The following is a 72089-nucleotide window of genomic DNA, read 5'->3' on the forward strand; positions in this document are numbered from 1 at the left end:
ATCCCATCTACATCACTCACATCCCTCTACATAATTCGTTATATACCCAATAATCGCCTTTATAGTCCACCCAGTTACGGGTGACGTTTGACGAAACCAAAGTACATAACTCCTTATGTAGGGATCCATGGTGACTTCAGGTCTAAGGACTAATAGTCATACTAATAGCCACATGAGAAAGTATATGACACTCATATAACGATCCATGATACTTTCTCATGGCGGGTCATTCAGTATACATTCTCTAATGCATACCCATGTGTCAGCTTGATATCTCTATATCCATGACTTATGAGATCAAGTCATCGAGCTGACCTACATGCTAGTCTTATTGTATTAACATTGTCCCTGAATGTTAATACTCGACTAGGAATGATTTAGAGTAGTGTTCCCTATATCATCTCACTATCGATTCAACCAATCGATTGATATAGGTAAGAACCTTCTACTCAAGGACGTTACTATACTTATTTTATCTAGCACTAATACAAATAAGCATAATAACCAAAAACCAAATTGCCTTAATATATATATATATAAGAATATGATATACATGAGTCCATACAATCATCAAATGATTGGCTCTAGGGCTCTAACTAATAGCTGAGCCACGCGGCCTCGCCACACGACAACGGCGCTGACGACGAGCATCCGCGTGAGATCCGCCGGCAACACAGCAGCCATCGCCGGCCGATTTTCACCTCTCCTTCTTGCTTTACCGGTTGCCACTGCCGACCGCCATATGCCCGACGTTGCACCTCTGCACAGCCGCCACTTGAGGTCGTGACACCGTGTACCGATCGCCATGGTTCCTCTGCCCAAGGTCGGCTGAATCCCGACTCCCTTCCTCTGCCCGACACTGACCCGATCTCTGACCGCCGTCTCTTTTGTGTCCGAACCCTAGCACTGACATCGCCGATCAGATCGTTACCAGAGACTCGCCGGAAAGGAATTGAGCATCCGAGGCTCCACCTCACTCTCTTCCATATACGCCGCTGTGCCCTGGGTTTTCTTTTCTCATGACGCCACCACAGCGACGCCGTCCCTGTGCCCTGGCCGCCGGCGACGCACGGAGCAGCGCCGCACCTCTCTGTGCCTTAGGTCCGATCTACCCATCTCCGGCTATTCAGGTCAGCGACTCCACTCGGGTTTTGTTTACAGCAACTTCATGGGCAGTGAGGCTATGAATGAATGTTCGGATGTGGTATTGATGTGGGTTTGGTTTGTCTAATCAGTTTCAGTGATACTGTTCGCCATCCATTCAGGGCATCAGTTGTTATCACCGGTTGTACACCATCTCCGATTGTAGGAAACTAGCGATCGCCTTGAAGGTTAGTGAGTATTGGCTTAATTTGTGTTGTTAAATAGATATGGAATTGAGGTAAATGTATTTGTTGTATTCCATTTGGATAAGTTAATTGATGATCCAATTGAGGTTTATAAATTGAGTTTGTATTTAAGTTAGATTTCAGGGATTCGATTTAGCTAATTAATTTGTATATAATTAGCTAAGCATGTGTGTCGTATTGATACAGGACTTTGACTCGAGAATGTGTCTCGAAGAGGGATCTATTTTGGATACGACTTTTCTTTTGTCGGAGGCGGGTACTTTTGACTTATTGTCTTTGATATGCTTAGTAATTAAATTAACAAGATGCATTAATTGTGTTTCTTACTTGTTTCGGTTAATCACTGCCCAATACATGCTACCTGTTGATTGATTGTTTGTTTACATCTTGTATGGATATGTACCTGATTCCACATGCTCATGGGTAGTGATATAACCATATTTTACCATGTCAGGACCTAGGTTTGATACCTTATATGATCAGATACCTTGATATGATTCATTCGCTTTGGTGCACATTATGATATGTCCAGAGATTGGTTTAGTATATTACCATGTTTAGTGACATACACCATTCGCATGATTGCATGCTGAGTGATTGATTGCTCCTTTATTGTCGAGCACTTTGCCAGTTTCATCACTGTTCGGTGCTCCGTTGTGACGCTCATGGGTAGCGGGACACAGCGTGGTAGCACGTCAGTTTAGCTCTTCCGGTGCTCCGTTGGTCCGCTCATGGGTAGTGTGACGCAGCGTGTAGCACGTTAGAGATCCCTCCCCGTCACAGTGTACTGGGAGATGAGAGCATGGCGCTCCCCCATTTATGATTTGGGGTAGGAGTACGTATGTACTCCGACAGCATCCCGTCCACTCGGTCACTCATCAGGAGTAGTGATGCCGAGTGCACGGTCGTCACAACCCTACCCACTCGGTCCCACTGTTGTTGTGAGTCGCTGACTGGCGTCAGGGGTGACCATGACATTGGCATCATATGCATGATGCATTTATTGTTTGTGTTTGTGTTTGTTGCACTTATATGCTGCACATTGCTTGGATACCTTTATTGACATGCATACAGGTCTTCTATACCTTTCGGACTGTTTGTCCTTTTACCGGGTCCTGGTTAGTGCAGATTCTCTCCTGTTCTCTTCGATTTGCATCTATCTTTATTATTGTCAGGAGACTGTACGCATGATTAGTGCTAAGTGTTATTTCTTTACTTTGCATATCAACTATACCTGCTGAGTGTTGGACTCACCCCGCCTCCATTGTTGTTATTTTCAGGTTGATGCTGTCAGGAGGGAGTTCCAGTTGCTAGTCCCCTGCAGACCTCCAGTTATTTGCTATCGTTTGTATTATTTTTGATTCTCACTTGACTATATTTGGATTTGGATGTTGAATACTTAGATATTATATAAGTTGTCTCGTTGATGGATTTGTTTTCGATTTTATACTACTACATGCCTGCCTGGACGGCAGAAGAGGTAAGAAAAATCGGATTTGGGCTTTACGAGTGTAGTTGAGTAGGGTTAATTTCGAGTCAGAGTATTACTATGTTGTTTATTTTATTAACTGCGTGGTTGTGACAGCCAGAGGCTGAATACTTATATAAACTGCGTGGTGATTGGTTTTATTTACTGTTATTATTCCAGCCGCCTGTCGCTGAGGTATATGGGTTATATAGAAGTTTCAGATTGTCCGCCGTACAGGGGAGATGCTGCCGAAATTTCTTCGGACAGGGACTCCTCTGGGGTGTGACAATAATACTCATCCTTACATAACCCAAGTTCATTAGTCTAATACCCAGAATTCATTTTTGACTTCAGGTTTCATAAAGGTATGAATAATACCCTCTTTGTTTTTTAGTAAATAGATTATTGAGCTTGTACAAACTGAAGCATAGGCATCCTTGTTTCTTAGAGAATGACCTGCATGTTTAACCAACAATGATTTCACAAGCATGTACCTTAGAATAGAGGATATGGATCTTTCATTTTTAATCCAGTAAGGAGACAGTAAGACGTTTATCATATATTCATATATCGCAAGGAAGAAACATAGTTCTTTCCAAACTCCAAAGAGGATTATCGTCACTAGACTCAATACCCAAACAAGGAAGAAATTTCCCTGCCAATTTCATGCGGTGAAGATGATACCTAGAATTCTCTACTCAATGACAAGGGTAGTGCCCAAGGAAGATAATACTTGGATAGAGTACCTTAGGGTGAGTTCCGCAACGCTATCGCGCCGACGAAGGTGGTGGGAGATGGCGAAGCAGTCGAGGCGGGGATGGCCCCAAAAGGGAGCGGACAACGGATCGCCGAGGAGTTGACCGACACACCTTCCAGGACAACGACAAGTAGAATTTCAAGGGTGAGAGACTCAGAATAGGGCTTCGGCGAGGGTGCAACATAGGGCATCGGTGAGGGTGCAACGACGCTTCGGGGAGAGTGGAAAAGATAATATGGTGATTTTAGGGGGAAAAAGATTATGATTATATATATATATATATTGTAATGATATGCTATGTACTGTTCCATGTGGAACAGTCCGCAACATATCAATCTAGACACCTAGAATAATTTCATGCCCCCTAATTTATTTTTAATTTTTTATTAATTTTGATTGGGGTGCCTGGATTTAATCTAGGCACCCTGACTCTTTTTTTATTATTTTTTTAAATAATTTTTTAAATATCCTAAATATATATATTATATTCCGTGAGTATCTAAAATTGTTTATCTTTAACACTATAACTCAAGAGGAAAGCCTGAACCCTAGAGAAAAATTTTATTAGCTTAAACCCATTATAATCCAACCTCTAAATTTTAAAATCTTAAACCCTAAATACATATAATATACCCCATGAGCATAAAAATTTTTTAATCTGGAACACTATAAACCAAGAGGGAGCATGAACCCTGGAGGAAAAATCTTATTGACTCAAATTTGTTATAATACAACTTCTAAATCCTAAAATTTTAAACCCTTAATACATATAATATACTCCAAAATAAAACAAGAAAAATAAAATAAAATATACTACATGAGTCCAGGCGTCTGAATGATTCACATGCCTGGACCATGTCACCGACGGGCGCTTAGATCAATTCTAGGTGCCCCGAGTTCGGTCCGGACAAGTCCGTAGTGTGTGTGTATATATATATATATATATATATAAAGAATGGGCCCCAAAAAATTTTGGACCCTAGTAGGAGCCCTGGTATCCCTAGCCCACGGCCAACTCTGAGTTGATAAATGTATATATGTTTGTTTTAATAGATCTTGGAATTAATACCCAACGGATACGAAATACTTCATTGGGTGTCTGACCTCCTTATACAAAAGGTCGTTGTACTAGGAAAAAATGCCTCTAAATTTCTAAAATTTATACAATTTTGAGTCAATTTAGTATAAACTCACTATTGGAGTTAGACATATCATATTCATACAACAACAATATCGATGTATTCTTGGGATTTTACTAAATCTGATCATGCCCAAAAAATCATAATTTGATACTATACGGTCGTACTGAGTTTAGGCCAAAATCACTATAGGCCTTAGACATATCAGAATCAACCTAAACTAAAACTAATGCACTTCTAAGAGCCTCCTGTTTGTGCTGGGTGCATAACATGTAACCTAATATTTTAATATATGACTAAGGTTAAAATTAGATTAATTATAATCTAACTAGTTGTGTCAAGTTTGCAGGTGCAAGATATTCAACAGGTGTTAAATGTGAGTGCAATCGAACTAGGTTTAATCGGGTATGATCATGCTTTTAATGTGTGTCAAAGAGTTTAAGTTATGTTTCATATGGTTTTGATATGTGTTTTGGTTATGCATGACTTGGTGATACACATGAGCAAAATCTCATCTTATGGCTCGAGTCCTTGAGATCGGTGAAGGAGGGTGCATCTGAGGGACTACCGGACGAGGAGCAAAGGAGTGGGCCAAGGGAAGTGGACTTCAAGGTAACGTGAAGGATGACACAGAGAGGAGCTGCAGGCTCAAGTGCATCTGAGGGACGAAGGCCGAGGAAGAGGGCCTTAAGGGCGACTTTGGAGAGGATGAGTGTGAGTGAATGTAAGGCATTAGTCGCATAGTTCAAATTCACAAGAGCATAGAATGGTTCTGTGCCTGATAGTTATAAAGACCAGTCGATTGGTAATGACACCAGTCGACTAGTAATGGCATCAGTAGACTGATAGAAAGTCATTGGTGACCGTTGATAGAATCCTGGACTTTACAGAGTGTCCTTGGCTGTGTCTAATGGCTACATTAGTCGACTAGTGCATTGACCAGTCGATTGATGTAGGAAATGAGTTGATTCGGGATCAACTCTTTCCACTCTATTTAAAGAAGCTTTGAGGGATGGAGGTGTAACAGTCTAAATGCATGAAATAAAAAAATATAAATGGTAAACACTTACAGTAATCTCCCACGGATCTGCAATCACTACAACAAAAACTGCAAATGACAACGGATATTATTCGTTGTCGTAGGGTCAAAAAACCGTTGTAACTGAGGGTGTTGTAGAATGTATTGCCCTATGACAACGGTTTTGAATCTATTGTCTTTGTAGACTTTGACAATGGTTTTTATCCGTTGTTGTTTATATGCCCAAAAATTGGCTACGAAGGATATGACAACGTTTTAAAACCGTTGTGGTAGATAATTTCAACAACAGAAATAAACCGTTGTTGTAGACATTTTTTACAACAGATATAAATTGTTGTGGTAGATAATATTTGACACGTTTTAGTTTTTTTACAACAGTTTTAATATATTTTACAACGGATAAAACCGTTATCTTTTATCACTTTTTACAAAAAAAATTCATTGTGGTTTACCTAGTTTTTACAACATTTGTAACTGTTGTCTTTAATATTCATTAATACCAAACAACCAATCTTATTTTACTAAGCAAACCACCAATACAAAACTAAATATTTACTACATTAAATCCAAAATAAACATCCATATATAATTTGTAACAACCCAATTTTCCCTATTTCGAGTTCTAAAAGCCCTTAAAAATATTTAGAAATGTCATAGAAATATTCTAGAGATTTTTAGAGATTTTTAGAGTATTTTTATGTAATTTTTGGGGTTCATTTGGTATTTTTACCAAGGAGAATAAGTTTTAAAAATAAACTAAAATAAAGAAAAAAAAAATTAAGTTTGTAGAAGCTGGGGTTCGAACCCAGCTCCTCGACCCAAGCAGAATCCGGCCCAGCCAGCTGAGCTACACGGACTTTGTCAATCCAATATGGAGAAAATTGATATTAAAGCATAGTTGTGATTAAAGCCGAGTATAAGAAAGGGAGTTAGGTTTTGATTTTCCAAAAACCAAAACAATTCCTCCCGAAAACCCCTCTTCACTCTTCTCCCTCGCGACGGTGAAACCTCGGCGGAAAACCTAGAGACAGCTAGGTCTTGAGATCTCGGCGCCGGCGAAGCTTCCCTCCGGCTAGTCTTCATCCACGGTGGTTGTCTCGAAGAAGAGAAGCTCGGGAACACAAAGGGTTGCCGAGAGGATCCGCCCGAACCCTAAAAAGTTTCCCCTTTCCTTCTTCTCGGTAGTAAGTGCAAGAAGCTCTAGGTGAGTCGCTACTCACCTGCAGTAGGATAGTTTCAGAGTTTATTCCTTGTTCCTCTTCTCGTTTCCGAAGCGTTGCATTGTTTTCCTTTTTGTTTCGTTGCCGTAGCACTGGACATGAGGATTAGTTGTGGTAGCGAATCGTTTTCCTTGTGTTTCAGAAGGGATACAAGCCTTAGATTCCTGCTGCTAGGCTATGAATAAGAAAAGTTCAGTTTAATTAGCATGTAGTTCTGTTTTGGTGGATTTCTGCCGTGAGGGGTTAAAGGAGATAGAAGGGGTTTAGTTTGGAATAGCTTAATGGCATTGTACAGAGATTTTAATCTAGTTTCCCTTTCATGTGTACAAGCTCTTAGTTGTCTCTTCCAAAAGTTGATTCGTGAACCATATGGTGAATGACAGTATAGCTTCTTTTCATGTTTGCATGTTTCGGCTCTAAACTTTCCTAATAGTTATGATTACGGATTTATGCTATAGGTGTTGGACTTTAATCTAGTTCTCTACCATGTGTGCTAGCTTCTGGACTGAATTCAAAGTTCTGTAGTAGCAAGCTTAAGAAGGTCTGATTGCTCCTTAGTGTCCTGTTGTAGCATATTTGATTAACATGTGTTTTAGTTTCATTAAGGAAATTTTGTTTGCCTTCTTGCTGATCAGTTGATAGCAATCCCTCCTATTAACAGTACGTTGGTATCCCTTTGGTATCTGCAGCAGGCATGAACAGCCGTTTGGGGCTGAGAATGATTCCTTTTGAAGCTTACTGTTAAGTTCTGTTGTGCATACTCATGGGCAAGAACAGCCACCAATTCATAGCAGTTTAGATCCTCTTTGTGTTGAGTTAGTAAGCATGATATTCGGTTAATTCCATGCAGCAACGATTCCTTTATTTTCTAGATTTTATTGCATGCCTAGTAGTTGAATTTGTTTTACTTTCACAGCATGCTTAAGTTGTTCTAGTTTCCTAATTGCTATTGGAATAACATGAACAGTTCTATTTTAAGCATGCAGATTTAGTTTTCAGCTTTTAGTTATTTACAGTTTTACATTTAGTTTAAGCTTGTATACAGATTTTCAGTACGTAGGGTGTGTTCTAGTGCACACCAAGTGCTTGATAGAATGCTTAGCTCAATTTAATGCTACAGTAGGCATTTTAATAGCTCAGTAAATGCAGTAGAAGCATTTAAAATAACTTATTTAGTCTTGCTTCAGCTTATATGGGACTACGGTCCAATGGGTGGGCTCCCACAGTCGCCTCTAGGTTCAGATAACCTAGTTCTAGGTTCAGATAACCTAGTAAAAGCAAGATAAGAAAATTAGCTATGAAATCAGTATTTTATTTTCAGCAATGGCACTGTACTGGATTAGATATCCATTGGGTTGGGCTCCCACAGTCGTCCCTAGGTTTAGATAACCTAGTAAATCCTACTAGACTCGGAACTTGCAATCCCGGGTTTAGTTAGGGATGCGCGCACAGCAAGTACAGTTGCCGGGCCCATCAGCAGCATGATTATTATTTTAATCTATTATGTAAATAGTTTTCAAAACTTCACAAATTAGTTATGTGAATACAAGTTAGACTCAGTTTAGCATTAATTAGTTTAGCTTAGGTATCAATTCAGTTTCTTATTGATACACATGATAGTTCTATGATTAGATTTACATGTTAGCTTTTCAGTTAGTTTCTTCGCTACTTATGAGCATGATGAGTTGTACATGTTTAGTATTTTAGTTAGTATGATTCCTTTGCTATTTATGAACATGATTAGCTATACATGTTAGCTTTTCAGTTAGTTGTTTCTTTGCTATTTATGAGCATGAGTAGCTTTACATGTTAGTATTCAGTTTTAGCATGTTTTTATTTATATACATGCATATCGAGTTTTGTGAGTAGATAGCGCTCACTAAGCTTTTAGCTTATAGATACTATTTTCCTCCTACTGCAGATAAAGGAAAAAGCTAAAGTATAAGGAAGAAGGCGACAAGGAGATGCTGTGACAGTATGTGTGGTGCCAGGACTATGGAGAGATCCAGAGTTCGCTAGTGAATTTTCAGGACCTACCTGTTTAGAGTTTTAGTTTATGTTATTATGAAGTTGAGATTGTAATTGAGTTTATTTCCGCATTGTAGTTTGATACCTCCTATTGTTGGAGTGATATGGTTGTTTGCCATTGCTAGAGTTGTTTCATATTTTTATTGTGCTATTATACTGCGTGGTTGTGAAATTATATGTTCCAGCCGCCTGTGGCTGAGTATACATATTATGTATCCCAGTTTGGGGTCACCGGTACAGGGGAGACTCTGCCGAAATTTTTTGGTAGAGTTTCTATGTGATTTTTAATCATACCGGTTAAGTAGAGTTAGTAGTCAAGTAGCGTCCACCTTTAGAGAATAGTAGTAGTGTAGAAAGGTGGGTCGTTACAGTTGGTATCAGAGCCGTTCCCATTCTCCAGCATCACACACATCAGCATCAGCCTTGCCGTCTTCCAAGTAAGAATACCTCTACTCTATTTATGTTTCTTGCTTTCATGTTTAGGAATAATTATAGCATGCTTATGTGTGATAGCCTCTAACATATTTATAGTAGCTAGTTAAACGTGATTAGATTAGTTATGTACATCCTCTATGTCTTTAGAAATGGCACGAGGACGCCCAGCTAAGCAGGCATCAGCTACTGAGCCCCAGCAAAGCTCAGTGCCTCCCCCAGACCTTACAAAGATTAGTGGCTCGATACAGAAGCAACTAGCTGAACAAGAACAGGAGATAGCCACCTTAAAGGCTAATCAGAATACTCCCACAACACCCCGAGCCCAACCTAGCGACCCCAAGATTTATAGAGGTTCCACCACCCACCACGACCAGAGCTCAAGTGAAGCAAAGAGAGAGGCTTACCGATCCACAGCGAATCAAGCCCGAGAACTTCTCGTGCACCAACAACCATGGGATGCTCAAACTTGGTTCAAAACACCGAGAGCACGTTGGAGCTTCGGACGCTGCACAGAGAAGGTGAAGTGTGCCTCCTTCTGCCTGACAGGAGACGCACGTATGTGGTGGGAGAGAGTCAGAGCGAAGCGCCCAGTGAACCAGATGACATGGGCTGACTTCGAGAAAGAATTCTTCGAGGAGTTCTTTCACATGCGGGTCACAAACCGCCACTACGACGAGTTCACGGAGTTTCGTCAGGGCAACCTATCAGTTGAGGAAGCCGTGAAGAAATTCAACAGACTGGCTCGTCTATGTCCCGAATTAGTCAGCACAGAAAAGGAACGAGTTCGGCTGATGCTCAAAATGTTGAGGCCGGAAATAGCGATGAATGTGGCTGGTGGCATCCATAGGCCACAAACCACAGAAGAACTAGTGAGTAGTGCTCTGATCACCGAGCACTACCAGAACAGCATCAAGCAGCAGAAGCAAGTCTCCTCAGAGTCCAAAGGCCAAGGAAACTCTCACACTCAAAAACAGCAAGGCCACAGCTCTAACTGGAAAGGGAACTCCAACAGCAAGCACAAATCAGGGAGTGACCCAAAAGGAGGACCATCTAGCAAGCGACCCAGTTATCCAAAGTGTGCTACTTGTGGGAAATTCCACCCAGGGGTTTGTCGCAAGGGCACACGAGGATGCTTTGAATGTGGACAAGAAGGGCACATGGCCAAGCAGTGCCCGAACAAGACCGGTCTTCCTCCGCCACAGCAGATTCAGTATGCAGGCCAGCCAGCTCAGTTATATCAGATGCAGTCCGCTCTAGAAGGTCCACCGATCAGCCAGGGCAGATTAGAAGCCCCTCCAGCGATGGCGAATGCGAGGATCTATTCACTCACCAGAGAGGACGTAGCCAATGCCTCGGCAGTTGTCACAGGTCATATTAGTATTTTTCAGTATAGTGCTACTGTTCTATTTGATACTGGGGCAACCCATTCTTATATAGCCAGGGCATTCGTCGAAAAGTTAGCAATACCCCCAGAGGCACTCAATAGTCAGTTTCTGACAACATTACCTTCGGGAGAAGTTATGACATCCACGCACTGGTTCAGAACAGTGCCAGTCATGATAGCAGACAGAGAACTTTTTGTGATCTGATAGTGCTAGACATGACTGACTACGATGTCATATTTGGAATGAACTTTCTGATCAGATACGGTGCCTCCATAGAGTGCCGTAAACAGAAAGCCGTATTCCAACCTGAAGCAGAAGCACAGTTTGAGTACATCGGAGAACCCAAGAGAAAAAGAGCAAGTTAAGTCCTCGCTATGTAGGACCTTACCTGATCAACAGAAAGGATTGGGAAAGTAGCTTACAAGCTGGGTTTACCACAAGACATGTCAGCAATACACAATGTATTTCATGTCTAAGTTCGAGGACGAACTTTTTATAAGGGAGGGAGAATTGTAACAACCCAATTTTCCCTATTTCGAGTTCTAAAAGCCCTTAAAAATATTTAGAAATGTCATAGAAATATTCTAGAGATTTTTAGAGATTTTTAGAGTATTTTTATGCAATTTTTGGGATTCATTTGGTATTTTTACCAAGGAGAATAAGTTTTAAAAATAAACTAAAATAAAGAAAAAAAAAATTAAGTTTGTAGAAGCTGGGGTTCGAACCCAGCTCCTCGACCCAAGCAGAATCCGGCCCAGCCAGCTGAGCTACACGGACTTTGTCAATCCAATATGGAGAAAATTGATATTAAAGCATAGTTGTGATTAAAGCCGAGTATAAGAAAGGGAGTTAGGTTTTGATTTTCCAAAAACCAAAACAATTCCTCCCGAAAACCCCTCTTCACTCTTCTCCCTCGCGACGGTGCAACCTCGGCGGAAAACCTAGAGACAGCTAGGTCTTGAGATCCCGGCGCCGGCGAAGCTTCCCTCCGGCTAGTCTTCATCCACGGTGGTTGTCTCGAAGAAGAGAAGCTCGGGAACACAAAGGGTTGCCGAGAGGATCCGCCCGAACCCTAAAAAGTTTCCCCTTTCCTTCTTCTCGGTAGTAAGTGCAAGAAGCTCTAGGTGAGTCGCTACTCACCTGCAGTAGGATAGTTTCAGAGTTTATTCCTTGTTCCTCTTCTCGTTTCCGAAGCGTTGCATTGTTTTCCTTTTTGTTTCGTTGCCGTAGCACTGGACATGAGGATTAGTTGTGGTAGCGAATCGTTTTCCTTGTGTTTCAGAAGGGATACAAGCCTTAGATTCCTGCTGCTAGGCTATGAATAAGAAAAGTTCAGTTTAATTAGCATGTAGTTCTGTTTTGGTGGATTTCTGCCGTGAGGGGTTAAAGGAGATAGAAGGGGTTTAGTTTGGAATAGCTTAATGGCATTGTACAGAGATTTTAATCTAGTTTCCCTTTCATGTGTACAAGCTCTTAGTTGTCTCTTCCAAAAGTTGATTCGTGAACCATATGGTGAATGACAGTATAGCTTCTTTTCATGTTTGCATGTTTCGGCTCTAAACTTTCCTAATAGTTATGATTACGGATTTATGCTATAGGTGTTGGACTTTAATCTAGTTCTCTACCATGTGTGCTAGCTTCTGGACTGAATTCAAAGTTCTGTAGTAGCAAGCTTAAGAAGGTCTGATTGCTCCTTAGTGTCCTGTTGTAGCATATTTGATTAACATGTGTTTTAGTTTCATTAAGGAAATTTTGTTTGCCTTCTTGCTGATCAGTTGATAGCAATTCCTCCTATTAACAGTACGTTGGTATCCCTTTGGTATCTGCAGCAGGCATGAACAGCCGTTTGGGGCTGAGAATGATTCCTTTTGAAGCTTACTGTTAAGTTCTGTTGTGCATACTCATGGGCAAGAACAGCCACCAATTCATAGCAGTTTAGATCCTCTTTGTGTTGAGTTAGTAAGCATGATATTCGGTTAATTCCATGCAGCAACGATTCCTTTATTTTCTAGATTTTATTGCATGCCTAGTAGTTGAATTTGTTTTACTTTCACAGCATGCTTAAGTTGTTCTAGTTTCCTAATTGCTATTGGAATAACATGAACAGTTCTATTTTAAGCATGCAGATTTAGTTTTCAGCTTTTAGTTATTTACAGTTTTACATTTAGTTTAAGCTTGTATACAGATTTTCAGTACGTAGGGTGTGTTCTAGTGCACACCAAGTGCTTGATAGAATGCTTAGCTCAGTAGGATGCTACAGTAGGCATCTAAATAGCTCAGTAAATGCAGTAGAAGCATTTAAAATAACTTATTTAGTCTTGCTTCAGCTTATATGGGACTACGGTCCAATGGGTGGGCTCCCACAGTCGCCTCTAGGTTCAGATAACCTAGTTCTAGGTTCAGATAACCTAGTAAAAGCAAGATAAGAAAATTAGCTATGAAATCAGTATTTTATTTTCAGCAATGGCACTGTACTGGATTAGATATCCATTGGGTTGGGCTCCCACAGTCGTCCCTAGGTTTAGATAACCTAGTAAACCCTACTAGACTCGGAACTTGCAATCCCGGGTTTAGATGTGCGCACAGCAAGTACAGTTGCCGGGCCCATCAGCAGCATGATTATTATTTTAATCTATTATGTAAATAGTTTTCAAAACTTCACAAATTAGTTATGTGAATACAAGTTAGACTCAGTTTAGCATTAATTAGTTTAGCTTAGGTATCAATTCAGTTTCTTATTGATACACATGATAGTTCTATGATTAGATTTACATGTTAGCTTTTCAGTTAGTTTCTTCGCTACTTATGAGCATGATGAGTTGTACATGTTTAGTATTTCAATTAGTATGATTCCTTTGCTATTTATGAACATGATTAGCTATACATGTTAGCTTTTCAGTTAGTTGTTTCTTTGCTATTTATGAGCATGAGTAGCTTTACATGTTAGTATTCAGTTTTAGCATGTTTTTATTTATATACATGCATATCGAGTTTTGTGAGTAGATAGCGCTCACTAAGCTTTTAGCTTATAGATACTATTTTCCTCCTACTGCAGATAAAGGAAAAAGCTAAAGTATAAGGAAGAAGGCGACAAGGAGATGCTGTGACAGTGTGTGTGGTGCCAGGACTATGGAGAGATCCAAAGTTCGCTAGTGAATTTTCAGGACCTACCTGTTTAGAGTTTTAGTTTATGTTATTATGAAGTTGAGATTGTAATTGAGTTTATTTCCGCATTGTAGTTTGATACCTCCTATTGTTGGAGTGATATGGTTGTTTGCCACTGCTAGAGTAGTTTCATATTTTTATTGTGCTATTATACTGCGTGGTTGTGAAATTATATGTTCCAGCCGCCTGTGGCTGAGTATACATGTTATGTATCCCAGTTTGGGGTCACCGGTATAGGGGAGACTCTGCCGAAATTTTTCGGTAGAGTTTCTATGTGATTTTTAATCATACCGGTTAAGTAGAGTTAGTAGTCAAGTAGCGTCCACCTTTAGAGAATAGTAGTAGTGTAGAAAGGTGGGTCGCTACATAATTCATCTTGTAGCCACATATACAAAAATATACAAAATGAGTTGTTACTCATCAAAATACACATGTTTTCCATTACTCTCCATATACATTAAATCACATGTTTTCCAATTGCTGTTCTCCATATAACTTTTAATTTACAAATTAGCAAGGCAAGCTACATCCTAACAAAGTTCACTTCTTGCATCAAAAAAACTCAAGCCTCACGAATTGCCCGACCTGCAAGAGAAAATTTAACAAAACTTATCAAATTCCAGAATTCCAAAAGGAGAATGTAATTAACCAATCTGTAGTGGCATAGAAGGCAAAAACAAACCAAATGAAGGAAACAAAAAGAGGTGTTTATTAGAGAATAACAGTACATGGAATCTACTAGGAGCAGTGATACCTAGCTTAGCATAGTTTATTAAATAATTAGCACTGCATGCAACTAACATTATTTAAGTGAACTATCATCCAAGATCAATAGAATCCATGCAAAGCGCATTACATCCATTAACATCTTGAAACAAAATATTCATGCAATTTTCTGTGCCATTTTCCAGACTGCATTACCTTTGAGACCTGGCAGGCACAATATGCTTTTCCATTTTGCAAGTAACAAGTTTTCAGGAGCTGCAAATTGATCTGCAATAAATTGACCCATCACAAAAGCATAAGTGAAATAATTGAAGGAGGATGTTTGTGAGTGCATATATATAGGAGAGAAAGGGGGGTGGTTTCAGCTTGACCATGGATTTATAGTGACAACTCATAAATGGATGGATTTGTTCAACTCTTAACCATGGTTAAAGAGTGCTACTGTCAGATGGAGCCAAGTGGCTTGAGTTAGAGCTCATGGAGGTGGTGAGAGAACACTTGGCTCAAAGGGTGGGCATGCCTCCCAATACAACTTGGACTCCACCGCGCACACTTTGTGTCAGTTTAGATGCTCTGAAGAGGCGGAACCTTTCTCATGCCATTGTACTCATTTAACTCCATTTGAGGAAAAGACAAATTAAAGAAAAATCCTATTTTTATAATTGATATCATTTTGAAAGTTAAAAAAAATCGAGGTTGATCAGTGGATGCAAAAAAGTTAATCAGCTTGGAGATCCAAAGTGCAAGTCATTAAAGACATTCTCCAGGAAGGCAAATTTGAACTGTTTCAAAGCAGCATCGCAATAACTCAAGGAAAATAAATAAATAAATAAAGAGAACGTAAAAACATGTTTAGCAAGTCACAAGCTTAAAGACTGATTCTTTTGTTCCCAAGATTGTGCATACCAAAGTTGTTGTGAACCGGACCAACCAACCAATTCAACAACCTGAAAACCGCAACTTGAACTCACTGAACGAGTCGGGAGCATCTTACCTTTCCTATCTACCTTTTTTTCCTCTCATCCTAAACTTGTTTCTTTGTTTGATTGGATAAGTAGGTTGCCCAATTGTAGGACTAGGAGTGTACCATGTCTTTCAATATCCTCCTATCTAACCTCACTCATATTTTCCTTTTCTTTTCCTTGCAAGATATCATATGTGAAAAAAGCAAATGTGCAGTAATGCAAGAGTCAAATCTGAATGGCTCAACTTCTAACCAAAATGAAGGGCCCTCACAGCTGCATGAGAAACCATGAAGCATCTAAGAAACTTTTTTATATTTTCCTGCAGTCAGAACAATTCTAGGAGAGTTGTCACAAATCGACAGAAAATGCAATTGCCCATGACGTATTCAGTCAGATGAAAGATTCACCTAAATCTATGACTTCGGCAATCCATCAATGGGCAGGTGATGTGCCAGAATCTCGTCCGACCAACACTTACCTGATAGCCCAAAGAAGAGGGCAACATCACCATCTTTGCCTATATTGTTGCTAGAGTGCAGGGAGAGAATGTTTCTTTTAGGCATTAGATAGTGCATCACACCGAACAAACCCTTCTTCATCTCCCCGGCATACTGTGTGCCAAGGATGACCATTTCTTTCCTATCAAGATTAAGATCAATGCTGGTGGAGGTAGTCATGTAGTGTGTGTATCTATTACATGGAAACTGACCAGCATTGTAAATTGCGAAGTCCGGAGTACTGAAATCCTCCAGTTCTTCAGGCGTAGGACGGATGCACCTGCGATCCTTCCAATTATTTCATGCAAAAGAGAGTTTTTCTTCTTCTAGTTTACATGTTTTCCCTTGGCATTAAGGAGAGAAAGAGGAGCCAGTTAGCTCACTAACACTAATATATGCATATGTATGATCCAGCCTGCTACTAACACAACTATGATTCACTACTAGAGATCAACAGAACCAACGCAAAGATGACTTATCTGGATAACTGTCGAACTGTAGAATTGAAGGGCATCTTTAGCATTCTTATTAGTAGTATTTTTCACTTACATGTTGTGCATGAACAGGGAATGATAGGCCCTTGCAGAGATAATTTGAACTTTGATTCGATGCTCGGGATCCCAATTGAGGAATTGGTCATTCACAAATACCTTGTATCATTTAGATGACATATTAGGATCTATGAGGAATTACATCAAACACTTGATGTGCATGTGTACCTTATCCACAGAGTTGAGGTAATTGACAACCCTCTCCCTATTCACCAGGAAGGTGTGCTCATCCATCTCTATGTTCGGTGAGCCTTTGCGTGAATAGTGCACATACATTTTGAGAAGGAACCATCAATGGAAGGATCATGAATTAGTTGTGTGGACTTACTTTCCCCACCAAAGCTCATTGGCAGTGGTTTCATCCTTGACGACGCGCTTGTCCCTCGGGGAATGACCAGTCTTCGTGCTGGACAAGGTAGCCAAGGCTCCAGTCGATGTTATGAATGATCCATGTTCATGTTTTATGGCTTGCTCGTAGAGTTCTACAAGGAATTCATGATTCTTTCAATGAGAATGAAATGTGATGATTTGAGTGATGAAGAGGAGATGAGAGCAGATACTGGGCGGGGAGAGGTTGTAGAGGACATGGGTAAACTTGAGGGCGCTGTCGCTGACACTGATGGTCGGTGTCAAGTAGTGGTGGTGCTCGGCGACGACCTTGGTCGCCTCCGCCTTCCTGGCCGGATCGCCCCTCACCACCTTCGGCCTTGTCTCCCTCGTCAGCGATGCCAATGAATCACTGCGCACAACATGATTTCATTATAAGAAACGCGGGAGAAAGATTGGATTCCACCTTCTTGTTCTCAAGAAGATGGAGATTAAATATCGACCTGATGGATTGGAGCTAGAGCTTCTGGCGCTCCTCCTTTGAGATGGTGGCGAAGGCAGTGTTGCCCTGCTGTGCGCCGTCCTTAATGGGGGTGGTTGGCGCTGACCTCTTCTTCTGCAAGGAGTGCAGTTCATCGATTGGCTTCGCCTTCACCGCCTGCACGCTGTCATCGTAGCAGATCCCGTTCTCCGATTTCTCCCTCCCATGCTCTGGATCTTCGGCAACCCATTGGAGAACGCCGCCGCTCACCAGGAAACGAGAAGGAGCAAAACGTCGTATAAGGAGAGGGAAAGATAAATGGAGGCTTAGGTTTGGGAACGCGAAAACATGGCGCCGAAAAGAAAACAGCGAGGGAAAGGAACACAGCGAAGGGGGGAAATTACCAAATTTAATTACAACGGTTTTCAAAACTGTTGTCGTAGCCGCTAAAAACGCGGATAAAGACAATGGTTTATAAAACCGTTGTAAAAAGTGTTTGTTGGTGCGGGAAGCATCCGACAATCGAACCTGAGTTTTGATAATGGCAAAGGATTCAAAGTTAAGGGTTGTTGTAATCTAACATGGTTGAATGAGTATTTCAGGAAAGTCCTAGCTGCGGTTAGGCAAAGGGAAAAACCCTAGGGGGTGGTAACCCTAGGTCATAGGGGGTGGTAACCCTATGCGGAAAGTCTTGGCAGGTCGATGGCTTCAGGCAAAAGTCCTAGGGGGTGGTAACCCTAGGTGGAAAGTCCTGGTGTCGCGAACCAGGTGAAAGTCTGGACTAGCCGGGAAGCGGATGTCCAGCAGAAAGTCCGGAAGCATCGAGTGCTGAGCAAAAGTCCAGTCGATCTGGAGGATCGACTGGCAACAGGTAAATCTCCTGAGTGGAGTAGGTGAGGACGCGTTCCCCGTAGAGGGAACAGTAGGCGTCGGGTCGACCTAGGATTTCCGGTTGGAAATACGAAGTCAGACTCGGACAGTCCGAAGACTGTCAATTCTTCTTTATGATGTTTTGTCTTTTTCTAACACTGTCTTGCAGGGGATTTTGCTCGGACTAACCTTTGTTTGCAGGTGAGGAACCTGCTGGAAAAAGGCTGTCCGGGCGCCCGGGATGGATCCGGGCGCCCGGAGGTCCGGGCGCCCGGGACCAAAGTTTATCCCCTGCGCGAAGTTGACATGTGCAGCATCCTGGTTGGCTGGCCACGTCACACTCCAGGCGCCCGGAAGGGATCCAGGCGCCCGGAACGTCATATAAAAGAAGGGTCAAGGTGCAGCTTCAGAAAAACAACAATCTAAGTAATCTCCCTGCAACAAGCTGCTAACGACTCAATCCAGAAAGTGCTGCAACGACACCCCGACAACCCAGAGCTTCGATTTAGTCTTTTGTTGTCGGTATAATCTGTTTACTGCTTTAAATTGTAGTTAATCTGTAATAGTTTTATCGTGCTTATAGTTGTTGCCCACGGAAAGCGATCAAGGATCGCGGGCCTTCGAGTAGGAGTCGCTTTAGGCTCCGAACGAAGTAAATCTTCCTGTCTCTCTGTGTTTGTTATTTCTTTATTCCGCTGCGCTTTTACTCGTTTGTTTTACGAATCGAAAGAAATAGCCACGAACGCTATTCACCCCCCCTCTAGCGTGGTCTCGATCCAACAATTGGTATCAGAGCGGGGTCGTTTTGAATTGGTGCAACCACCTTTCAAAACAAATTTTTCTTTCGATTTTATATTTTTCGGAGTCAATTAGAATTTAGCCTTAAAGCTTTATTCTAATTCTTTTATCGAATCGGCTTTTGCCCGAAGTTGGTGCAACACCACTCGAGCTCGTTATTATTACTATTCTTTATTCCCGCACTACTAATCCAAGACGTAGTCTTGGAACATATATTTTTGTTGTTTTTGTTGCATATTACAAATGGCTCAACAAGAGGGGTTCAGTACTGTTCGTCCCCCACTATTCTCCGGAGATGATTTCGGTTATTGGAAGGGAAGAATGGAGACGTATCTGAAGATTCAGTTCGAAACATGGATGATCATTAAGACGGGACTTCAGCTACCTTCCGATGACGACGGCAAACCAACCCCCTGCGAGAAGTGGGACGCCTCTCTAATCAAAAAGGTGGAAGCCGACGCCAAAGCTACCTGCACCCTCCAGTGCGGCCTTACCAAAGAAGAACTCAACAGAGTCGGCCCGTTCTCTTCCGCAAAGGAGCTCTGGGAAAAGCTAGTCGAACTCCACGAAGGCACTAACGACACCAAGGTAAGTAAAAGAGATCTTTTACTTAATAAATTATATAATCTAAAGATGCAGGAAGGCGAGACGGCAAGTTCTCTACATGCGAGAATCCAAGACATCCTCAATTCTCTTCACGGAATCAGACAGAAGATAGAGAATCGGGACGTCATAAGGTATGTTTTAAACTCATTTCCAAGGAACACATTGTGGGCATCAATGGTAGATGCCTACAAAGTTTCCAAGGACCTGTCTTCAATAAAATTAGACGAATTATTTTGTGAATTTGAACTTCATGAGCAGACTAATGCACAACCAACTGAGAAAGGTATTGCGTTGGTTGCAGGTACAAGTCGAACACGGGAACCGAGATCATGACGAAGAACGGAACCAGAGTCAGAAGTTGAACCAGACTCAGACGATGAAGACATTGAAATTACAACCGAGCTGGTAAACCTCGTAAAGAAGCTCTACAAAACGAAGGGCTTCAACAAAAGAGATCTAAAAAAGGCAGTAAAAACGAAGGAAGGTTCACAGAACTCAAAGATGAAGTTTGAAGTTACATGCTACGGTTGCAACCAAAAAGGGCACATCAAATCCAACTGCCCTAACCTGAAGGAGGTCAAAAAGCAAAGAAGGAAAAAGGTCCTTAAGGCAACATGGGACGAATCTTCATCGGAGGGCGACGACGACGAGCTCGAACAGATGAGTCTACTCGCATTAATGGCCCGGGACCAAATCGTCGAATCCGGAAGCGAGAGCGAGTCTGAGGCGGAGTCCGAGCAAAGCCATGGATCCGTATCCGTTTCCGAAGGACCAGATCCCGCTGTAAGTATCTCCCGGTTAAACATTTTAGTTAGTTACTTATTGCGCAAATTAGCTAAGTCAAACCTGAAAGTTAAGTCACTTCTAAAGGAAGTAACTGTCCTTAAAGAAGTGACTGACACTAAACCCTTACCTGACCAGAGTCAGACTGAATTTCCAACTCAAGTTCAAAAACTTGAGGAAGAAAATTCAAGTCTAAAAAATCAGGTTAAAGATTTAAAAACTACTTTAGAACGATTTTCTTTGGGCTCCAAGAACTTGGACTTAATTCTTGGGACACAAAGGGCCATTTACAATAGAACTGGGCTAGGATATAAAAGTAAATATAAATCTTACTTATCCTTAATAAACAAACAAAGTAGTAACACAGCCCAAGCATGGGTCCCCAAGTCTAAATTGATCAATCAAGTTGGACTTGGTCAATACTGGGTCCCGAAGGATCAAATACATTACCTCGATAGACCATATCGAGGCCGTGATCCAGGGGGAGCAAAGAGAAAAACGATATTTCGAAATTAAACTATAAATTCAAAAATTAAATTCAAAATTCGAAATTAAATTATAAATTCAAAAATGAAATTCAAAATTTGAAATTAAATTATAAATTCAAAAAATTAAATTCAAAATTCAAAATTAAATTATAAATTCAAAAAATTAAATTCAAAATTCCAAATTAAATTATAAATTCAAAAATGAAATTCAAAATTCGAAATTAAATTATAAATTCAAAAATGAAATTCAAAATTCAAAATTAAATTATAAATTCAAAAATAAAAAATTCGAAATTAAATTATAAATTCAAAAATTAAATTCAAAAATTAAATGAAATTCAAAATTCGAAATTAAATAAATCAAATTAAAAGGAAGGCTCCAGATTATCTGGTACCTCCGAACTTAATATACCCGATAAGGGTAACCAAGAGTAGACCACCCGGCAGGGTAATTAAGGTTAGGTAAAATGGGCTAGGTTTAACTTGACCCACGGTACTGGTGAAATTTTTTGGATGATAGTACGTTAGGGAAGCTTGGGCATCGCATGTCTAGGAAGATATGACTTCGACCTGGTGCATTTGGCCAAGTGGAACTGACCGAAGCTACCCTTAAATGGATCCTAACTAGTTAGACCAAGGATTAGTATTAAGTTCAGTGGGTAGGACTATTTGGAAAACCTCGAAGGCATGGTTACTTTAATGAGCTCCGTGTGACTCACCATAGCCCAGAAGTTTATCCAAAGAATGCTTACTTGTTGAACCCAAAGCTAAACCTGAATCTAACACAAAGTTAAACCAGACCTTTGAATTCAACAATAAATCATCTCACATCAATTATAGGATTCCCTGATTGATAATTTAGATCGGGTGAGATGACTAAGCAAACTAAATTTTAAATCTTACTTAAAGTTAAGTTAAACATCCTTCAAAATCAAATTAATTCAAATATCTCCAACCTAAACAGTTTTAATCAAGTTAAATTAATAATAATAATAAAAAAAAATAAAAAAAAATAAAAAAAATTTTTTAAAACACTTTTCTAAACAATTGCAACAATATGACCAATTATTGTTAACTTAGCCTGGGTAAGATAAAATTCTAAGGAGTCCACGTCAGTCAAACTATCTTTTTATCCATTAACAAGAAATCAATTCATTCACTTTATGTGTAGGAGTTGGATCAATGGATGTTGGATAGTGGATGCTCCAGACATATGACTGGAGATAAATTGAAGTTTTCAAAGCTCAAACTAAAAAATTTAGGATCAGTTGCATTCGGCAACAATGGTCAACTTAAAGTAATCGGAAGAGGTAATATCGAACTCAGCTCCGATTTTATTATTAGAAAAGTTCTGTTAGTTGAAAATTTCAATTTTAACTTACTAAGTATAAGCCAATTGTGTGATAGCGGATACTTAGTCACTTTTGACAAAGCTAGATGTTTAGTCAAAAATATTGAAAATCCTGAAATCACACTTAAGGGACTTAGGAAAAATAATATGTACTCAATCAATCTACCCATATCCTCAATAAAGTGTTTAATAACACAGGAAGAGGAAACTGACTTGTGGCACAGAAGACTGGGTCACACTCACACTAGACTCATTTCAAAAATGAGTCATAATGGTCTAGTTAGAGGTTTGCCCAAAATAAAATTCATTGAAAACTCAATCTGTAATGTTTGTCAACAAGGAAAACAAACTAAGTCAACACACAAATCAACAAATCTAGAAAGAACCAACTCGTTACTTGAGATCCTTCACCTTGACCTATTTGATTCACATGGAGCCAAGTCACTAAGCAAGAACCAGTATTGCTTAGTAATAATTGATGACTACTCTAGGTTTACATGGGTAAGATTCCTAAAAACAAAAGATGAAACCTATGATAATTATCATAACTAATGGAAAATGAAAAAGATACTAAAATTAAAAGAATAAGAAGTGATCACGGGGGAGAATTTGAAAATCATAGATTTACTCAATTTTGTAAAATAAATGGATACCTACATGAATTTTCATGTCCTAGAACCCCTCAGCAAAATGGTCTAGTGGAACGTAAAAATAGAACACTACAAGAAGCCGCTAGAACTATGTTAAATGAATATAATTTAAATCACCAATTTTGGGCTGAAGCAATAAATACTGCAAATCATATTCAAAACAGAATTTTAATCAACAAATTTCACAAGAAAACCCCTTATGAACTATATTATCATAAAATTCCTAACTTAAACTATTTAAAAATATTTGGGTGTAAAGTTCACATTTTAAATACTAAAAATTATTTAGGAAAATTCACACCCAAATCTAACCCAGGAATATTTTTAGGATACTCCTCAAATAGTAGAGCCTATAGAGTCTACAATCAAAACACCCTAAAAGTTGAAGAAACAACTAATATAATATTTGATGAAGAAAATAATCTACCAAATATAAATGTGAATGTTGAACCAAGAAATATAGAAGATGATGAAATTCAACCAAATCTTAATAAACCAGAGGAACTAGCCCCTGACCCAATTATAAGACCAACTAGGGCCAGTACCTCTCATCCACCTGACCAAATTTTGGGTGATCCAAACCTAGGAGTCAGAACTAGATCTTCCTATAGAATCCATAGTCAGATTGCCTTAATTTATAAAATCGAACCTAAAACAATAGACGAAGCACTACCCGACCCGGACTGGATCATAGCTATGCAGGAGGAATTAGCCCAATTTGAAAGAAACCAAGTCTGGGACCTTGTACCTAAACCTATAGATAAATCAATAATAGACACCAAATGGGTTTTTAGAAATAAGTTGGATGATCAGGGTGATATCATAAGAAACAAAGCCAGACTAGTAGCCAAAGGATTTAGTCAAGTTGAAGGATTAGACTATGATGAAACCTATGCACCGGTAGCTAGACTCGAATCCATTCGAATGCTATTAGCCTATGCAGCAAATAAAGGGTTTAAATTATACCAAATGGATGTTAAGTCAGCCTTTTTAAATGGTTTCATCAAAGAAGAGGTCTATGTAAGCCAACCCCCAGGATTTGAAGACTTAAACAATCCTACTCACGTATTTAAGTTAAAAAAAGCCTTGTATGGACTTAAACAAGCCCCTAGGGCATGGTATGAACGGTTGTCCAATCACTTAACTTCCAAAGGCTTCAACCAAGGTCAAATAGATCCAACTCTATTCGTAAAAACTGTAGAAAAAGACATCTTCATAGCCCAAATCTATGTTGATGATATAATTTTTGGATCTACTAACTCTAAATTTCTAAAAGAATTTGTTAAATTAATGGAAAGTGAATTTGAAATGAGTATGGTTGGTGAACTTAATTTTTTCTTAGGCTTACAAATAAAACAAACTAAAGATGGAATTTACATTTATCAAACTAAATATGCTAAGGAGTTAATTAAAAAATTCTGCATAGAAAATTCAAAGATAATAAACACTCCAATGGCAACCAACATCAATATTGACTCTGACCCAGTAGGAAAACCAGTAGACCCAAAATATTATAGAAGTGTAATAGGTAGCTTATTGTACCTAACTGCAAGCCGACCTGATATATTGTTTGCTGCAAGATACCAATCCTGTGCAAAAGAGTCACACTTAACCTATGTTAAAAGAATACTTAGGTACATTAAAGGTACTCTAAATATAGGACTCTGGTACCCTAGAACTTGCACTCTTGACCTTCATGGCTATTCTGACTCAGATTACGCTGGATGCAAGTTAGATAGAAAAAGCACAAGTGGCAGTTGTCAATTTCTAGGGCAATGCCTTGTAAGTTGGTCAAGTAGAAAGCAACATTGTGTTGCTTTATCTACCACTGAAGCTGAATATATAGCCTTAGGTGAATGCGCATCTCAATTGCTATGGATGATGCATACTCTTAAAGACTATCAACTAGAATATCATAAAACAAAAATTTCAATTGATAATATAAGTTCAATAAATCTAACAAAAAACCCAATTCATCACTCAAGGACTAAACATATAGAGGTGAAGCATCATTTTGTAAGGGATCATGTAGCTAAGGGTGATATTATACTCAACTATGTTGAGTCAAAATCAAACCTAGCTGACATTTTCACAAAACCCTTACCTGAACTTGAGTTCAGCTCACTTAGAAGACAAATAGGCATGTGTTGGGTAGAATAGATACTATAACTTTATATTCTTTACTTGTTTTTTTTATAACTTCTAGGCAAAATTGATTTACCAAAATCCCCACTTTACTAGACTTTCGAAAGTTGGATTTAGTTTAGGATTGTACCCTTAGAAATCATGTTCCTCCAGGACTCAGCCAGAGCATCTCACAAACACCTAGGTTTACCTTGATTGTGTTTGTAAAACATAGAATGGTGTGAGATGCATAGGGTACAGCCTGGACTCAAGAATGCTTATTTCTGTGCATCAATATGAGTCTGGGCATTAAATACATAATTAACAGTAATCAAATCAAGTCTTCCAGCCTTAGTCAAATCTAACTGGATCAATTGACTTGACTTGACTAACCAGGTGAACACTGTTGCCCTCTAGGCAATCAGCAAGTAGCTAAATGGTTAGACAGTTGGTGGAGGCAATATTAAAGTTTAAGCATGTTTGTACTTAAGGGCTCTGATACCTGATCAAAACCAAATCTTGACTCATGCTTGGACTTTAGAACACTGAAACCTTACTAAAACTAAATTAAGGTTATCTCTTCTCCTTTGCCTTAAGTATTCCTGAAATTTATCTCAAAAACATTCCTTAAGCAGTTTTATCAAAATTTTCTCCAAACTTAACTTTCAAATATCTTCTTCTTTGAAATTTTTTTTTTAAACCCTTTTGAAAATTCATTAAGTTGTTAAAGCTTTAAAAAATTATTTTTCCTTGCAAATTTATTTGAAAATCTCTGAAGTTGAAACTTGTATTTTGAAAATTTTTCTATGAAAATTTTGGAAACCAATGTTTTTCTATAGACTCTATAGACTCAAAAAGAGCTCATGTTTTTCTATGTCAATTCAAACAAAATAAATTCTAAGGTGTTGTCCTTCACTTTCCTTGCCTAAGTTAAAATGTTTTTTAATTCTGTCTTGAAAAATTAAGTTTTTCAAAACTAGCTCATTTTTGATATATGGCAAAGGGGGAGAGTAGAGAAATTCAAAGTAGAGAAATTCAAAAGAAAAAGGAAACCCAAAGGGGAGGTTACATTAAGTGTTAGTTTGTAATGCTATTTTTTTCCTTGAACTTATATACTTATGCATATTATATGTTCTACTTAATGAATTGGGTTGCTAATCAAGGAGTTGTTGGTGCGGAAGCATCCGACGATCGAACCTGAGTTTTGATAATGGCAAAGGATTCAAAGTTAAGGGTTGTTGTAATCTAACATGGTTGAATGAGTATTTCAGGAAAGTCCTAGCTGCGGTTAGGCAAAGGGAAAAACCCTAGGGGGTGGTAACCCTAGGTCATAGGGGGTGGTAACCCTATGCGGAAAGTAAGTACGGTGCCCGAAAAAGTCCTAGGGGGTGGTAACCCTAGGTGGAAAGTCCTGGTGTCGCGAACCAGGTGAAAGTCTGGACTAGCCGGGAAGCGGATGTCCAGCAGAAAGTCCGGAAGCATCGAGTGCTGAGCAAAAGTCCAGTCGATCTGGAGGATCGACTGGCAACAGGTAAATCTCCTGAGTGGAGTAGGTGAGGACGCGTTCCTCGTAGAGGGAACAGTAGGCGTCGGGTCGACCTAGGATTTCCGGTTGGATATCCGAAGTCAGACTCGGACAGTCCGAAGACTGTCAATTCTTCTTTACGATGTTTTGTCTTATTCTAACACTGTCTTGCAGGGGATTTTGCTTGGACTAACCTTTGTTTGCAGGTGAGGAACCTGCTGGAAAAAGGCTGTCCGGGCGCCCGGAACAGGTCCGGGCGCCCGGGACCAAAGTTTATCCCTTGCGCGAAGTTGACACGTACAGCATCCTGGTTGGCTGGCCACGTCACACTACAAGCACCCGGAAGGGATCCAGGCGCCCGGAACGTCATATAAAAGAAGGGTCAAGGTGCAGCTTCAGAAAAACAACAATCTAAGTAATCTCCCTGCGACAAGCTGCTAACGACTCGATCCAGAAAGTGCTGCAACGACACCCCGACAACCCAGAGCTTCGATTTAGTCTTTTGTTGTCGGTATAATCTGTTTACTGCTTTAAATTGTAGTTAATCTGTAATAGTTTTATCATGCTTATAGTTGTTGCCCACGGAAAGCGATCAAGGATCGCGGGCCTTCGAGTAGGAGTCGCTTTAGGCTCCGAACGAAGTAAATCTTCCTGTCTCTCTGTGTTTGTTATTTCTTTATTCCGCTGCACTTTTACTCATTTGTTTTACGAATCGAAAGAAATAGCCACGAACGCTATTCACCCCCCCTCTAGCGTGGTCTCGATCCAACAGTGTTGTCATTTAAAAAAAAAGTCGCTCAATGACAACAATTTTGCTAAAACTGTTGTCTTTTATATTTAATGGGGAGTTCAAAGACAACGGTTTTGGCAAAAACCGTTGTCTTTGAGCAAATATGCAACGCTTTCTCTTAAAACCGTTGTCGTAGGGGTGTTGTCGTTTGCAAGTTTTGTTGTAGTGAATCAGTGATGGCAGAACGTGATCTTCTTTGTACACACTGTAGGAAGATTCGTGCTCATCATCGGAAGAGCAATTACAAAAATCAAAGAGTTCTCCACTATTTCACAAACCAAATCCCGCAGCTTTGGATGTTCTTCTTCCTCTCGTTCTTCCACTCCCACGTGAACAACCCTTGGATGCACCCTTTATAATGGGAATTATCCCAAGGGTAAAAGGGACATTTTCCCCAAGGAAAGTGGAAAGCGTGAGCATGCCCACGTTCCCATTTCCTATATTTTCCACCCGTCTAATGTAAGTCACTAAGACCAGTTAGTCACAAAGAATAAATAAGTCACATAGACTATATAAGAGTTTAGTCACAAAGACCATATCAGAACATCCAATCCATACATAGAGAAAATGATTCGTGGGATAGCAAGCACACTGAGCGATAGATGCTAAGAAGATTGTTACACCTTACATATCCCGCTCTTTGAGTAATCAATGCTAACAAAGTTATTACACTTTATTTAGCCGCTCTTTCAAATGAATCAGAGACATTCTCATAATGGCACATAGCCTCTCTATCCTGGTGGTACATAGCTTTTATCCAGGAAATATCCAATCTCCCAATGACACACAACCATCATCTTGGGAGATATCTATGTCTTGCTATTTACCCAGTTTAAATCATCTTTATTTATATTATTATGAATATCTCTAATCCTTTATAATGACTATTATGTCAAGAGCATCTTCTATATTTAATATTCACAATCATTTCTATACATAATAGAAATGGGTTGACAGTGAATAACATCAAAAGATGTAAATCTATTTAATCTTCCTTTAGCTAGTATCAATTCATTCTAATCAGTCGATTTCCTAGTTATGCTCCATAGACTGAATCATTCATAGCCATAGAATACATGCTAAAGTAGCAGTCATTGATTAAAACTTTATGTAAATAACTAAATAGTCACTTAGGGCAAAATTGAGATTAACTTATAATCTTAAAGGTTTTACATAGTAGATAAACAGGGATCCATTCTCCTACTACCTTTATTGTCATAATAGCATATGTGGTATGAATCACATGCTACGATGTTATTCTCTTTACTAAAAAGAAAGTATATTTTCCTTAAATTTAACATCGTACAAATTTTGATCTAGATATACCTAATGTCTAACTCTAAATTCAACATATTCATTCCAATCTGACTTTCAACAAATTTAGTAAATGGTGGGTTCATTTATTTCGATCATTATTCAATATAAATGATCTCATTTTGACATAATTATCTAGGCGACCTTAACTTATGAATTTGTCTCTATTCACAACTACGTAAGCTGCCCCATAAATAACAGTCTTACCTCTAGTTGTACCTAACAAATAGAGATGATTGTCCATGTGAGTGGACTAATCTCAACCTGCCAACATTCTCACCAAAATCTTATATAAATGTAACAAAACTAACATATATACTGAATAAATTATGACAAATAATATAATCAAATCATAATATCTTATTATTGTTACAATATTGTTATATTCTACAAAGTCCCAAAGACTTTATATATTCTTTAATGACTCTCTAGTCATTGTCTTAGTAAAAGGATGAGCAAGCATAACACGTGTAGGGACATACTCAAGAATTACCTTTTTTAGCCACAATATCCCTCACAAAGTTATATTTTATAGTTATACGCTTGCCTTTGCTGTGATATTTGAGATCCTTGGAAAAAGCTATTGCAGCTTGACTATCATAGTAGACAGTTACTGGACTCCCACTATCCTCAGCAATCTTCAGATGATTCAAGAACCTTCTCAACCAGACTGCTTCTTGAACAGTCGCTGAACATGCTACATATTTAGCTTCTATAGTTGATAAATCTACACAAGCTTATTTCTTGTTGTTCCATGATGATGCCATTATTCAACAAGAACGCATAACCTGATATGGAATTTCTATCATCCAGGTCCCTAACCCAATCTGCATCGTAATAATCTTTCAGACTCATATCTGATCCTTGGAAATAGAGACAATAATCTATTATCACTTTCAGATATCTGAATATCCTTTTTACTGCCTTCCAGTGTCTCGGTCTTAGGTTTGACTGGAAGTGACTAACTAAGCCAATAGCATAGCTGATATTGGGACGTGTATACAACATAGTGTATATCAAACTATCAACAACACTGACATATAATTTTTTATTCATCTCAGCTATTTTTTCTGAAGTTTTGGGATACATATAATTGCTCAAAATAGTATCTTTCACAATAGGTGTATATTCTATGTTGTAATTAGATATGCTAAAATGATGTAACATCTTATTTATATAAGACTCTTGTGACAGACCCAAAAGTCTTTTAGGACAATCTTTAATGATCTTCACCCCTATAATGTACTCAGCTTCTCCCATATCGATTGTATCAAATTATGATGGCAGCCACTTCTTGACTTCATTCACATACCCTATATCATTTTTAGCTATCAGCATATTATCAATATATAATGATAAAATAACATACTTTTCTTTTTCTTTTTTCAAGAAAATGCAATGATCCTCATCGATTATCTCAAAATCATAACATAAAATGACTTCGTTAAATCTTATGTTCCATTGGTTTGATGCTTACTTTAGCCCATATATACACGTTTTAAGTTTATATACTTTCTCCTATTGGCCTTCAGCAATAAAACCTTCTAGCTGAACCATATATATTTCTTTGTTAAATTCATCATTAAGAAAAACAGTTTTTACATCCATTTGATGTAATTCCAAGTCATAATGTGCCACAAAGGTCAAAATGACTCGTATTGATACAAATTTCACTATAGGAGAAAATATCTCTTTAAAGTGAATACCCTCCATTTGGGTATATTTTTTTACAACCAAATGAGCTTTGTATCTATTAATCGATCCATCAGCTTTCCTATTTATTTTGAGAATCCATTTATTCCCAATAGCCTTTGAACCCAGAGGAAGATCGACTAAGTCCCAAACATAATTCTTATTCATTGACTCCATCTCTTCATCCATTGCAGCTTTCCACTTTTCTCTAACTTTATATCCCAATGCTTCTTCAATAGATTGAGGTTTGTCATCATCAATTGGAGTGTCATCAATGCTTCATTCTCAATATCAAACCTCTTATTAGATTTGATTTTACGAACACTTCTTTGTAAGTTGGGTTGTTGAGAAGTTAACTCATGACTTGGCATATCACTCCCACTCGATTGACTAGACTCAGGCATCCCTTTTTAAACCTCTCTTGTTGATAATATCTAATCCTCCTCAAATAGAGGAACATTCTTATCAACATCACCTTTGGTTGGGAACTCTATTTTGAGAAAAGTCATATCTCTCAAATCTATTTCAGAGATGGTTCTATCTAGTTGTTCACCTATAAAAGCATAACCTTTTAAGGTCTCATGATATCTAATAAAGATACATTTATTACCCCTAGGTTCCAGTTTTTCATACTTGTGAAAACTATCATGAACATAAGTGGTTAACCCCCAAGGTCTCATATTACTCAAATATGATTTTCTACCTGTCTAACATTTATATGGGGTAGATGAAATTGACTTTGAAGGCACTTTTCTAAGTATATAGGCAGCAGTTAATAATGCATCTCTCCAATAGGAGATGGACAAATTAGCTTGTGCCATCATAGACCTAACCATTTCAAGAAGAGTCATATTTCTTCTTTTAGCTACCCCATTTTACTGTGGAGTTGCACACATTATCAGCTATCTAATAATTCCTCTATCATTACATATTGTCTTAAACACATCAGATAAATATTCTCCTCCACGGTCAGTACGTAAAGTCTTAACTTTTTATTCTGTTTGATTCTGAACTTCATTTATATAATGAATGAAGCAATCCAATGTTTCAGATTTATGAGATATCAAATACACATGAGCGAAACGAGAGAAGTCGTCAATAAATGTAATGAAATAGGAAGCTCTATGTCTAGCCTTCACATTCATTAGATCATAAATATCCAAATGGATCAATTGCAATGGTAATTCAGCTCTAATAGCCTTACCAAATGGTTTCCTAGTTGCTTTTCCAACAGGATAATGCTCACATATAGACAAGTGAATTTTAACCCAAGTGTACAATAAACCCTCTCTAGCCAGCCAATTCATACATTATTGTCCTATGTGTCCTAATCTAGCATGTCAAACCTCATCACTTATATCTGCATCACTAGTTAGAGTAATGTTTGAAAAATAATCCTTGATAGCAGAATTGACATCTGGTTATATATCAAGAACCATAAAGTCATTTGTTAAAAAATCATATCCGATTGACACTGAGCCAATCTTAAGTTTAACACATCGGCTGTAAAAATTAATACAATACCCTTAATCAAGAAGACAAGTAACAAAAATAAGATTTTGTCAAATTTCAATAGCATACAAAACATCATATAGAAACAAAACACTACCACCACAGAGGTTAAATTTACAAGTATTGACTCCTTTGACTTCAACTCTTGCATTGTTTCCTACATGGATCTATTTGTTACTAGCTTGTGCCCGATGATACTCTACAAATGTAACTCGCTCCTGATCTACATAGTTGGTTGCTCCCGAATCTATACTCCACAAAGGATAATAATTAGCTAACAAAACTAAAATATCAAACAAAATACTCAGGAAAAGAAAATACATTTGGATTTATCTTTTTCGTCTCAATGCACTCTCGAGCGAAGTGACCCTTCTTGCCACAATTAAAATAAGTCATCTTATATTTAGGTTTCTTTCCAATCTTCTTTCTTATCTTCTTGATTGGGCCTTGCCTCACAGTAACAACTTCTTTCTTCTTTTCCTTTCCTTTCTTGAACCATTTATTTTTTATGGATCCAGATGATCCAACAGAACTAACAGCCACATAGGCTAGTCTAGAAATTCTTATGGATTCAACTCTCTCTTCCTCTAATTCTACATGACGTGAGACATCAATGAAAGTCTTGATACTCTCACTATGAGTTAGGGTTTGTTTCATGGTCTCTCAAGAATTTGGAAGGGAATGAATAACTACTTGAACATGTTGTTTATTGGTCAACTCATGACCAATAATTTTAAGCTCCCGAATCATGTTAGACATCTCCCTGAGGTGTTGAACCATTAAAACATTCGGACGCTTCTTGTAGCTGTCAAACTTGATCGTCGACTGTCAAAGCTTGCTCAGACTTACTCCACTGTATTTCTCCTTAAGGGCTACCCAGACTACATGAACTGAAAGATATGACTCATACTCAAAAGCTAGGTCATTTACCATTTAGCTAATCAATATGCCCTTTTGTAGTGGAGTCTTTTTTCTTCCATGCCTTATAGACATCAAGATCTCATCTGTGTTGTGTAGTGGAACTATCTATAGGTTCTACCATAATTTGATTTATAGCTTCCAGAACTTTTTGTTCCTCAAGTACATACCTGTATCTTGAGTTGTTAGATCTTATAGTTATCCCCATTAAGTTTTTCACCCTTGTTGAGTTTAGGTATAATACTTTTGATATTCATAATCTATCATAAATAAACACATTATTTAGTATTTAGTATAATTTATATGCATGCAATTTATGATTGACTCAATATTAATTTGAGTCGGTTTACAAAATAAAGTTATAACGATATTTTCACTCATCATTCATATGACCAATTACATAAATATTGATCAATTCTATTTTACACATCCCAACAAATGAACTAATCATTTATTATATCATGATTTATTTAATTAAATGAACTCTATCTCCTGAATTTCCTCCTTGAGTTGGTTCTGCTACACTTTGCAACGAGTTAATGTAGTAATCGTCCGTGCCATCTAAAAAATTAAAATTAAATAAGTTAGTACAAAACCGACTAACCAGTACAAAACTAGCTTAATTCAATTTATACAAGCATAGAACCAACATAATAAATTAAGAAAAATAAATCTTCTCGATTTTTCAGGAGTCTAAGTCGAATGACCCATTGGACTAGTCAATCAGGAATCTAAATCCTAAGCTTGGTCCATTGTCCTCGTTAGAACTAATCTAATTAGACTGGGATGTTTTACCTATGCTTTGTTATTGTTTATCTAAGCTCATTTCGATCAATCTTAGACTTATTGATCAAACTCTAGTCCATTTGATCAAACCAATGCCCTAAGTCTGACCCATTAGAAAAAAAAAATACTAATCTCTTTGATCAAATTTGACTAAATAGAACAAATCTGGTCATCTGATCATATCTGATCTAAGTCTAATTAAATCCAACCAAATCGATTTCATTTGGATCAAACTGGTTCAGTTAAACCAACTAATAGTTAAATCTAAACCGGGTCAAATTTGACCAAACTAGTCTAATTAAACCAACCTAGCTGGTCTAAATTTGTGAACTAGGTAAAGTTCCACATGCATTAATTAATTAATACAGAAACATCAAGTTTAATTTCAATTAAGTAAACTATGAAATTAAACCTACTATGTTTCTTGATTTCAACATGCATGTAGTAATTTATAACAAAATATTTTTTTATTTTACTAATTTATTTAATATATGCTTTATTAAAAATGACTTCATCAGCATGATTTAAATTAAAAAAATATTTCGATTTAACCCGTGAACCCTATCCGCATTACTCCTTCACTGCCAACCCTTACACTGCCAACAATGCCATTTCCTTTTCTCTGCCAACAACACCCATGTCATTGCCATGACCACCTCTATCAACGTGATTAGCCTAATGCGGTCGTCGGCCACAGGAGGAAACCATGACACACAGTTGCAATTTCTCGATGATTTGGTATGACGCACGATTTGTTTGGGTTCGTGATTGGACCCCCTTTCCTCTCCTCTATGTCTCGGGAACTTAGCCTTCTATTGCCCAACAATGGTAAAGAATCGTCACACAATTACGATCTCGCTCGGAGATGGCAACCTCTGTCAATAATTTTTCTTGGCAGTGAATAGGAGCAAAGAATCATAATAATTTCATAGAATGATTTGTCAATGCAGAGGTAAGTTTTAGGGATTTCTCATGCATTTAGAACTAACACAGCTCTGATACCATTGTAGCAGTCTAAATGCATGAAATTAAAAAACATAAATGGTAAACACTTACAGCGATTTCCCACTGATCTGCAATTAGCGATGGAAGAATATGATCTTCTTTGTACACACTATCAGAAGATTCGTGCTCACCGTCGGAAGAGCAATTACACAAATCGAAGAGCTATCCACTATTTCATAAACCAAATCTATCAACCTCGGATGTTCTTCTTCCTATTGTTCTTCTACACCCACGTGAACCACCCTTTGATGCACTCTTTATAATGGGAATTATCCTAGGGGTAATAGGAACATTTTACTCCAAAGAAAGTAGGCAACATGGGCATGCCCACGTTCTTATTTCCTATAGGAGGTTACTGATTCTTGCTAGAATACCCAAGTCATTCCCTCAAATTTCCAAGCCAATTTTCTTCCTCCTAAGCTAAGTTTTAATCTTGTAAAGAGGAAGAGAGGTTTGCTCCACTGAGAAGGATAAAGCATTAGCTGAAGATTGCTGGGGACTAATCCATCGAAGGATTAAGGGATCATCCACCTCAAGGACAAACCGTGGAGTAAGAGTACACAATCTCTGAACCACATTATATAATCGTGTTAGAGTTTGTTTTCTCTTTTACTTTCTTAGTATTTGTATTTCTGCTAAGCACTAATCATCTTTGAGAAAGAAAGATAGAATTGGGGTAAACTCGCTATTTAACCCCCTTTATAGCCGACCTAAGATCTTCAACAAGTGCTATTAGAGTGAGGTTTCCATTCAACAGACTAATCACCGAGAAGAGCAATGTCATCAAAATAACCAGTTCACACATCCAACCATCCAAATTTAAAGGAGACTTCTCTAGGTGGAAAAAGAGAATGAAGGTATTCTTCGATACCGATTTCGATATAATGCTAATAATGGAAAATGGTTTTGAGATACCTAGGGATGAAAACAGTATGATAATCAACAAAGCAAGACGGAGCAAGAAGCAAAGGGAAGAACATTTAGCAAACTCAAACACAATACATTATCTACTAAATGTGCTTCCCCAACAAGAAGTAACTAGAATTATAAACTACACAAGCACCAAGGACTTATGGGAAAAGTTGGTTGAGCTACATGAAGGGATGTCAGAAGCTAAATTGGTAAGAAGAGACCTCCTTCAATCTCATCTCAATAACATCAAGCTTGAGAAAGGAGAAAAGGTATTTATTCTACATTCTATAATTAAGAAAATTTTAAATGGACTAACAAGTGTAGGTGAGACACTTACAAATCGAGATACGATGATGAAAGCTATCAATGCCTTCCTTGTTGGGACCGAAATGTAGCTAGAGGAGGGGGTGAATAGCTCGTCGCGCTCTCGTGCTTGGCGTTGCTTGCTTCTTATGATGATGTGCAGTGGAAATATACAAGAATACAACACTCAACGCTAACACTAAGGATTTACTTAGTATCCACCTCAAGAAGAGGTGACTAATCCAAGAATCCACACACTCACACACCCTCCACTATGAAAACACTCATTTACGGTAACTACCAAAGGCGGAGAAGTCCTACAAGCTCACAGTACAAGAAGAAAGGGAAGGGAAATACAATACAAGCAAAAGCTTACAAGATATGCACAAGAAACCCTAACCCTAGCATCTTCCTCGCCTCTTGACTTGGATGTGCACCAGCACAAGCCTCCAAAAACCTTCAAGTTCTGGCGTGAGAGCTGTGGAGATGTCGTTGTGAAGATTTGTGCTCATTGAAGAAGAAAGCCGAGAGCTCTGTGTAATTTCTGTCGAAAAAATCGCTCGCCCACGGCTAAATACGATGCCAACAGTCGAATCCCAATCGATTGGATTGCTCCCAATCGATTGGGGAGGCTTTGGATCGATCGGCCGATCGATCCAGAGTACCTCTGTGCTCTCGGGAATTACCTGGATCGATCGGCCCATCGATCCAAGGCTTATCGCACAGAATTGCGACTCCCAATCAATCAACCAATCGATTAGGGACTCTGAATCAATCGGCCGATCGATCCAAAGTCATTCTGTGCAATCACGAGCTTCTCCCAATCGATCCATTGATCGATTGGGAGGAACTTTGTTGCGGGGACTCACCCAATCGATCAGCCAATCGATTGTGCATGAGCCAATCGATCGGCTGATAGATCCAGCTCAAGGTTTTTGCCCAAAACCATGTCTAAAGTCCCCTAAACCAACATCCGGTCAATCCATGACCTATTGGTTCATCATGCCCAGCATCAGTTCATCCTTGACCTGCTAGGACTCCCTCACTAAGTGTCCGGTCAATTCCTTTGACCCACTTGGACTTTCTCCTCGTGCCAAGTGTCCGGTCCTCCATGACCCACTTGGACTTCCACCAGATGTCTGGTCAACCTTGACCCATATGGATTTCCTTATGCCAAGTATCCGGTCAATCCCTTTGACCTACTTAGACTTCCCAACACCAGATGTCCGATCAGTATTAATCTATCTGGATTTCCTCGTGTCTGGCTTCACTCACCAGGTCTTTCCCAACTACCTAGCTTCACTCACTAGGTCTTTCACCTGGCTTCACTCACCAGCATTTTCCATCTGTCTGGCTTCACAGACCAGGACTTCCCTTCTGCCTAGCTTCACTCACTAGGTCTTTCACCTGGCTTCACTCACCAAGATTTCCAATTGTCTGGCTTCACTCACCAGGACTTCCAACTACCTAGCTTCACTCACTAGGACTTCTCTTCTGCCTAGCTTCACTCACTAGGTCTTTCACCTGACTTCACTCACCAGGATTTCCCAATTGCCTGGCTTCACTCACCAGGATTCCAATTGCCTGGCTTCACTCACCAGGACTCCCAACTGCCTAACTTCACTCACTAGGTCTTTCACCTGGCTTCACTCACCAGGATTTCCCAATTGCCTGGCTTCACTCACCAGGATTTCCCAATTGCCTGGCTTCACTTACCAGGACTTCCCAATTGCCTGGCTTCACTCACCAGGACTTCCAACTGCCTAACTTCCCAGTTAGGACTTTCACCTGGTTTCACTCACTAGGATTTTTCCGTCAAGTATCCAGTCAACCTTGACCTACTTGACTCTCCTTCACTCATGAACAATTGCACCTGCAATCTCCATATATTATCTACAAGTATTGTCAAACATCGAAACCCAAACATCAAGACTCGAGCTTGACCCAATTCAAGTCAATTAGCTAGGTTAACCTTGAACTAGTGAATATTGCACCAACAATCTCCCCCTTTTTGATGTTTGACAATACCACTTTTAAGTTAGGCTAATCCCATGGCCTAAACCTCCTTTATGCCAATAAGAATGAGGGTTCCCTTCATTCTCCTCCTTTTCTAGAGAGCAAACTCCCTCTTAGGTAATGAAGGCCTAACTTAAACCCTATATTCTCCCTTATTGGCACACATCAAAAACTCTCCCCCTGATGAGTTATCCACCGTTGTTCACAGCTTCACTCATTGTTCACAACACAATAACGAAGGTCCCATATCCTTCATTATTCTTAATGCTCATCCTTAAGCAGTTACTATTTGGTATGTTCACACACTATTCAAATAAAGGTCCTATACCCTTTATTTTCATCAAATGCTCATCCTTGAGCATATACCACTTGAACAATGAAGATATCCACTCTCCATTGTATTCAAATGCTCAACCTTGAGCATTTTCACGAAAGAAGGTTAACCACCTTCCAAGGTGTATGAAAATTTACATTTTCATGTCCTTAAGAAGTAACTCCCCCTAAAGGCATGCCCATAACTTATGTCATTGCACCAACAATGACTTGAAATCTCTAAACCTTTAGGAAACCCAAATTTAGAAGTTTTGAGGTTCAAAAATTGAATATTGAAACCAAACCTCAACCTAAACCTCTACTTAGTCTTCCTTAACCAATCCATCCTTATTTTCATCATGAAAACTCCTCCTAAAGGTATAAAAATGTTTTTGAGGGGTTAGGAATGGTTACATAGACCAAAAATATTGAAAATAAGCTTTCCCAGCCAAAATCAGCATCCCCAATCGATTGGAGTTGGGTCCCAATCGATTGAACCTGCTTGAATCGATCCACTGATCGATTCAGCTAGTGTGGATTGATTGGTGGATCGATCCAGTGAGCTTCTGTTTGCAAGAAGCTCACTCTCAATCGATCTCTTGATCGATTAAGACCCTTCAATCGATCGGGTGATCGATTGAAGGTCTGAAGTTGCTGAAATTTCATTTCAGTCAACTTTAGAAACCCCTAGAAAATTCTACAAAATTCCAAAAATCATGAAAATAATTGTAGACATTATTTAGGGTATATATTATCATGGAAAAATAGTTTTCTAAGAAAATACTTCATATTTTTAAAGATTAACACAAACTTGGAAACTTTTAAAAACTTTAGTGTTTTCTTCCAAGTTTGTGTCTAACTATTCAATGATGATTACTATCAAAAGATAGCCTTCACCAAGGTTTTTCAAAAGCATTTAAAAACCATTTTCAAAACCAATATCCAATCATATTCTTTGGGCTCAATGCACATGACTTGTACATTAGCTTTCCCAATGATTGGAAAACACATAACTATGTGTTTTGATGAACTTAAAAACTAAAAAAATGCACTAAATCAACATCTTGAGTTTGGTTCATCATCCTATTATCTCACTTGAATTTAACGTGTATGATACCACATACAAGTCACCTTATAGTTTTTAGTGAGATATAAACTTTAGTTTTGCTCTAATCTAGGGATCATGCATATCTATCTAGGCATTTTGAAGTTATGAACATCCACCAAGGATGTTACTTGTTAATGAGTGCCATTTGCCCTTAATTTACAAGGAATTAAAGTAATACATGATGCATTATAGCATACATCAAAGATAAATAATTTTAAAAGAAAATTTTCTATAACTACATGATGTATGTATGACATGACATGGTATTTTTGTGTTTTTCATAATAATCATGAATGCAAAGATAAATATGATGTCATGACATATGAAGGGCAAACACAACATGGCAAATTGCATAAGTAAAATATCTAGATTATCTATCTAAGTATCCTTAAACCTTAGCTAACTTAAAGCTAAAACCTAGATTGCCCACTATTTCCCCAAAAAAATTGCCAAAACCTAATTTTGACATTTCCTTTGCTTTTCCTACATTGTGCCAATTTAAATTAAGCATATTCCTCAACTTTTTGCACAAATTTCTCTTTTAAAGAGTAATCATCAAGATCAAGTTCTAAATTTTTACCATTACTCCTTAAGAACATACCAAAATCCCAACTTGGTAGTTCTTTATGATTTTCCCAATTGTGCCGATTTAATTTAAAATTGAACTTTCAAATCATGACAAATTTTACTCTTCCAAAGAGTAAATGAAACTCCACTTCATTTTCAAAGGTTGATAATAACTTTGAAAATGCTCTCCGAGTGTCAACTTCATCAAAGTTGGGTTAACTACCCTCCCAATTTAAGTTGACACTTTCTAACCCATCTAAGGAGTAGAGAAAATGCTCCTAGGGACCCAAAATCTATTGGTGCTCCTTGGATGCTCTAGGTACTCACTAGGGATAACTTCTCTAGACACCTTCCTAGTGACCTTGTTTGGCTTCTTAGAAGTGTTGGTCACCTTTTCTAGGTTAACTCTAGGGATTTCTTCCCTTGTGACCTTCTTAGTGACTTTCTTAGACTTCTTAGAAGTCTTAGTTACATTTGTTGCAAAAATACTCTTAGGGATAACTTTCCTTGTATTTTTGACTTGACCACTAGGCCGAGGGTTAGTTCCATAGCTACATGGAACCCTATGGTAAGAAGGTACATCCTTTTTGATTTTAGATTTGTATCCCAAACCTCTATTACCCTTGGATGACCCTTGTTGTCCTAAACCTATATTTTGCTCATTTTGCCCTTTTAGGATATTTTCCATCCTTTTTAGGGTATTTTCTAATTTATCAAGCTTTGACCTCAAGACTTGATTTTCTCTCATTAAATCCTTAGTTTTTAGTTTTCCATTTAATCCTTGAGCATTTTTATTTTTAGGCTTATAACTAAAATCTTTAGAATTCTTGTCTAAATTTTTATCTACCTTCCTAGACCTAGGTGTAGTAGTTTTAGCATGAAAAGCTACATGTTTTTCCTTAATATTATCATGCTTCCTATTTTTATGGTAAATAGTATTAAAATGATAACAATTGGAATTAACATGTTTTTTACCATTATTTAAGGGGATAGGCTCAATAAATGATACCTTTCGTTTTACCTTGGAGGCTCCCCCTTGATCCATGCTTCCTCCTTTAGCTTTGACCGCTTTCTTCCCCTTAGGACATTGGCTCCAGTAATGTCCTTTTTGATTGCACGAGAAGCACACAATGTGCTCCTTGCTCTTCTTTGTTCTGGGAGCGGTCTCTTTGGGCTTCTCCTTGCCCTTTGGTGTCACTTGGCCCTTCTTCTTGGCCAATTTAGGACACTTGCTCTTGTAGTGTCCATGTTCCCTACATTCAAAACATATGATATGTTGTTTATTTTTATTTGAAATATTTATACCTTCATATGTAGGGATGACATCTTCTCCTTTTGATCCGGAGGTAGAAACTTCCTCTTGTTCCGACAATGATGCTCCTCCAATAGATTTGACTCGACTTGTGGAGGTGGAAGCTTCTTCATCCTCTTCTTCTCTTGACCCGGATGTAGAAACTTCTTTTTCTCCTTGAACTGATGTCAACGAAAAATACTCCCCCTCAATCCTAGAGGTGGAGGCTTCATCATCTTCATCTTGTACATGGAACAAAGAGTATGCTCCCTCTTTGCTCTTTTCATTGCATTCCTTTGAAGATGAGGCTTCTTGGACGTCTTCTTCGGAGGTTGAGCATCTCTCAACTTCGGAGTCCACTTCCTCTTGATCTTGACCCACGGAGTCGCCCTCTTTGGATTCTTCTTGAATTGGCATAGTGGAGGGGATCTCATGAATCGTTGCCAATTTTCTCCAAAGCTCCTTGGCATCTTTGAATTCTCCGACTTGAGCCAAAATATTGCTTGGAAATAAATTGACCAATAACTTGATCACTTTGTCATTTGCCTCGCTCCTTTGAATTTGCTCTTGGCTCCACTTGCTCCTCTTGAGAGTTTTGCCCTTTGAATTTGTTGGAGCCTCAAAACCTTCCATGAGAGCAAACCATTGCTCTATTTCTACCATCAAGAAATTCTCGATCCTTGATCTCCAAAGATCGAAGCTCATCATTGTAAATGGTGAGGGCACCCTCGTGTATAATCCGAGTCCATCTCAGAATTCCATCTTGAAGTTGAGCGTCTTGAATTCTTTGACTTTGATGAATTTGATTCAACTTCTTCACCCTCTAGCTTTGTTGCCCCTTCCGGCGATGATTCCGGTGAAGAGCGGCCTCACTCTGATACCACTTGTTGGGACCGAAATGTAGCTAGAGGGGGGGGGTGTGTAAAATACCGAAAATGGCGAATAATGATAAGGGATTTTTTTTGGAATTTTTAGAAAATTTTTGGGAATTTTTCGGAGACAGTATGGACAAGTTCACGGGGATAAAACTAGGCCCCGGGAAAGCCTGTTTAGGCTACCCCATTTAAATGAGGAAAAGTTAAATTTTAATTTTATTTTTTCCTCCTTTTCCTCTCTTCCCCGTTCCATTTCCCCAACGTCGCTTCTCTTCATTTCCTCGACGGTTTCACTTCGGTTCATCTCCCAACCCGGCGCTGCCCTTTTCTTTAGCACATCCGACTGCCGCTCTTCCCCCGCCGCACACCATGATTTCGACCCCTCTGTGCACCGCTCACCGCCGACGTCTTCTCCTCACCGGCACTCGAGCACCGCCGACATCTATTGGCGCTGCCCTTTCTCTCGTGTGCCCTAGTGTCGTGCCCTAGTACAGCTGGCCAAGACCCGAGCAATGCCGATCAAGCCGACTCTCCTTTCCTCTGCCCTAGCGACGGCAGACGGCCGTCCCTCTGCCGACCATCGCTGGAGACTATCTCTTTTTCTCGATTAGTCGTGAGCCACAGTGTAGAGCCACTTCTCGCAACAAGCAGCCAAGATTGTTGTTGTGCCCCGGATTTCCTCTTGCTGCCGGATCCAAACCCAGGCAGTAGTGATTCGGCAATGTGACAGCAGGGTGAGGGTGTAGATTTTTATCTTGTGTTATGTTCTTATCCTATATCTACCGTGGATCATCACTAAATGTTGTCCTCCATTTATAGAGGGTTGCAGGTTCGACCAGTAGCATTACTGCTCTACTGATTTCGGGCTGGCAAGTGCTGTGGGGTTGCTCTTGATTCTGGCAGCAACCATTCCGGCTGTGGATCACAGTAGTGGTTTGGTGAAAAGAAGGTAAGGTGCTCAGGTTGTTTTGGAAATTTGGTTGTTGTTTGGATGTCGATTTCTTAAGTTTCATTTTGATCCAGACAGTGCATGGCAGGGCGTTTCTTGATTTCCAACAACAACCCTTGATTTCCAGCAGCGGCTGAATTAGGTGTGGTGTAGTTTTATGATTTGTATAAATGGAATTAGGTGATTGATTATGTTGATAATTAATCATGTGTAAATGGAATTTAGTTTGGATTATTGATCTAATGGTGGATTGGGGATTAAGTAACTAACCCTAATTTATCATTAGACTTTGTTTAGGTAGGTTGAGGTTTATAGTTTAGGGTTTTGCCCTAAATTGTTGTTAAGTATTTTATTTAGCTATTCATTTGGATTTTTAGCTAAATAAAATGTATACATTGGTGACACAAGACTTTGACGCGGGACTAGCACTTCGACACAGAGGTCGTTTAGCTCGATCTATACTGGAGGCGGGTACCTCTTGACTTATCTTTTATGATATTGTCAATTCGATATGCATAGTATTTTATAGCTACAAGCAATGATCATGTTTGTCTTTGGTATGTCATGGTTTGATACCCATAGCATGTTCTGTTGGGCGTTTGTTATGTATCCATGTTTACGTTTCGTGATTATTGCCATGAGTACCTTAGTTCATAGAGTAAGTGACATACCATGCTTTACTGAGTTTAGGACTAGATTCTGGATTTTTATTATCTGGCATGTATATCTATATTTTTATAGCATACCTGATCTGTGTACCTAGACCTTTTGCTTTGATCCATGTACATTGTTGGTATATATTTTATGGAGGTGGATATGTTCAGGACCTAAGTTGTTATACCATAGAGGACCTGTATACCCTAGATCTGTGGATTTGACTTACTTGTACTAGGGTACACATTTATATATATATATATATATATATATATATATATATATATATATATATATATATATATATATGTGGATTTGGTTTAGGATATTGTCATGCTTAGTTTCATGCACCATTCGCATGATTGCATGTTGCGTGATAGGCTGCTCCATTATTATAGAGCATATCGTCAGTTTCATCACTGTTCGGTGCTCCGTTGGTCCGCTCGTGGGTAGCATAACGCAGCGTTGTAGCACGTCAGTTTTGCTCTGTTGAGTGCTCCGTTGGTCCGCTTATGGGTAGTGTGACGCAGCGTGGTAGCACGTCAAGGATCCCTCCCAGTCATGGTGTACCGGGAGATGAGAGCATTGTGCTCCCCCATTTATGATTTGGGGTAGGAGTATGTGTGTACTCCGACAGCATCCCGTCCATTCGGTCACTCATCAGGAGCAGTGACGTCAGAGTGCACGGTTGTCACAACCCTACCCACTTAGTCTCACCATTGTGTGTGAGATGACTGACTGGCGTCAGAGGTGACCATGTCATTGACATCATATGCATTTATTGCATTTATTTGCTTGTGTTTGCTGCACTTATATGCTACATTTTGGTGGATGCATTTGTTTGACATGCATACAGGAGGCATATTGTGTATCTGGTTTGACAACCCTTTTGTTCTGGATAGGAGTTCCTGGTGAGTACAACTTCCTCAGATACCTTTCAGTTTTGCATATTTCCTATATATGATTAGGAAGTTATATTCCATGTTTATTGCTGTTAGATATATCTTACTAAGCATGTCTATTGGTATTCACTGAGTTATTGAACTCACCCCGTGGACACTTTCTTTTTCAAGTACCAGGTTGGTTATGATGTCACTTGGAGTATCCTGTCTGTTGGTTCCCACATCACCTCAGAAGATCTATCAGTTTCATTTATGTTTTGTTTGTTTTATGTGCCAATGTGTTTAGTTTATGCTCCGATTTTATTTCTGGAGTTTTGAAGTTGTTATGTGGTATTTTGTATTAATGTTGGTTGTGTAAGCCTAGCCGGCTAGCAGTTTTGTGTATGGTTTGTATTTGGTTTCTGTTATTTTCCGTTGTGTTTTGGTTTTCGAACAGCCGAGTGGGCTGCTTTACATATAACTGCGTGGTTGTGTTTTTATTGTATCAGCTGAATAGGCTGTGTCATATAACTGTGTGGTTGTGTATATATTCCAGCCGCCTGTGGCTGATGTATATTATGCATGTAGAAATGATTCAGATTGTCAGCCGTACAGGGGAGGTGCTGCCGAAATTTCTTCGGACAGGGACTCCCCCGGGGCATGATAGGGTGAATAGCTCATGGCACTCTCGTGCTTGGCGTTGCTTGCTTCTTGTGATGATGTGCAGCGGAATACAAGAATACAACACTCAACGCTAACACTAAGGATTTACTTGGTATCCACCTCAAGAATAGGTGACTAATCCAAGGATCCACACACTCACACACCCTCCACTATGAAAACACTCCTTTACGGTAACTACCGAAGGTGGAGAAGCCCTACAAGCTCACAGTACAAGAAGAAAGGGAAGGGAAATACAATACAAGCAAAAGCTTACAAGATATGCACAAGAAACCCTAACCCTAGCTTCTTCCTCGCCTCTTGACTTGGATGTGCACCAGCACAAGCCTCCAAAAACCTTCAAGATCTAGTGTGAGAGCTGTGGAGATGCCGCTGTGAAGATTTGTGCTCGTTGAAGAAGAAAATCGAGAGCTCTGTGTAAGTTCTATCAAAAAATCGCTGGCCCACGGCTAAATACGACACCAACGGTCGAATCCCAATCGATTGGATTGCTCCTAATTGATTGGGGAGGCTTTAGATCGATCAGCCGATCGATCCAAAGCGCCTCTGTGCTCTCGGGAATTACCTGGATCGATCGACCGATCGATCCAAGGCTTATCGCACAGAATCACGACTCCCAATCGATCAACCGATGATTGGGGGCTCTGAATCGATCGGCCGATCGATCCAGAGTCATTTTGTGCAATCGAGAGCTTCTCCCAATTGATCCACTGATCAATTGGGAGGAACCTTGTCGCAGGGACTCACCCAATCGATCAGCCGATCGATTGGGCATGAGCCAATCGATCGGCTGATCGATCCAACTCAAGGTTTTTGCCCAAAACCATGTCCAAAGTCCCCTAAACTAACATCCAGTCAATCCATGACCTGTTGGTTCATCATGCCCAGCATCCGGTCATCCTTGACCTGCTTGGACTCCCTCACCAAGTGTCCGGTCAATTCCTTTGACCCACTTGGACTTTTCTCCTCGTGCCAAGTGTCCGATCCTCCATGACCCACTTGAACTTCCACCAGATGTCTGGTCAACCTTGACCCATCTGGATTTCCTCATGCCAAGTATCCGGTCAATCCCTTTGACCTACTTGGAATTCTCAACACTAGATGTCCGATCAGTATTGATCCATCTGGATTTTCTCATGCCTAGCTTCACTCACCAGGTCTTTCCCAACTACCTAACTTCACTCACTAAGTCTTTCACCTGGCTTCACTCACCAGGATTTTTCATCTGCCTAGATTCACTCACCAGGACTTCTCTTATGCCTAGCTTCACTTACTAGGTCTTTCACCTAGCTTCACTCACCAGGATTTCCAATTGTCTGGCTTCACTCACCAGGACTTTCAACTGCCTAGCTTCACTCACTAGGACTTCCCTTCTTCCTAGCTTCACTCACTAGGTCTTTCACCTGACTTCACTCACCAAGATTTCCCAATTGCCTGGCTTCACTCACCAGGACTTCCCAATTGCCTGACTTCACTCACCAGGACTTCCAACTTCCTAGCTTCACTCACTAGGACTTTCCTTCTGCCTAGTTTCACTCACTAGGTCTTTCACCTGACTTCACTCACCAGGATTTCCCAATTGTCTGACTTCACTCACCAGGACTTCCTAATTGCCTAGCTTCACTCACTAGGACTTCCAACTGCCTAACTTATTAGTTAGGACTTTCACCTGGCTTCACTCACCAGGATTTTCCCGTCAAGTATCCAGTCAACCTTGACCTACTTGACTCTCCTTCACTCATGAACAATTGCACCTGCAATCTCCATGTATTGTCTACATGTATTGTCAAACATCGAAACTCAAACATCAAGACTCGAACTTGACCCAATTCAAGCTCAGTTAGCCAGGTCAACCTTGACCTAGGAAATAGATCCCTAAGGAATATTAATTAATCCAATTAGAAAAATTTTCTATTGGTTACCAAAAGCAATCCTCAAGGGTTAGGGATTTTTGAGTTAGTCAACCATTTAAATCATAATAATTTTTTTTGAAAAATGGTTGACTTAAGACTTTAAGGGGGAATACTTAGCCTTGATAGAAATTTATAATAAGAAGGGCTAAGTAGAGGTTACCTTCATTTCATCTCACAATAACTTACATTATATTTCTAAACATAGATGGGAGATGATAGGATGATACTCATAATTCACTTATGTTTATGTGATATTGTTGAATCATGATATGTGTCAAAATAGTGATCATAGACCAACTATAGGGAAAGCAGATGTTTAATTAATAGACATTTTGCCCATAGATCATAGATGGACATTTCAAAGGTGCTGAAAATAATTCTACATTTTATTTACTGTGGTATAGTTATTTTGAAACATATGAATTCAAAATAAATTTTAAAATAGATACAAACTTAAGTGATTTTTAAGGTTTTTGAGTTTTAGTCCAAACTTTAAAAATATATTGACTTTTCATAAAAAAATATATATATATATTTTTCCTGGTTAGAGGACATTAAAAGAAATATATTTTCAAAGTTTTATGATTTTTCAAATTTTGTGGATTAATTCTATGAATTTTTGAAGTTGGCTTCAGAAAGCTGAAATTTAGATTGCTTTTGTGCTAGTTGACTGCATCAGATGGCAGTCAACTAGTGATTGTGTTTTTTAGCATTTTGTGTGCATTTTTAGAATTTGAACTTGGTTCAAATTAGGTCAAAAATTGATCCCATATTGTGCATGGTTGTTTGGGTACAATCTTTTTGATAGTGTCAAAAGGGGAGAAATGGAAAAGTTTAAGTTAGAAACTTATTTCTCTATATTTGTGCAAAACTTAAAAATTAATGTGATGGTGCATATGTTAAGGGTCGGTGAGCTTGGATTTATGCTTCATGTTTACATTTTTCTTTTCAAGTATTATTTTTGCTTAACTTAAACATATAGCCACACATAAAAAAAGCGAGATTGTGAGTGCAATTGACCTAGGTTTGATCGGGTATAATCATGGTTTTGATGTGTGTCAAAGAGTTTAAGTTAGGTTTAATATAGTTTTGATATGTGTTTGAGTCATGCAGGACTTGGTTAAACACATGAGAAAATTTTCATCCTATGGCCTGGGTCCTTGAGATTGGTGAAGGAGGGTGCATCTGAGGGATCATCGAACGAGGAACAAAGGAATGGGTAGAGGGAAGTGGACTTCAAGATAACATGAATGATGACACGAAGAGGAGCTACATGCTTAAGTTTATTTGAGGGACAAAGGCCGAGGAAGAGGGCTTCAAGGGCGACTCTGAAGAGGATGAGTGTGAGTCAACGTAAGCTATTAGTCGATTGGTACTAAGATCAGTCAGCTAGTCCAAATTCACGAGAGCGCATAATGGTTCTGTGCCCGACGGTTGTGAAGACCAGTCGACTGGTAATGGCGCCAATCGACTGGCAGAAAGTCGTTGGCAACCGTTGGCAAAATCTCAAACTTTGCGGAGTGTCATTGGCTGTATCTAATGGCTACACTAGTCGACTGGTGTAGGAAATGCATTGATTCAGGATAAACTCTTTCCACTCTATTTAAAGAAGATTTAAGGGATAAAGAAGGTTACTACTTCTTGCTAGAATACTCCAAGTCATTCCTTCAAGCTTCCAAGCCAATTCTCTTCCTCCTAATCTAAGTTTCAATCTTGTAAAGAGGAAGAGAGCTTTGTGAGAGGTTTGCTCCATTTAGAAGCATAAAGCATTAGCTGGAGATTGTCGGGGACTAATCTACCGAAGGATTAAGGGATCGTTCACCTCAAGGATAAGCTGTGGAGTAGGAGTAAACAATCTCTAAACCATATTACATAATCGTGTTAGAGTTTGTTTTCTCTTTTACTTTCTTACTATTTGTATTTCCGCTACACACTAATCATCTTGTAGAAAGAAAGATTGAATTGGGCTAAACTCACTATTCAACTCCCCTTCTAGCTGGCTTAAGATCTTCAATATTAAAGTCCTGGTTGTGAACTAGGTAGTGATCAAGTTCTAATGGATCTAAGCATAAGCTAAGTCTTGGTTGGGACCAATCAAATAAATTTGTAGTTAGAAGTTAGATGAATCAAGTTCAAGTGATTAAGGCTTGACAGATAAATTTCTAGCTAGAAGTAAGGTGAATCAAGTCCAAGTGATTAAGATTTAGTAGACAAATTCCTAGCTAGAAGTTAGGTGAATCAAGTCTAAGTGATTAAGGCTTAGTAAACAAAATTCCTAGCTGATTCCTAAGTTACTTAAGTCCAAGTATGTGGAATTAGTTGGAGGCTGATTGCTTCACAAAAGTTGAAGTCAGTGGAATCAGCTAGAGTCTGATTTCTTGGTCAAAGTCCAAGTGAGTACAATCAGTTGGAAGCTAATTGCTTGACATAAGTCCAAGTGTGTGGAATTTGCTAGAGGCTAATTGTTTGGCAAATACTAAACTAGATGATTTATCTAATCAAGTAAGTGCGAGTAACTTAATATTATATATCATACTCATTACATGTAACGACTACAAAAAAGCATTCTAGACATTTCTAGGAAATCAGATGGACTCTGAAGGTAACTGGCTAGTGATAACTTTCAACGAAGGGATTTCAAAGGGTCCAAGTGACCGTATGGGTCAAGGAGACCTAGTATATAGGCAACTAAGTAGCTTTTAGGCTACTGTGGAGCAACATCATCAACAACCCGCACACGGTGATCAAGATGAAGTTTGCTATCTAAACAATCAGATGTTATACAAGTGACTGGAAAGCTTCGTTAATGTTATAGAAGTTACAGCCATGTCAGCAATTGTATAGGTGGTCGGAGGGCTATAGATGATCGGGAGAGTACTAATAATTAGTATTTTTATGTATTATTTTGGCTCTTATACTTGACATTTTTATCATCTTATATGCTAAATTTAGTGTTTATATCATATTTTATGAGTAAGAATTCATTTTGAACTTAATTATAATTTTTTACAATTATGGAGTTAAATCTCATACTTTTAATGTGGTTTGTACGAAATCTAAAGAACCATGGATTACAATCGAGTCAAATCTAATTTGGCTATGATTTGGAGGTCAAATGGAGAATATCAAGCTGAATCAATATGAATCGTTGATCTAGATCTAGAGAGATCTTGTTCCTTCATTCAGATCTAAGTCATCCAGCCCTCCATTCATGTTTGAAGCTATGTGGACCATTGATTGAAAGGAGGAGTCTCAAAGGAGTCTCTGCCAAACAAAAATCCGGCAACATCTCCCCTGTATCGGTGACAATCTGAAGCATCAATACAAACAAAATACATCAGCCACATGCGGCTGGAATATTTATATACACAACCACGCAGTTATAATCATAGTCCACTCGGCTGGAATGAAACAATCACAACCACGCAGTTATATATAAATCAACACACACGACTGTACTAAAAACACAGCGGAAAAATGAAGGAAAGTCCACACAAACCAAATAAATACAATGCATGCCGGCACAGCTTAAACACAAATACAACACCAAAAGAATAAGATAGCCACATGGCTAAACACAAACACAATGCCAAGAATAAGAAAAGAATATACAATAGAAAACAAACACTAGGTGCAATTGTCTTCGGATGTGACGTAGGACCCGGCAGACAGGATACTCCGAGCGACACCAACCATCTACAAGCTACCTGAAAACAGAAATGTATACATGCGGTGGTGAGTATAGGTAACTCAGCGGGTAATAGACAAGATAGTGCATGGTCCATAAACAAACATGGAGATCACAAGTATACAGTCTTAGTAGGGAATAAAGAACATGATCATACTATCATAATCAATGCACCTAAACATATTTGACATAATAACCTGACATATAAACTGTACAAACCACAACTAACATAATGACAGATACATACCCAATCTAGAATCGACACATGGTACAATGATCAGTAAACTCACCGGATCTGCAACAGATATACCCGTGACACCTGTGCAATATAAGTATGACTGCATATACATATAAAATAAATGACATGTATGCAGCATGACAACCAAATGCAACAACCATATCTCAATCAAGTGCAACAACGACAATCACATGCAACTAGTATCTACTAGGCATGTATGCAAATGCAGATGCACCGCGCATCAAATGCAAGAATAATAATTGTGTATGCATGCTCCATGGTCACCCCGACACCTCTCCAGACACCACGACCCCAGTATGGCCGAGAGGCTTGAGTCCGTGACAACCGTACAAGCCTCATACTCCAAACTGCTATAAAGCAGCTGAGGCAGACGGAATGCTAAGTAGTTATCTAACTACATAGCATCAGGGTCCCTGACTGCTCACAACGCCGGATCTCACTAAATCTCGTGACCGGGTGGCACGACAGGACGAGCGACAACTTCTCCAGCTACCACTACCCATGAGTGGCCGAGTGTGCGGCGCTAAACCAAACTGATGGCTCTCTCAACCACAAGGGAGACAATGGTCATCAGATGCAATGAATGATGAACATGATATATATATATATATATATATATAATCCATGCAACAACCCCAAGCCTCATAAATACCTCTAACAAGAGTATAATCGTCATGATACCTCCACGTATCCCACCAAATATATGTACACACTACACATGTATAATCAACAAAAAATTTCCAATAATCCCACCAGACAAATGTACACAAAATATAAGTACAATCAACATGTATCCTCTAGTAAAAACACAACAGACATGTGTATATACCCCAAACATACAATCAACACAACTCCTCTAAAAGTACATGACAAATACATATGTACACACCACATGTAAATGCATGGTCAACAAGATGACTCCTATAACACATACCCACCTATGTACAGTCCACATCATATATTCAATCAGCATGGGAATACCAACAACCCGACAATCTCTACAAGACATACTCTACACGTGTAATTACAACAGAGTATATATCAAGAGTGGAGACTGTATATGAATTAAATAGATCATCACAAGGGTCAAGCATAAGTATCATGCAGGAAAAACAGCAACCGATCATGATATAAGATAAAGCAGCCTAATTCATCCAATAATAACCATGCACTAAGTACAAGAAAATCTACATAGAGGCCAAGGAAGAAATACCCGCCATTATCTGTCGATCGTGCTAAAATAAATCCTACGTCGTGATGATCGTCCCATATCAAAGTCCTGCATAAATCAATATATATACATTTTATTTAGCTAAATTCATATGAATTAAATAGCTAAATAAAATACCTAACCCAATCAGGATCACTCTAATCAACTCTGATATCTGATTAACCCTCCAAATAATCCTTAATCACACAACCCAAATAGAGTAGGATAATCATGAATCCATCCTACAAAATTCAACCATCAAAATTAATCCAACTAGGATTAACTAAATCCACAAATGAATCCCAAATCCATAACCGATCACAAACTCCAACATCCCATTATTATCCACTACACATCATAAATCAAACATGCATAATCATCCTCATGATACACCTCTAACCACCGAATCTGATAATAAATCACATCATATCTAAAACCCTCCTTCACATTTCACATGCCCATTGAAGTAACCCTTACATACAATTGCAAACCCATGATAAATATGGAAAGAACATATTATTAACAAATGAAAAATCAAAGGCGAAGGCACTAAAGAAACTCACCCATGTTATTTGGACAGTGATTAGATACCACAGCTTCTGCCATAGCTTCCTTCCATTGTTGGAAAAATCCTAGTTAGCCGACCCTTCTCCAATTTGGGCCCTAACAACAGGATATACTAAAGAGATCAACATTCATACCCCACAAGACCTCTGCTGATCACTGCCAAAGAATCCCTACCCCACATTCTTTCAAGAATCAGTCCATGAAGCAACTGTACAGCAATGAATTCACTAGAACTCTAACAAACAAGACCACACTTACCTCAATTGAACCCTAATTTCTTCAGCCGAGAGCCCAATCAGCTGCAAGGAGGAGGAAGGTCAAGATCTGCACAGGGGAAATCCATCACTAGGTTGATCCGAAGCTTTCCTCTAACCCAGATCAGAAATAACCTAACAAAAGAAGCCAATTACATCAGAATCCTTGAATCCAAAGAATTCCCGATATTGCCTTACCTCAATAAGTTGCCTCCAGATGGTGTTGCGTGATCCATTCTAACTAATGATGATCCGGAATATACTCCATTGAACAGATCGAGGGGGAGAACCGAAAGGGGCTCAATCAGCCGGAACCCCGCCGTGCCCTAGCTCCGCCGAATCATCGTCGATCACCCGTAAGAAACTGTTGAGGAAGGGATCGGTTCACTGGAGAAGGCTTGGACAGCGTCAGCTCCTTCGAGATTCCGGTGAAGGTCCTCAATCAACGCAAGGAGTCCGAGACCATCAAGGAAGAGTCGTCCTCCGTCGACGTCGCGTCGTCCGCGAGAGAGAGCAATCGGGAGAGAGGAAACCGAGAGCTGAGCAAGAAGAACCAGCCACTTGTTTTCCCTTCAAAGCTCCGGTGGTTGCTTGCGCCGGCGACACCGAGAGGAGGAGAGGAGAAATCGTCGGAGAGGGGAAAAACTCGAGCAGATGAGTTATCGGGGAATGAAAATGAATCAGGAGGGAAGAAGAATAAAGAAAATAAAACTTAGGTTTAAGTTAATTAAACCTTAAGTTAAATCCTTAATCAACTCCCATTTAAATGGGTATCCCAAATAGACTTCGTTTAACCCCACCGATTCATCCCCTCAAAACAAGTCATACGAGTTACGAAAAATTTCCAGAAAATTTCTAAAAATTCTGGAAAAATTCTATAAGGCTATTTCCCAAATAACCTTATTAATTTAATTTTTCAATATCTTACAATCTAGTCAAGTAAGTGTGAGTAACTTAATATTATATATCATACTCATTACATGTAACGACTACAAAAAAGCATTCTAGACATTTCTAGGAAATCAGATGGACTCTGAAGGTAACTGGCTAGTGATAACTTTCAACGAAGGGATTTCAAAGTGTCCATGTGACCGTATGGGTCAAGGAGACCTAGTATATAGGCAACTAAGTAGCTTTTAGGCTACTGTGGAGCAACATCATCAACAACCCGCACACGATGATCAAGATGAAGTTTGCTATCTAAACAATCAGATGTTATACAAGTGACTGGAAAGCTTCGTTAATGTTATAGAAGTTACAGCCATGTCAGCAATTGTATAGGTGGTCGGAGGGCTATAGATGATTGGGAGAGTACTAATAATTAGCATTTTTATGTATTATTTTGGTTCTTATTCTTGACATTTTTATCATCTTGTATGCTAAATTTAGTGTTTATATCATATTTTATGAGTAAGAATTCATTTTGAAGTTAATTATAATTTTTTACAATTATGGAGTTAAATCTCATATTTTTAATGTGGTTTGTAGGAAATCTAAAGATCCATGGATTACAATCGAGTCAAATCTAATTTGGCTATGATTTGGAGGTCAAATGGAGAATATCAAGCTGAATTAATATGAATCGTTGATCTAGATCTAGAGAGATCTTGTTCCTTCATTCAGATCTAAGTCATCCAGCCCTCCATTCATGTTTGAAGCTATGTGGACCATTTATTGAAAGGAGGAGTCACAATTTAACCTCAAGCAATCTAAACTTCTCATATTAAGATCCATTAGATCTTAATCCCTCTTCCTCACACTCAAGAGAAATCCATGAAAATCCCTTATCTCCATTTGGGGCCCAGATCCTCTAGTCCACAATCCCTAATCCCTTCCTAGTCCTTTCCATAATTTGCACATCAGATCGCAGCCAAAATTTGGCCTAAATTAGCTGCGATCTCCCCTGGGTTCACCTTCCCATCTAGGTGTTACGAACCACAAGTGCACAGTTACGTCGTCGGTAATACAAAATATATCAAAGCTATAGGGATTGTTGATTAAGCACTAGTTAAATTTTCATGGTGAATTATCTAGACAATTGAAAGTTTGTTCATGAATGATAGAAAAGAGGATGAGAAGAGGGAAGAGAAAGTTGAGAGAAAGAGGAGAAAAGAGAGAAGAAGAATGAGTGTAAGTGAATGAAGGATGATAGATTCTAGGATTTAAGTTTCGCTATAATGCTAGTTAATGTTCCTATACATTGTTTATATCCTTAACTCCATGTTTACGCTCATGTAGGGATTCTAACCAAAGTCTGGCACAAGCTCGCAGAAGTCACACCAAAGAGTCTATCAAAGCTCTACTGCCATTGAGTAAAGAAGTAACTTTAAAAATCTGTTAACGAGATACTCCTATCACTAGGGTCCCTCGATTACACAATCCTAGAGTTAACCAATTTACTTCCTAACAGTAGATTAATGCAATTAAGTAAAATAGGTAGCCTAGAAAGTTCGGTTAAAGGGTTACTCTCTATCACAGGGCCCCTAGTCATACATTACTAGATTATAAAAGTCACTTCCTAATATTAATTTGAGAGAACCCTCCAAACTCTAATTAACCTCCCTAGCAGAGAATCAATCCCCGTTTCAAGGAAACACCGTAGAAAGTAAGAGATACCTTCTGTTACAAAGTCTCATGGGCTTACAATCCAAGGTCCTTCCTCTACATGGTGATCAGAACCCTACATCTACATGAATTACCCTCACACACATTTCTCAAATACATACAAGGCATAATACACATAGAACATAATAATAAACACTTCATAGCACAAGAGGATGCCCAAATATATAGTTTATATATCACATCATACCTACATCCTAGATCTAGAGATCTACTCCATTGCAAGGGATTACAATCCAAAGATGAAGAAAGAAGTAAATTATAACTTAATACATGGAAATAGAGAGAAGAGATGCTTATTCTTGAAGCGTAACATCCTTGGAAGTGTTCCCTTACTCCGGAGATGGACAAATCAATGAAGATGGAAGATTTAGGGTTCCCCCAAAGGGGGAGAACCCTTCTCCAAGGAATGGGGGCGAGCCCCAAGACAAGGATTCCCCAAAAGGGGAGAAAAATCCTTTAAATAGGGCAGGACACGGGCCTGGCATGACCCGTGCCACGACCATGTGGCATCCACACGACTAGCCTCTGGACATCTCAAATGGTCGTGTGGAATCACACGACCATGCCCTTCTTGCTCTCTAGAGACCTCACACAGCCGTGTAAATCCACATGGCCAAGGTCAATTCTGCCTCTGGATTATGGTATGAACGTGTTGATTCACACGACCGTGTGCTACTTTACCTCTGGAATGTTCACACGGTCATGTAGATTACCATGACCATGGTCTTCTTCCCTTGGATTGTTGCATGACTGTGTGAGTTCACAAGATCAGGGCTTGATTTGGCATGGGCAAGACCACACGGTTGTGTGGTTTCACACGGCCTGAGCTGGATTTTCACAAGTTACTCCAATGTGTGTCTTTTGCTCCATTTTCACTCCAAATCATGTCCTGCCAACTAGAAAACATACAAAGAGCATATCTTTAAACAAAAGGAGTGGAAATATGATATTACAATGAAATACGGTACAATAATCATAGATTATGCTCATGATTTACAAGTAGATGTGCTTCAAAATATGCATGAAAGTGTATATAATCTATGCACATCACTAGGTTGTAGTTTTGGGTCGAGACAGGTGTCGAAGGTTGCTGACAGTGGGCAAACTATATGGTACCAAGCAAGGAGCGGCTCTTCCACTGTCGGCAGCCTTCGGCTGCCTACCTCGACCAAAAACTATAACTTAGGTGGGAAGGTGAACCCAGGAAAAATCACAACCAATTTTGATCAGATTCTGACTATGATCCAATATGCAAATTGTGAAAGTGACCAAGGATTATGGACCAAAGGATTTGGACTCCCCTAATTCCTCTCTTCAGCTTCTCCTCACGCCATCACCTGACACTGTTGCCGCCACTTCTTCTTCCTCTTTCACCAATGACTAACGACCACCTCTGCTCATTCATCACCTTCGACTAGCCTTCCCTCACCTCATCTCATCCATCTACCATCAAACGATTATCCATCTCACCCTCTTCTTTTCCATCTAGGAATGTCACCACCTTTATCTTACACCGCACCATCCACCTTTCCTCTTCCATCGCTAGCATCCATTCTCTTCATTTCGTCCACCTCTTCCCTTTGGGTTAGAAGGGAAGCGAGTAAGAGGTCTCTTCTTCAAGTTGGAAGAGGATCCTCCACTGCCCTATAAATCACAACATCTCTCTTTCATCATCGGCGCACCTCCTCTTGTGCGCAACCATCCTCTGCTCCACCTCTTCCCTTCAGGTTAGAAGGGAAAAGAGCAAAGGGGTCCTCTTCAGGATAGAAGAGGAGCTCTTCCATCTCTGGCCATCCATATCTTTTTCATCGGCAGTGTTGGTGTAGGTAGCACCAGAATCAAACCTAAATTTTGATGTTGCCAAAGGTTCAAGTTAAGTCTTATTGTGATCTAACAAGTTAACTAAGTGTGTAGGCTGTTTATTCAATTGGGAAAGCCCTAGTTACGACTAGGCAGGAAAGACTTAGCAGATCATGGAAGCCAAGTGGAAAAACCAAGTGGGTCGAGAGGATTCAACACTTGGCGGGGAAGCTCGATAGGTCTAGAGGACTGTAGTTTGAGGGAAAGTCCTGGGTGGCCGATCCAATACTAAGCAACAAAGTCTAAACAGGTCTGGAGGACCAAGGTTTGGTAGATAGATTGAGGTAAACAACTGAAGGAGCAACAGTGAGGTTGTGTTCCTAAAGGGAACAACCCTAGGTCACTGATCCAATTGAAGAAACCGGGAAGGTTTCCAAGTTGAGATCAAGATAGTTCTACTGTCTAACACTACTCATGCATCAAATATAATATTATTGTGCTAGCCTTTGTTTTACAGGATTATATTATCTAACACTGTTTTATAGATACGACCTGATCACCCGATCGAACACAGGGATCGATCAACTGAACCAGGTGGACTCAAACCAAAGATCAGATCAGAGCAGAACAAAGCAGAGTTCAATTCAAGTTTGATTAGTCGACCGAATAAGAGGATCGGTTGACTGACCCTTGATGACATGTCACATATCAGATCTAGATGAGGTAAAGAAGGAAGCCAAACTGATCGATCGACTGAACTAAAGGATTGGTCGACTGAATATCATCGCATTAAAGGTGCATTAATGAAGAATCTTGATGAAAAGGGAAAGTGCACTGTTCAGCCAACCAAATAAGGTGATCGACCGACCAAACCATTAAATGTCATCAATGCCTGAAGATCGAATCTCAACGAAGAAGGAAGGGAGTGGGTTCGGTCGACAGAACCCAAGGATCGGTCGACCGAACGTTGACAATTCTTATAAAAGTGGTGCTTGAGGTTCGAGGCTATGCATCTATTCTGAGCTCATCTCTGTTCAAAGCTACTGTTCGTGTGACCAGGCTATTAATCATCTCCAAGCAAGTTGCTGCTTTATCGAAGAAGTACTGACCGAGCTTCATCCTACATCTAGTGTCGGTATATTTTTTATTTAGCTAGCTTTTCACTTAATTTCAAGTAAGATAGTAGGCTGTTACTATCTTACACATTTCATTGTATGAATTGCTTTTTTCCGAAGGTTTCAGAAAGAAGGATTTTAGTGAATTTCCCAACAGTATGATCAAGGATCGTGAGTCTTAGAGTAGGAGTCGACCTAGGCTTCAAACCAAGTAACCGAATCGTGTTCTTTATTTTCCGCTGCACTACTTTGGTTTAAACACTTAAAAAGAAAAGAGTTTTTTTTAAAAAAGTGATATTCACCCCCCTCTTCTATCGCACTTTCTCGATCCTTCAATTGGTATCAGAGCTTGGTAGCTCTGAAAATACTTAATCAATTTTCAAAGCAATTTTAAAATCTTTTTGTTTTCTTTTTAGGATTTCTTTTTCTTGTTCTTAATCATTTTATCCTACACTAATAATCCCAAGATGAGAGTCTTGGAAATCTTCTTTTCCTTTTTTTTTGATAGCAAGATGACAAACTCCTACCAAGAAGGATACAACACAGTCACAGTCCCCCCTCCACTGTTCAAAGGAAAGAATTTCAGCTACTGGAAGAACAGAATGGAATGCTACCTCAAATCCAACATCGAACTCTGGTTCATCATACTCAAAGGTTACACTCCTTTGATGGTAGATGGAAAGCTGGTAGAACCAGAAGACTGGACTCCTTCGATGATCAAGAAGGCGCAACTAAACTACCAAGCAATTAACACCATTCAATGCGGCCTAATATTGGAGGAATTGAGTTGGGCCCTACTAAAATGTAAAAGAACTCTAGGATCATCCGTTAAAGCTGCACAAAGGAACTGATGAATCTAAGGAAAACAAAAAGGATTTGTTATTAAATAATTTGTTTAATATTAAAATGCTTCCTGGAGAGATGACCAAGCAACTACATGCCCGATTGAAAGATATTCTCAATGGACTTCATCTAACGGACACAACCTAAAGAATTGTGACATGATAAGGTACGCAATAAACGCCTTCCCAAGAAATGCTTTGTGGGCATCAATAGTAGATGCTTACAAAGTTTCAAGGGATCTTTCAATTCTTAAACTAGATGATTTTTTTTGTGAATTAGAATTACATGAACAATCTAACTTGAGTCAAGTTGAGAAAGGTGTTTCCTTGTATGCAGGATCAAGCAAAGAAACCAAGACTAGAGCCAAGATTGAACTAGAAAGTGAGTCTGACTTAGACTCAACCAATGAAGAGGAGCTAGTCAACATGGTCCGAAAACTACTAACAAGGAAGAAGTTCAAAAAGAGCACCAAAAGGACACCGATCAACTATACACTAAAAAAATCAAAATTGATTTGTTATGGATGCAACAATAAGGGGCATCTCAAAAAGGAATGCCCTAACCGGAAAGAGAAAAATTCAAAATAAACACGAAGAAAGAAGGCCCTCAAAGAAACGTGGGACAAGTCATCTTTCCGAAGAGTCCGATGCAGAAGAACCGAAGCATTCAAGCTATCTTGCCCTTATGGCAAGAAATGAAGGTTCTGAGTCCAAGGAAGAGTATGAGTCTGAGACTGACACCGAGTCTAAGTTTGACATCGAGTCCGAGAAAAGTCATGGATCCGCATTCATTTCTGAAGGTCCCAATATGGTAACTTTTTTTTCCAAATCAAACTTACTTAAACTAGTTAAATGTTTGTTTAAAAAAATTGACAAAATCCAAAAAATAAAATAATTTGCTACTTAAGGAAATAGACCACCTTAAGGAGCAAATTAACTTGAGTGACTCGGCTAACCAAGTTCAAGTTGGAACTTCAACTCAAGTTCCAAAACTTGAGGAAGAAAATTTCAACTTGAAAGGACAAGTCGAGAGACTCAAGAAAACATTGGGAATACTTGAACTAGGATCCAAGTGACTAAATATGTTACTTGTGTCTCAACGAGCCATGTACAACAAATCGAGACTTGGCTATAAACCAAATAAAATAAACAAACCATATCTGTCTTTAATCAGTCAAAATATTAGAAATCAAGTCTTTAATCAATCAAAATATTAGAAATCAAGTATAAGCATGGGTCCCTAAAAAATGTTTAACTAAACCAATATTTGATCCCTAAGAGTCAAATTCATTACTTAGATAGACCATATCTAAGCTATGACTCAATGGAAGAAAATAGAAGATTGGTTCAACTAACTTGATCTACTCTGCATACTTAGGATTATGTTTACTTTTGTGCTTAGCTTAGAATGGTTAGTTAAAAAGGTTTACCAAACCCTAATAACATAGCACCAGAATGGATTGGGATGATAGTACGTCAAGGAAGTTTTGTCGAAGGCATGTTTAGGCTGAATCTTGTGTATTCTACCTAGTGCACTAAACTTAGTAGATTTGGCCGAAGTTACCCTAGTCAAACATGGGCTAGTTGGACCAAAACTTAATATTAAGTTTTTTGGGCAGAAATATTTTGGAAAGTATTCAGCAAGTGGTCCACTGTTGACACACAAGAAAGTCATATGCCTCGCCACTGAACTAAAAACTTATCCTTAGAAAGTGTGCCTGATTAACCCAAAACTAAGTTTGAATCTAACATGGGTTCAACAACCTTTTTCAAAATACTTATTTAATTTAAAACTTAATTAAAAATTTAATTAAAATTAATTTAACAACTTAATTAAATTTATCTTAAACTTAAATTATTTTAAAACTTAATTCAAAATTAATTTTATAACTTAAAAATTATTTTAAAATTTAATTTAAAACCTAATTAAAAATTTAATTAAAATTAATTTAATAACTTAATTAAATTTATTTTAAACTTACTTAAAAATTATTTTAAAACTTACATAAAAATTATTTTGAAACTTAAAATTAATTTAAAACTTATTTATAATTTAATTTAAAACTTATTTAAAATTTGATCTAAAACTTATCTATAATTTAATTTAAAACTTTTTTATTTAATTTAAAACTTATTTAAAATTTACTTTAAAACTTAACTTATTTAAAATTTAATTTAAAACTTATTAAACATTTAATTTAAAACTTATTTAAAATTTAATCTAAAACTTATTTAAAATTTAATTTAAAACTTATTTAAAATTTAATTTTAAAACTTATTTAAAATTTAATTTTAAAACTTAGTCAAAATTTAACTCAAACCTTAATCCAAACTTAACTATTAAACTAATAAACTTAAAATAAGACTAAATCTTAAATTTTAAACTAAAACTTGATAACTAAACTCAAATATTTGACACTCCATTAACCAAAACTTTAGTTCAACTCTTACGTTATGCGTAGGAATCCAAAGCTCTGAACAAATAGATTTTGGACAGCGGTTGCTTTAGACATATGACTGGGATCAGCACAAAATCACCAATATTGAGTTCAAAAACCTAGGATCAGTTGCTTTTAGGAACAACGACAAGTTAAAGGTAATTGGTATAGGTGAAATTCAATTACAATCAAATATATCAATTAAAAAAGTACTGCTTGTTAAATATTTTCATTATAATATGCTTAGTATAAGCCAATTATGCGACTCTAGATTTAAAATTAAATTTTTATCTTCTGAATGTCTAATAAGTTACACTGGATCAACTAATATTTTGTTGAAAAGATTTAGAGATAAAGATATTTACTCAATAAATCTACCAAAAACCTCACCCAAATGCTTATTAACACAACATGAAGAAACATGATTGTGGCATAGAAGATTAGCTCACATCCATGTTAGGAATTTAATAAAATTAAATTAAAATGATTTAGTTAGAGGTCTATCAAAATTTGGAACCTCGGAGAATAAAATATGTAATCCTTGTCAATAAAGAAAACAAATTAAATCAACTCATAAATTGACTAATCAAAATAGAACTAATAAAATACTTGAATTATTACATTTGAATTTATTCAACTCTCATGGAGTAAAATCACTAAATGGAAGTCTTTATTGCTTAGTTATAATAGATGACTACTCCAAATATACTTGGGTTAATTCTTAACACATAAATATGAAACTTTTGAAATATTTAGTAATTTTTACAAACAAATAGAAAATGATAAAGAAATAAAAACTAAGAAAATTCAACGTTATAATGGAGGAGAATTTATGAATCAAAATTTTATAAATTTTTGTTTGAACAATGGTTATCATCATGAGTTTTCATGCACCAAGACTCCACAACAAAATGGCCTAGTAGAATATAAAAATAGAACCTTATAAGAAACTACAAGAACAATGTTAAATGAATATAATTTACTTAAATATTTTTGGGCTGAAGCTATTAATACAGCTTGTTATGTCAAAATAGAATTATAATCAACAAATTACTAAATAAAACATCTTATGAAATTTATTTTAATAAAATTCTAAACATAAATTACTTTAAAGTATTTGAATGTAATGTGCATATTTTAAACCTTAAAGATTACTTAGGAAAATTCACCTCGAAAACACAACAAGGAATATTTCTTGGATATTCATCTACAAGTAGAGCCTATAGAGTTTATAATAAATCACTTTAACAATTGAAGAAATCACTAATGTAATTTTTGATGAAAATATTAATAACAACATAATTAATCTTGAAAACACTAATAATCAACATAGTTCCACATAGAGCCATCAATTTAGGTTGGGTCCATTGGGTTGTCCCACCCTACCAAACCAATTAAGCGGGTTGGGTTGGAATTTTATCAACCCAAGCCTGCCACGGGCCGACCCACCTAGGCTCATGACCTGCGTGAGTCGGCTCGCAATGGGCTTGGGTTGGCCCACGGGTTAAGAAACACATGTTCATGGATGTGGAAAAGGACACGATACTATTTAAGATATGAAAGTTTTTCTAGCTAGCTATCATTTGTCAACTTTATTGATCATGAGATTGAGGTCATAGATGGTTGAACCTTTTTTAGCTTGAAGCATTGAAATTTACTTTTGCTGGTCAACAACTTTCAACTCCTACATAGCCCACAATCCATCTATCTCACCCTTCGCTGCTTTGATCTTCCTAATTGTCTCTCGCAAACCATCAATCCCTTCTTCAAGCAACCTTTTATGTGAATTTATCTCAAGCTATAATTTTTCATTCTCCTTTTAAAGGTTGCATCTCAAGTTGCAAAAGCTTGCCAAAGATATGAATTTTTTTCTAATTTTTTAAAAAGTTTTATGTGCCCATGGGTTGACCCGCCTAACCCGTAACTTGCCTTTGATTAGGTTGAGTTAAAGATTTCTCAACCCACCAAATTGATGAGTCAGCCTGCTCAGTCCTGCCAAATGGTTAGCCCACCACGGGTCAACCTACCCCACCACGGGTCAACTCGTTTGACAGCTCTAGTTCCACAAATTAAGAAGAAGAAGAAAAATTAACACAAAACAAACAAACTAAAAAAACTAACCCAAGAACTATAAGACCAAACCCTAATCATCCAATTAAACAAATCATAGGAAATCTTGAATTAAGAGTACAAACCAGATTAGCCTTTAGAAACTTAATTCAAATAGCACTAATATCAAAAATTGAACCTAAAACCATAAATGATGCATTGTTTGAGCCCGAGTGGGTAATTGTAATGCAAGAAGAGTTAGGTCAATTTGAAATAAATCAGGTTTGAGATCTAGTACCTCCAACAAAAGGTAAGTCAGTTATTGACACCTAGTGGGTATTTAGGAATAAGTTAGATGATTAAGGAGAAATCATAAGGAATAAAGCCCAATTAGTTGGCAAAGGATTTAGTCAGGTCGAAGAACTCAATTACGATAAGACTTATGCCCCGGTAGCTAGACTTGAATCAATTAGGATGTTGCTAGCCTATGCAACATACAAAAGACTCAAATTATATCAAGTAGATGTTAAATCTACATTCTTAAATAGGCAAATTAAAGAAGAAGTCTATGTAAGTCAACCACCAGGTTTTGAAGATCTAGAATATCCAAACCATGTCTTTAAGCTCAAAAAGGCATTATACGGATTAAAACAAGCACCTAGGGCATGGTATGAGAGACTATCTAGCTTTCTAAATTCAAAAGGGTTTAAAGAAGGTCAAATTGACCCTACACTTTTCATAAAAACCCTTAACTCTAATATTTTCATAGCCCAGATCTATATAGATGACATAGTGTTTGGATCAACAAACTCAAAATTTTTAAAAGAATGGAAAATGAATTTGAAATGAGTCTAGTTGGAGAATTAAACTACTTTCTAGGACTACAAATTAAACAAACAAATAAAAAAACTACATCCATCAAACTAAATACACAAAAGAACTAATTAGGAAATTTGGATGGAAAACTCTAAAGAACTAAAAACACCTGTGACAAGTAACATTAATCTAGATAATGACCCAAATGGTAAAATAGTTGACTTAAAATACTATAGAAGTACAATAGGTAGCTTATTGTACTCAACTGCAAGAAGACCTGACATATTATTTGCAGTAAGTATGTGTACTCATTATCAAACGTGTGCTAAAGAATCCTAACTATCTTATGTTAAAAGAATAATTAAATATCTTAAAGAAGCAATTAATGTAGGAATGTGGTACCCAAGAACATTAAATTTTAAATAAGTTGGTTATTCTGATTCATATTATACCAGATGCAAGTTAGATAGAAAGAGTACTAGTGGAGGATGTCAACTACTAGGTTCATCTTTAGTTAGCTGGTTTAGTAGAAAGTAAGATTGTGTTGCCTTATCTACTACTGAAGCTCAATACATAGCAATGGGTGAACGTGTAGCTCAATTGCTATGGATGTCCCATACTTTGATTATAAAAATGTAAAAATATTTATTGATAATATAAGTTCTATAGTCTAACAAAAAATCCAGTTCATCACTCTATAACTAAACACATAGAAGTAAAATATCACTTCGTTAAGGATCATGTCTCTGAAGGAAATATAGACCTTAATTATATTTACTCTAAATCTAACTTAGCTAGTATTTTTACTAAACCTTTACCTGAAACCTCGTAGGAAAGAGAACAATAAAGGTATATCTTATTCTCTAGTAGTTGAAACATGTTTAGCGGTGCTATCTACCAGTACCTGGTGTGTAGATACAAGAGCCACTGATCATGTCTGCAATACATTGCAGGGGTTCCAGGAAACCCGACAACTATGTGAAGGAGAGATAACCATCTACATGGGCAATGTGACTAAAGTGGCGGCTGTTGCAGTGGGAGATATTTAGTTATCATTTGATAGGAATAGAACTTTGGTTTTGAGAAATTGTCTTTATGTACCAAGTTTTAGAAATAATTTAATTTTAGTTTCTAAACTATTTTTGGATGGATATACTGTTTCTTTTGATAACAAAGTAGTTATCAAGAAAAATAGGGTAGTTATCTATTCTGGTACATTAGTTGACAATTTTTATACTCTAAATCTAATAACTCCCACAAAGCAACAAATGAAAATTAATAACACATCTTCTAATTCTAATAAGAGAAAGGAACCTTCGAAGATGAACCAAACATATCTTTGGCATCTAAGACTTGGTCATATTAACTTAAGTAGGATTCAAAGGCTAATAGCTGATGGACTCTTGGGTTCATTAGTGTTGGAAACTTTCCAACTTGTAAATCTTGCTTGGAAGGGAAAATGACCAAGAGACCTTTTAAGGTCAAGGGGTATAGAGCAAAAGATGTGTTGGAATTGGTTCATTCTAATTTGTGTGGACCTATGACTATCCAGGTGAGAGGTGGTTTCGAATATTTTGTCTCTTTTATATATGACTATTCGAGATACGGATATATTTACTTGATGCGCTGCAAGTCTTAGTGCTTTAATAGGTTCAAAGAGTACAAGGCTGATGTGGAGAAACGTCATGGTAAAAGTATCAAGACACTACGGTCTGATCATGGTGGCGAGTACCTCTCAGGAGTGTAAAGGAATTACTTATCAGAGGTTGGGGTTCAATCCCAATTGTCTACACCTAGTACATCCTAACAGAATGGTGTGGCAGAACGAAGGAATATGACTCTTATGGAAATGGTTAGATCGATGATGAGTTATTTAAAATTACCAAATTCATTCTGGGATATGCTTTAGAAATGGTAGTGTAGATTCTGAATTTGGTACCTTCTAAATCAATACCCTCTACTCCCACAGAATTGTGGAATGGGCGTAAGCCTACTCTAAGTCATGTTCGAATTTGGGGTAGTCCAGCACATGTGCTGAAGGGAGATGCTGATAAGTTGAAATCTCGTACAGAAGTTTGCCTGTTTATAGGTTATCCCAAAGGAACAAAAGGTGGTTGGTTTTCTAGTCCTAAAGATCAGAAGGTCATTATTACTACGAATGCCCGATTTTTAGAAGAGGACTATGTAATAAATCACAAGCCCATGAGTGAATTGTTTTACAAGAAATGAGAGAGGACATGTCTACTTTAGTACCAAGAGTGCAAGATGAAATATCACAAGAAACTGCAACACGTATCACAAATGATACATAACAACAGACAGTACCTCGTCGTAGTGGGAGGGTTGTGAGGCAACCTAAAATATTCATGTTTTTGGGAGAGACTTTGGACTTGATCCCAGGTAAACATGAACCTAATCCCATAACATATGACGAAGCACTCTGATGCAGATATATGGGCAGGGCTTAAATGAAATTAGGAATGGGATAAAAGGCATTTTAGTCTATTGGCATGTTGAGGTTAGGGTTTTTTAGGGGGAGCACTATTCACGAACAAAGGGGAGGCTAGTTCGTGCTTGTTTCTGCCACCAAGGGCTTTCTCCCTCTCACACTCTTCGCCGGCATCGATGAAGCCGTTGGTGCTCCCCTCCTCCTATCTTCTGCTCCCCTTTCTTGCTGCCAATCTTCTTCTACCTGTCACGCCACAGCTGGCCACTCTGCCTAGCTCCTCAACGACCATCGAGCATGACGCCGGCCATACCAAAACTAGTCAACACGTGTGACCTCGTCTCCTACCTCCTCACCGCTGACCTATGCCTCGGTTTCATCGGCTACGACCTCCAGCTAGCCCTCGACGAGCTTGCCCTCTTCGTCGTCACCTTCCTAGGGATTCTCCTCAGCTTTCCCTCTCTGCCACCTCCTCCTCTTGTTGACGCTGACGCCACTGAGGAATATCGCCGCCACCGCCTCCGGCGGGCGCCACCGCCAACAGCCATAGCTGCCTCCTCTCATGGTCATCGCCGCCACCTCCAGTAGTTGTTTCCTAGTCTAGTGGCCGCCGCGCGGGTCCACCGGCCAATGCTGCCCTCCGATGTCACCTCCAGCGACAGCCACCAGCTATCCCCCGACCACCTTCGGGCGAGGAGCCAACCCTTGAGCCATCATTGATCCGACCTTCGAGCTATTACCGTTGCACTATCTCTGTGACTTGCGTCCTGCCCTGTGTGTTGTGTTTCGACCATTGAGCCGCTGTGCTTTATATCACTATTATGATTGTAGATTACTAGCATTATCCGGCCTGCGTGCCGTGTCCCGGCCTATGAGCCGCTATGGTATCTCGGCTTAGGAGTCGTCGTTATATTTCGACCGGCATGTCGCTTCCTGGATCCATGTTGCACCGGAGTCCATGTCATCATCCCCCAGAGCCGACTCCTCAGCTGCCACACATTCGTCTACTCTTCAGGGTCGGGACGACTCAATCTGCATTGCGACCAACTCATCGACCCATCCGAGGGCGTCCCTATGGGGCCAGGAGACCAGGGCGACCCGGTCGCTGGCTGCAGGTAGTGTTGACCAAACGTCTTCCGATGACTTGGTCAACACAAAAGATAGTTCACCATCCGGGTCATGGAAGTGTGGTCAATATTCCAAACACGTCATTTCGGTAGGTTCGTCTTCTCAGCTTCCCCATAGGAACAAATTTGACACAGTCTGTGGGAACTTCACCTGATCTGGAACGTGGAGACGGAAGACGTCGGGAAATTCTGCCATACTCATGACCTTGATGGATTTAGACAATTATATCATATTCTCCTCACTCCACGGGTATTTGAGAGTTGAGGAATTGAGTCAGATCCTCTGCTGGACGGTAGGTCAGCTTTTTCGTTATATTCTCTCTTTCAATTATATGATCTGCCATAGTTCCTTGACCGAGGACCCCCGAGCCGATTAGTCAGGTGTGTATTTATCTGAGCAACAGGCTCGATATCGAAGACCCCCGAGCCGATCAGCCGGATGTGTATTTATTTGAGCCACGGGCTCGATGTCGAAGACCCCCGAGCCGATCGGCCGGGTGTGTATTTATCTGAGCCACGGGCTCGATATCAAAGGCTCCCGAGCCGATCGGCCAGGTGTGTATTTATCTGAGCCACGAGCTCGATGTCGAAGACCACCGAGCCGATCGGCCGAGTGTGTATTTATCTAAGACACGGGCTCGATGTCGAAGGCCCCTGAGCTGATCGGTCAGGTGTGTATTTATCTGATCCACAGGCTCAATGTCGTAGGCCCCCGAGCCGATCGGCCGGGTGTGTATTTATCTAAGCCACGGGATCGATGTCGAAGACCCCCAAGCTGATCGGCCGGGTGTCTATATTATATTAGAGTCACGGGCTCTAGAAGTTGAAGCGGTGACTATAAAAATCCCGCCTTGAAACTGTCGAGCGGCAATGGTAAACCCTAGAGTCGAAGTGGCGACTATAAAAACCCCACCTTGAAGACCGTCGAGCGGCGACATTAAACCCTAGAGTCGAAGCGGCGACTATAAAAATCCCGCCTTGAAGACCGTCGAGCGGCGACGTTAAACCCTAGAGTCGAAGCGGCGACTATAAAAATCCCACCTTGAAGACCGTCAAGCGACGACGTTAAACCCTAGAGTTGAAGCGATGACTATAAAAACCCTGCCTTGAACACCGTCGAGAGGTGACGTTAAACCCCAGAGTCGAAGCGGCGACTATAAAAATCCCACCTTAAAGGCCATCGAGAGGTGACATTAAACTCAGGTCTCCACCAACAGTCGAACGACGACCTTAAACCCGTGTCTTCACCGAGCAGCTTATCAGAGCATCTATCTCCCCCGTTCGGGGTCGAGTGGTCTAGTCTCGGACCAGCTTATCAGAACATCTATCTCCCCCATTCAGGGTCGAGTGGTCTTCACTGGTCTCAGACCAGCTTATCAGAGCATCTATCTCCCCCGTTCGGGGTTGAGCGATCGTCATATATCGGATCTTCTATCTCCCCATTCGGGGTCAAGCGATCATCACATATCAGATCTTCTGTCTCCCCCGTTCGGGGTTGAGTGATCATCACATATTGGATCTTCTGTCTCCTCCATTCGGGGTCGAGTGATCATCACATATCAGATCTTCTGTCTTCCCCGTTCGGGGTCGAGTGGTTGTCACATATCGGATCTTCTACCTCCCCCATTTGGGGTTGAGGGATCATCACATATCGGATCTTCTATCTCCCCCATTCAGGGTCGAGCAATCATCACATATCGGATCTTCTGTCTCCCCCGTTTGAGGTTGAGTGATCATCACATATCGGATCTTCTGTCTCCCCAGCGAGCGATCGTCACATATCGTATCTTCTATCTCCTCCATTCGGGGTTGAGCGATCATCACATATCAGATCTTCTATCTCCCCCGTTTGGGGTCGAGCGATCATCACCTATCGTATCTTATGTGTCCCCTGTTCGGGATCGAGTGATCATAACATATCGGATCTTCTGTCTCCCCCATTCGGGGTCGAGTGATCATCACATATCGGATCTTCTGTCTTCCCTGTTCGGGGTCGAGTGATCATCATATATTGGATCTTCCGTCTCCCCCGTTCATGGTCGAGTGATCATCACATATCGGATCTTCTATCTTCCCCGTTCGAGGTCGACCGATTGTCACCATCGGATCTCCTATCTCCCCCATTTGGGGACGAGCGGTCTTCACTGGTCGCAGACCAGCATATCAGATATCATATCTCCCTCGTTCGGAGTTGAATGATCTTCATTGGTCACGGAGCATATTGAGCAGCTTATCTCCTCCGTTCGGGGCTAAGCTATCTCCAATGGTCACGAACAAGAGCATCTCCACTAGTTTCAGGCCAGAATATCTCATAGGCTCTGCACTCACTTAGCTCACGACTTTTGCTTTCATTCATCTTTGATTCTCGAGTTACAACTCCGTTTAGCTCACGAGCGATGCTCCCGCTCGGCTAACGACTTTCGCTTGCGTGCGCTTTCAATTCACGGGCTATACTCTCGTTCAGTTCACAGGCGATGCGTCCGGTCGGCTCACGACTTCCATTTCCATATGCATGTGATTTTGCAGGCTATACTACTGTTCAGTTTTTGGGCTCCACTACTGCTCGGTGCTACTTCATTGCTCGCACTGTATTCGCCTCGCTCACTTAGCGTTCGACCGAGGGCTTGCCTGACAGTCACTCAACACTATTTTTCATCACTCGGTCGACACGTTGATAGCTACCTGATCTTTTGACCGATCGTCTAATAGCCACATGCTTGCTTCACTCGACATCCTAGTGGTCTTCAGGGCTTGATTTCCATCCAGCTGATCACCCGGTCGGTATCTTCACGATTGTGCGCCTAGCATCGTCCGCTCGGCCCCTATCCACTTGATTTCCATCCAGCCAATCACTCGGTCGGTATCTTTGCGATTGCGCGCCCGGCATCGTCCGCTCAGCCCCTATCATCTTGATTTCCATCCGTCCGATCACCCGATCACTATCTTTGTGGTCACGTGCTTAGCACCATCCCACTCTATACTACTCGATTGTCGAGCCAGCATTTTACGATCGGCTGGTCCACACTTTCCTGGTCACCCTCCAGCATCGCTCGTCCACTCGGTCTACTCGACATCCCGCGTGTCGCTCGTCCGCTCGACACCGTTACTATCTAATGTGACACCGTTACTATAGCGACCGCTCGCGTGGCATTATATGATGGGTTAAGTGATTTGATTATCGAGAGTAGGTCAGCCTTTGTGATACATTGTCTAGTCAGTCGGACTCGCGCCTCCTTCGACTAGACTTGAGGGGAAGACTTGTGATGCAGATATATGGGGAGGGCTTAAATGAAATTAGTTGTGGGAGAGAGGGCATTTTAGTCTATTAGCGTGTTGAGGTTAGGGGTTTTAGAGGGGGAGCACTGTTCACGAACAAAGGGGAGGCTAGTTCGTGCTTGTTTCACCCACCAAGGGCTTTCTCCCTCTCATACTCTTCGCCGGCGTCGACGAAGTCGCCGGTGCTCCCCTCCTCCTCTCTTCTGCTCCCTATTCTCGTAGCCACTCTTCTTCCTGCCTGTCACGCCATCGCTTGCCTCCTCGCCGCCGACCTCTGCCTCGGCTTCATTGGCTATGACCTCCAGCTAGCCCTCGCCGAGCTTGCCCTCTCCGCCGTCACCTTCCTAGGGATTCTCCTCGGCTTTCCCTCT

At 39.3% G+C, this 72089-nt stretch overlaps 1 pseudogene; it reads right to left on the minus strand.

Annotated features, from left to right (window-relative positions):
- Positions 1 to 15923: 15923 nt before the first annotated feature.
- On the minus strand, positions 15924 to 57593 carry LOC121979522 (annotated as a pseudogene).
- Positions 57594 to 72089: the final 14496 nt, after the last annotated feature.

This window comes from Zingiber officinale, chromosome 5A (genome assembly GCF_018446385.1).
Source record: "Zingiber officinale cultivar Zhangliang chromosome 5A, Zo_v1.1, whole genome shotgun sequence".
Classification (NCBI taxonomy): Eukaryota; Viridiplantae; Streptophyta; class Magnoliopsida; order Zingiberales; family Zingiberaceae; genus Zingiber; species Zingiber officinale.